The 63,277-nt window shown below is 61.5% G+C and overlaps 2 protein-coding genes across 4 annotated transcripts in view; one reads left to right on the top strand and one right to left on the bottom strand.

Annotated features, from left to right (window-relative positions):
• LOC122449783 (beta-galactosidase-1-like protein 2) overlaps window positions 1–25,746 on the top strand; it is a 37,409-nt gene extending 11,663 nt beyond the window's left edge. For both annotated transcript variants that reach the window (XM_043481790.1, XM_043481791.1), the window contains 17 exons: window positions 1,837–1,905; window positions 2,360–2,455; window positions 4,367–4,475; window positions 11,275–11,367; window positions 12,726–12,807; window positions 16,480–16,550; window positions 18,439–18,523; window positions 20,127–20,264; window positions 20,697–20,777; window positions 21,810–21,916; window positions 22,536–22,676; window positions 22,811–22,882; window positions 23,062–23,140; window positions 24,170–24,257; window positions 24,421–24,532; window positions 24,770–24,886; window positions 25,017–25,746. In XM_043481790.1, the coding sequence (XP_043337725.1) occupies window positions 1,837–1,905; window positions 2,360–2,455; window positions 4,367–4,475; window positions 11,275–11,367; window positions 12,726–12,807; window positions 16,480–16,550; window positions 18,439–18,523; window positions 20,127–20,264; window positions 20,697–20,777; window positions 21,810–21,916; window positions 22,536–22,676; window positions 22,811–22,882; window positions 23,062–23,140; window positions 24,170–24,257; window positions 24,421–24,532; window positions 24,770–24,886; window positions 25,017–25,103 (1,627 nt within the window). In that variant the 3' untranslated portion in view covers window positions 25,104–25,746. The remainder of the gene's footprint in view (window positions 1–1,836; window positions 1,906–2,359; window positions 2,456–4,366; window positions 4,476–11,274; window positions 11,368–12,725; window positions 12,808–16,479; window positions 16,551–18,438; window positions 18,524–20,126; window positions 20,265–20,696; window positions 20,778–21,809; window positions 21,917–22,535; window positions 22,677–22,810; window positions 22,883–23,061; window positions 23,141–24,169; window positions 24,258–24,420; window positions 24,533–24,769; window positions 24,887–25,016) is intronic.
• A 1,589-nt stretch (window positions 25,747–27,335) lies between these two features.
• Window positions 27,336–54,189, bottom strand: B3GAT1 (beta-1,3-glucuronyltransferase 1). 2 transcript variants are annotated; one of them, XM_043482421.1, is made up of 7 exons: window positions 53,989–54,189; window positions 38,025–38,117; window positions 37,769–37,915; window positions 31,754–32,262; window positions 31,058–31,354; window positions 30,080–30,179; window positions 27,336–29,049 (listed from the first exon to the last, which is right to left on the bottom strand). In XM_043482421.1, the coding sequence occupies exons 2-6, from the start codon at window positions 38,026–38,028 to the stop codon at window positions 30,093–30,095; spliced, it is 1,044 nt and encodes a 347-aa protein (XP_043338356.1). In that variant the 5' UTR covers window positions 38,029–38,117; window positions 53,989–54,189; the 3' UTR covers window positions 27,336–29,049; window positions 30,080–30,092. The 2 variants fall into 2 exon arrangements, with proteins under 2 accessions (XP_043338356.1, XP_043338357.1); XM_043482422.1 differs by lacking the exon at window positions 53,989–54,189 and adding an exon at window positions 40,675–40,840.
• Between the last annotated feature and the right edge of the window lie 9,088 nt (window positions 54,190–63,277).

Consider the following 63,277-nt stretch of genomic DNA (forward strand, 5'->3'; position numbering starts at 1 on the left):
GGAGGAGCCCGGCCCCCCGTGGGTCTGAGGCGGAGGAGCCCGGCCCCCGCGTGGGTCTGAGGCGGAGGAGCCCGGCCCCCCCGTGGGTGTAAGGGGGAGGAGCCCGGCCCCCCCCGTGGGTGTAAGGGGGAGGAGCCCGGCCCCCGCGTGGGTCTGAGGCGGAGGAGCCCGGCCCCCCGTGGGTCTGAGGCGGAGCAGCCCGGCCCCCCCGTGGGTGTAAGGGGGAGGAGCCCGGCCCCCCGTGGGTCTGAGGGGGAGGAGCCCGGCCCCCGCGTGGGTCTGAGGCGGAGGAGCCCGGCCCCCGCCTGGGTCTGAGGCGGAGGAGCCCGGCCCCGCGTGGGTCTGAGGGAGGAGCCCCCCTCCCCCCTTGCCGAGGTGTGTGTGGACTTTCCCAGCACACCTGTCTCCATATCGCTTTCTGGAATCGTCTTCAGAAGCTGCGGCTTCTCTCCTGGAACAAGCGCAGGGTCAGCCGGTGGTGGCCACCCGCCTCTGTGCTGATCCGGGAATCAGTTACCACATGGGCTCGGTTGGGAAAAAAATCTTGATCATTTTGTGGATGTCTTTTTCAGCATTTCCAACAGATGTTTAGATCCAAGTCTATGAAATCAAGTGCATGATCAGGCTGGGTTATTAAAACTTCAGGCAAAAATGTGTGATTATAAGTCAAGGACGTGGGTTTTCTTGGTAGTTTATGAACCGATTTTTGAAGACAGTTCTAAGAACAGTTATGGGGTGTTCTGAGCCATGACAGCATCAGTTGAACAAAGTATGTGATTTTCCAGGAAGGTTACCTAGTGGGATCCATTTATTTCTGGTCCTAAGGGGGGCACATGCTCGTGTTACAGGGCTCCTGACAGGGGCTGAGCATTTTGCCTTATAAGATCAGGAGAGTCTGTATGAGCTCTTGAGTCTGAAGTGGAAGCAGGAAGCCACCTATTCACCTTTGCAATCGGAGACCTTCCCCCAGAGGCTGGCGTGGGTGGCGTCCAGGAGAGGGGCATCCGGGACTCAGGCAGCCACTTAAGGAGCTTACATTTCCTGATCTTCTCTTTGGGTAAGAACCTCAGTCTGTGGCAGGGTTGGGATTCTGAGTATTGCGTTAAGAGCAGTGCTGAGGAGTAGGGCTCCTTTTTCCCCTACTTTTGTTGCCGACCAGGGTTCTAGGACTCTGATCAACAGGCACTGACCAGAGGCCAGAGGAGGGTCGCAGGAGAGGGTGTACCTGAGGGAAGCAAAAGCAGTAACTGGGGCTCCTCCCAGGGGTGGGGGTGGGTCTGGAGGGGCTGGCGTGGGGATTAGGTGGTCCCCCCACTTGGTGGTGCTGCGTGGAAGGGGTCCTGCACGGACCCTGCTTTCGCCCCCGGCACCTCGGAAATGGCAGCTGGGTTCTGGGTCTTTCTGTGTCTTGGCTGTCCTTTGCCCTGCGTGCATGCGGTTGTGTTTAGTCTCTTAGCTTCTCTGTATTTTGTTGCTGGAGGTGTTTGTCCAGGTGCAGGCAATGCGGCAAGGGTTCCAGGTCCTAGCCTGCCTCACTTTTAACTGCTTTGCCCATAAAGTTACTTCTTTCTCTGGTGAAGAGAGAGGATGATGGAGAAGGGGGAGGGAGGGATACCCCCAGACCTCTTGGCCCCCTGCCCTTCTCCCGGCAGGGGTGGGGGGCTTGCGCTGCTTCTGTGAGCTCACTGGTCTCTCCAGTTCTTCTCCATTCCAGCCCTGCACGTGAGAAACCCGTCTTCAGCCTCATGAGGGTTTTAGGGACGGAGATGCTGGTCTGGGAGACAGAGTGGAGAACCACTGGAGGCCTCACACCTGTCACCCTCTTCCCTGCCACAGCTATGTCCCGTGGAACCTCCACGAGCCGCAGAGAGGCACATTCGACTTCTCTGGGAACCTGGACCTGGAGTAGGTTCTGTGACCCGGCCAGGTGGGGCCGGGGGCCTGAGGGACGGGGACTCACGGGGCATCCTGGGCAGAGAGGACCACAGGGGGAGCCTGTGCCGGGCCCCACGCCCTCCGTCGTGACCCCGCCACCCCCGGGCCGGGCCTGCCCCCACCCCCGAGCCCAGCCCTGAGGCCCCTCCCCAGGTGCCCGGCTCTGCAGGGTGGTCCCGGCTGGGCTGGGGGCCTCAGGTCAGGCCCTCAGTCAGGACCCCATGCCCCGGGCGAGGCTCTTTCTTCTCCTCGTGCCCCAGAGTGGCCGCACCGATGTCCCAGGCTGGGGGCTTGGCGGTGACCCCCGGGGGAGGGGCGGTGGTGTTCTGCCCTCAGCGTCCCCAGCCCCCCGGGGAGGGCCAGGCGGGCGAGGGGAGGGGGTGCTGGGCTCCGAGCCCTGAGAGTCGGTGACCCTGACCCCCAGGGCCTTCATCCTGCTGGCGGCGGAGGTGGGGCTGTGGGTGATCCTGCGTCCAGGCCCCTACATCTGCAGCGAGATGGACCTCGGGGGCCTGCCCAGGTGAGCGGGGCCGTGCCTCGGCGGTGGCTGGGGGTGCCCTGTGCGCTTGTGTGAGCGCTGAGCACCCCATGGGCCTGAAGTTGCTGCCTACGTGTACGTTTCACCCTGTGTGGAGGTTCTTTTTCAGAATAAGTGGCCCCCAAAGGGCAGCCTCGTCAGTGACGTCACAGTTACTGTCCCCGTCAGAGCCCATGTGGCTCCGCGCCGCAGGGCCGGGAGGCCGGTCTTAGGCGCCAGGCCCTGCTGCAGGGCTCGGCCTCGGTCTGGTCCCGCCCGCTCCAGACGGGCCTTGCTTTCTGAAAAACGGGAGAAGTCAAACCCACCCTCCTGTTCCTTAGATGTGCTACAAAGCATTTTTTTTTTAGGGGCGAGCATTTTGATAGAGGAGAAACACGCTGTTTTAGTTTTATCTTTTGCCTTCAGATCTCAGGCCCCGATGAGCTATCTTGGGATGGGGTCTCCACAGGAGTCAGAACCCTGCCTGTGGTTGGCTCAGGAGTCGGGCAGGATTACCTAGCGCCAGGGCCAGTCCTGGTCCCAGGTGTTATTACCACTAGTAATATTCCAGCAGAAGGGTTTCCTGTTGACGGGGTCCCATGCTCCCGGTTCTAGCTGCTAGCTCCCTCTCCCCAGTCGGGGGGGGGGGGGGGGGGGCAGGCTGGTCCTGTGTGACGCCTTCTGCTCTGTGAAGGCCTCACTCTCACCCTCGGGCGATAGGGCCTGCCCCACTGCCCAGACCCTCGGTCGCTGGCCTTCAGCTCGGCGCGGGGCCCTGAGGCTCACACAGCCAGGGCAGCCTCGCCCCCTCCTCCCTGCGGATCAGAAACCCTGTGTCAGCAGCGCCTCCATTAAGTCTGAGCTCTGAAGCCCTCAGGCCTCCCTGCACCCTGGGCTCAGGTCCTGGGCGGGCATTCCCGGGGGGCAGAGCTGGGCGTGCTGCAAACGGAGTCCCAGCGGGGACCAGAGACTAGAGCTTTCCCTGTGAAGGACTCAGGCGTTGGCCCCAGGGGGCTGTCTCTCCACGGTCACCCAGTGACCTGACGCAGTCATGGCTTTCTCAGCCTGTACTTCTTCTGGACCAGGATGCGAGGAGCACTGGGGCCTTTTGCAGGAAAACATGAATGTTCCTCAGAATCTGTATAAGGAAAACACCTTGGCTGCAGGTCTGGAAGTGGTGCTCCGTGCTTACCTGCTGGGTGAACACCACAGGCAGGCCAGAGCAGGGTTAACCTTCTTTGTCTCCAGCTCCCCCTCCCTCTCCCCTCCCCCCTCCCCATCCTCCCCTCCCCCACTCTCCCACACCCTCCTCTCCCCCTCCCTCTCCCCTCCCCCCTCCCCATCCGCCCCTCCCCCACTCTCCCACACCCTCCTCTCCCCCTCCCCCACCCCTCCCCCAGCAGGCCAGCCCAGGGTTAACTTTCTTTGTCTCTAGCTCCCCCTCCCCCCCCACCCCAGGCGAGCTCTGGATGCCGAGGACCCCTGCAGATGGGGAACAGCCGGGTTAGAAAGGGGAGGCCAGACCCCTTCTCTCGGCCCCCAGGCTGCCTTTTCTGCTGGCAGCAGAAGGCGATGCCTGTGTCCTCCAGTCTCAGGGATCCTCGACCCCTTTGTCTTCGCCCCTCTCTGATAAGATGTTGTGTAGTCTTGAGACATGGGCCTTGGCTTCAATGAAAAGCTTTGGTCCCTCTGACTGGCAGCCAGACCGCTGGCCCTGACTCAGAACTAGAATGGCCAGCGGTGCTGGGTCCTCGGGGGAAAGCAGGTTCTGGCCCGTGCCAGCGTCTGCCCTGCGTCCTGACTGGCCTCCAGGATCACCCCTGGGCTCCCTTAAGCTGCTCCTTTTCAGCCGTCATCCTGCTCAGAGCAAACCCCCAGACGGTGAAACTAATCACCCTCCCCTTTTCATTCAAGCTGGTTACTCCGAGACCCTGACATGAGGCTGAGAACAACTTACAAGGGCTTCACGGAAGCAGTGGACCTTTATTTTGACCACCTGATGCTCAGGGTGGTGCCGCTCCAGGTAAAAGAGCAGACTGGGCCTGCCCTCCGCGCCCCCGCCGGTCAGGCTCTCGGCCCGGCTGGGCTCACGGCGCTTCCCGCGGCCGCGCCCTTCTCCGCGGAGGCCTGCCTGGTGCCGCGCTGCCGTGGGCGGGAAGCTCCGAAGGCCGGCGCGGTGCGGGCGGGCGCAGGGACGCGGCGCCGGGCGCGGGGTGGCGGCTCGCCTGGCCTGTCGGTCCGGACTCGCAGCGCGGGGTCCAGTTGTGCTGGAGAGACGCCCCTGGGACAGCCCCTCGCCTGTGAGGAGGGGGCCTTCTCCTTATAGTCTCCACTGATGACGTCCGGAGTCCGTCCTCTGGTTCCCAAAAGGGTGCAGGTTTATCGTTCAAAACACACGTCTTCAGATGAAGCTGGGGGAGAAAGTGTCCTAACGTGGCATCTAACAATTGGAAGCAATGAAAAAGCAGGAATGCAAATAAACCCAATTGCTTCTGTAAAAGAACTGCGACACTGAGAAATTAGTACAGTTAAAAAATTAGTTCATTGATAAAAGCGGCTGAGAGTCAGTGGTTTGGGATATTCACAGCACACAGATCAAAGGAACTGTTGGTCCTTTGTAGGGTGGGCAAATAACACACAGGATACCCCCATTACATGTGAACTTCAGATAAACAAGGAATACATTTCTTAAGTATACATATGTCCTAAATATTGCATGGGACAGGTACATTAAAAAATTCATTTCTTATTTAAAAATTATTTGTTGTAAATTCAAGCAGTATAACTGGATGTCTTGTATTTTTACTTACTAAATCTGGCAGCCTCAGTCATGAAAGAGGCAAGAAGCTAGGAAAATTCTTAGTCTAGATTTTTGCAAGGAAGATGGGCTTGCCAAGACGATTCAGTAAGCTGTCCTAGGCTGGGCGGCGGAGGTGGGGTGGGGCTGAGGGCCCTGGGGGTGGCTGTGCTAGGGATGTGACCCAGAATCCTTCTTAGGCACAGAAAGGTCACACCTAATCCAGGACAGTTTTTTCTGGGTGCTGTGCTTAGGCGCTTAGTCGTGTCGGACTCCATGCGACACCATGGACAGTTGCCCGCCAGGCTCCTCTGTCCATGGGGATTCTCTAGGCAAGAGTACTGGAGTGGGTTGCCATGCCCTCCTCCAGGGGGTTACAGATATCTGTTTGAGTCCATTTTCACTTCTGTTGGATATATACCCAGAAGTGGTATTGCTGGGTCACATGGCTTTTCTGTGTTTAAGATTTTGAGGAAAAGTTAAGTGTTCCACAACACAGTTTTACATTCTCATGAACAATACATAGAATTCCAATTTCTTGACACCCTGGCCCACAGTTGCTGTTTTTTGTCTGTTTCATAAAAGCCATCCTAATGGATGTAAAGTGGTATCTCACTGTGGTTTTGATTTGAATTACTTAATAATTAGTGATGTGGAGTATTTTTTCATGTCCTTACTGGCCATTTATATATATTCCTTGGAGAAATATTTATTCCAATTCTTTGCCCATTTTTTAACTGGTCTGTGTGTTTTTGTGGTTGTAGGAGTTCTTTCTTCAGTATCTATCAGTCTCTTATCAAATGTATGACTTGTAAATATCTTCTCTCGCTCTGAGGGTGTTTACTGGTAAGTCCAGTGCATCTTGTTTTCTCCTTTGGTGCCTGTGCTTTAGGTAAATCATTGCCAAATCCAGTTTCCTGACACTTCTCCCCTGTGTCATCTTCTGAGAGTTTCATAATGTTGCTCTTACATTCTGGTTTATGATCTCCTTTGAGTTACGTTTTTCAGATGGTATGTATAACGTAAGGGCACAGCTTTGTTTTGTGCATGTGCATATCCAGTTTTCTTGCCATCATTTGTTTAAAAAAATGAGTGACCTTTCCCCATTGAATGGTTTTGCCTCCCTTGGAGAAAATCCTTTTGACCATATGTGTGAGTTTATTTCTGGGCTCTCTATTCTATTCCATCAGTCTATATATTTGTCTTGAGGCCAGGACTGCACTATTTTGATTACCGTAGCTGTGTGGTAAGTTTTGAAGTGAGAAAGTGTGAGACCTCTAATTTTGTTCTTTTTTTCCAGCATTGTTTTGGATATTCAGAGTCTCTTGAGATTCCATGTGGATTTTACGATGCCTTTTTCTGCTTGTTTAAAAACACTGGTGTTTTGACAAGGATTACATTGACTTTGTAGATTGCTTTGAGTAGTAATGACATCTTAATAATATTAAACCTTTCAGTCTGTGAACACAGGATACCTTTCCATTTATTGGTATCTTCTTTCTTTTGGCAACATTTTGTAGGTTTCAATGTATAAGTATTTTGCCTCCTTGATTAAATTTATTCCTAAATATTTAAATCTTTATGCTGCTATTGTATGTAGAATTTTTCACTGATAGTGTATAGAAACCATTGAATTCTTTGTGCATTGGTTTTTGTATCCTGCGGATTTGCTGTATTTGTTTATTAGAACTAATAGGTTTGTTTGTGTATATAATCTTCATGGTTTTCTAATCATAAGATCATATTGTCTGCAAACAAGAGATAATTTTGCATCTTCCTTTCCAACTTGGATGACTTATTTCACTCTTTTTTTCCTAATTACTCTAGCTAACACTCTATACCTTGTTGAATAGAAGTGGTAAAAGCAGGAATCTTGTCTCAGTCTTAATCTCACAGGAAAAGCTTTCAGTGAGTATGAGGCGGGCTGTGGGCTATTCACATATAGCCTTTTTAAAGGTGAGATAGTTTCCTTATATTAGTAATTTGTTGAGTATTTTTATTATGAAATCATGCTGAATTTTTGAAATGCTTTTTTACAACATCGTTTGAGATAATCATGTTTTTTTAACCTTCATTTCATTAATGTGGTGTATAACATTGATTTTATTGAACCATCCTTATATTCAGGAATAAACCCCACATTTTCATGGTGTATAATCTTTTTAGTACGCTGCTGAATTTGTTTTTTTTAGTATTATGCTTAAGATTTTTGCATCAATATTCATGAGGGATATTGGTCTGTAGTTCTCTTTACCTGTTAACTCTTTTTCTGGCTTTGGTAACACTGGCCTCATAGAGTAAATTTGGAAGTGTTCCCTTTTTTCAAAATGTTTAGAATTTGAGAAAGATTGGTGTCACTTTCCTCACTAGTTATAAATCTGTTCAGATGTTTCTTTTTTCACAATTCAGCCTTGGCATGTTGTGTGTTTCTAGTTGAGTCTTTTCTTACTCTAACTAGAGGTTTGTTAGTTTTGTTAATCTTTTCAGAGACTCAAGAAAAGATTGGTTGATTTTTCCCTATTGTTTTTCTAATCTTCTATTTCCCCTGCTTTCATATTTCTTATTTCCTTCCCTCTGTTACCTTTGAGTTTAGTTTCTTCTTTTCCAGTTGCTTAAGGTGAAAAGGTGGGTTGTTGACTTGAGGTCTTTCTTCTTTTTTTAAGTGTTTATAGTGCTTTCATTGTATCCCACAAGTTTGTATGTTGTGTTTTTATTTTGTCTCAACATATTCTCTAGGTTTCCTGAGATTTCTTTGAGTCACTGATTGTTTATTCACAGTCTTGTGAATTTTCCAGTTTCCTTTTTGTTGTTGGGTTCTACTTTCATCTTTTCTGTAATTGGAAATGATACTTTATATGGTTTCAACCTTAAATTTTATTAAAACTTGCTTTATGGCCTCACATATGGTTTATCCTGGAGAGTGATCCATGTGCGTTTGAGAAAAATGTGTGTTGTGCTGTTGTTGGGTGGAGTGTTCTGTATACACTTGTCAGGTCTAACTTGTCTGTAGTGTTGTTCAAGTCTTCTGTGTCCTTCCTGGTCTTCTGTCTGGTTATCCTACTGAAAATGGAGTATTGAAGTCTTCTACTGTTTTTATAGAGTTGCATTTCTCCCTTTAATTCTGCCAATATTTACTTTGGCGCTCTGGTGTTGGTGCACATGTGTTTATATTGTATCTTCTAAATTGGCCCTTTTATTGTTGTGCAAATATGAATATCTATACACCTGTGTACATTAAATGATGTCTTTCTTTCCCCCTTCTAACAATTTATGACTTAAAGTCCATTTTATTTGTTACTATAGTCACCCCCTGGTCTCTTTTGGTTACTGTTCACACAGAATATCTTTTTCCATACTTTCTCTTTCAACCCATGTAGGTCCATAGATCTAACATGAGTGTCTTGTAGACAGCCTATAGTTAGGTATTGCTTTTTTATGCATTCTGAAAATCTGTCTTTTAGTTGGGGAGTTTAATCCATTTATATTTAAAGTAATTACTGATAGGGATGCACTTACTTTTGTTGTTTTGTTATTTGTTTACTGTATGTCTTATAGCTTTTTTCTCCCTTATTTCCTTCATTACAGCCTTCCTTTGTATTTAGTTGATATTTTTTTTTTTTCTTTTGCAGCAGATTTTACTAGTTGAATTTTTTAAGTGACAAGTTTTGGTTCTTTTTATTTCCTTTTGTGTATATTCTACAGATATTTTGGTTATCATGGAGATTACATACACTCTCCTAAAGTTATGACATTCTATTTTATATTGATACCATCTTAACTTCAATCACATACAAAAACTCCTACTTTTTTACAGCTCCATCCCCTTTATATTATTGCTATCACAAATTGTATTTTTATATATTGTGTACCAATTAATATAGACCCATAATTATTTTTATATACTTGTCTTTTAAATCCTGTAAAGAATAAGAAATGGAGTTACAAACTAAAATTATAATAATACTGTTTTTTACATTTTTTCACATATTTACCTTTCCCAGGGAAGTTTATATTCTCAGCTGGCTTTGAGTTTTCATCTAGCATCCTTTCATTTCAACTTGAGGGACTCTGTGTAGCATTTCCTATAAGAAAAGTCTAGTGGTAATATATTCTTTCAGCTTTTATTTGTCTGACAATGTCTTAATTTCTCCATTATTTTTGAAGGACAGTTTTGCCAGATAGAGAAATCTCACTTGCTAGTTTTTTTCCTTCAGTACTTTGAATATAGTATCCTACTGCCTTTGTCCTGCAAAATTTCTGATGAGATATCCACTGGTAATCTCACTGGGGATGGTTAGCAGACATTCAGTCCACACTAAAAGGTCTTGGATGTTTGGTCTTATCCAAGCTATTTAGTGTGGGGCAAATAGGCTCATGGACATTTTGGGTAAAACTAGATTTCAAGGACCTTTTGGCATGAACTGAATGTCATATGAACCAAATATCTTATGGACTGAATGTCTTGTGGATGTTTTGGACCAAATGTTCTGCAAGGTTGGGAATCCTTTGTACATGTCAAGTTGTGTTTCTTTTGATCCTTTCAAGAATCTCTGTCTTCTGACAGTTTGATAATATGTATTGGTGTGGGTCTCTGGTTTAATGTTACTTGGATTTCACTGAAGCTTGGATCTCTGCCCCTTTCTTCTCCTTTTGGACTTCCTATAAGTGAGTGTATTTGTCTGTTTACTGATTTGCATAAAGTCTCTTAGGATCTGTTCACTTGTCTTTATTCTTTTTTCTTTTTGCTTCTCAGACTCAATAATTCAAAATGACCTGTCATCAAGTTTGCACACTCTTTCTTCTGCCTGTTTGAATATGCGGTTGAACTCCTATGGTGAATTTTTCTATTTAGATAATGTACTTTTCAGCTCCAGAATTTCTGTTTGGTTTTTTTTGAAATCATTTCTGTCTCTTTATTAATATTCTCGCTTTGTCCATATGTCCTTTCCTTGATTTCTGTCCATGCTTTTCTTTAGCTCTTTGATCATATTTATGACAGTTTTAAAATTTTAAAATTCTTTGTCTTCTAAGTTCAGTGTGTGTGTTTCTTTAGAGGCCATTTCTAGTTCCTTTAGACACTGTTTCTAGAGATTTATTTTGTTCTTTGAATGAGTTACATTTTCCTGTTTCTTTGTATGCCTAATTTTGGAGGGTTAAAGTTAGGCATTTATAAAGACAGTCCCCTCTCCCAGTGTTTGCAGTCTTCTGGAAAGACCTTTAGTATTTAGTGGGCTCCCGAGCCTTGAGATCAGCCTGGGATGCAGGTCTGAGATCTTCTCAGGTATTTTCTTGGTATGTATCCTGTCTGGTTTGTGTGTGTGCTTTTTAAAAAAAAAAAAATTCCCCTAGCTGCTTTTACATGTTGATTTCTCCAAGAGTCTCACCCTGGATTCTTCTTATGGTCTTAGATATTCTATCATATTCCTCTGCCTGTAATCCCTTGCTCCTGGGCATCCATGGGTCTGTAGTCCCCCTGAAATGTTTACAGGCTGTGACCCATCGCTGCCTTTTGCAGCTTCCAGCCTGAGGTCCAAACCATACCACCGTTTTTTGTCTGATCTCTAAGTCAGATGAGACAGAAACTAGTTCTCTAGGGAGCCCACAAATAGCCCTTCTGTCCTGACGGACGGGCTGGAACTCAGGCTGTGTCCTTCTGACTTCACCTTGCTACTCCAGGGAGTGGGTGGGACACAGGTGAGCAAAATCATGGAATGTGCCACCGTTTTGAATGTCTTTTCTTGATTGGATGTTCCCTTGTTTGCTTAAACATTTGGCTTGTTTCCAGAGACCCTATAAAGTTCCTTTAGTCAGTGGTACAGTTGTTTTCCTGTTGTTTCCCCAGGGGGACAAAGGCCTGGAGCTCCCTTCTCCCTGTCCCACTGATGTCACTCAATTGTGTATCAGACCTTTTGAGACTTGAGCTTCTGAACGGACGTTCTGCTGTCACTGGCGCTAAGTGTGGTGACATTAGCTGGTGCGGTTCCCACCACAGCCTCAGCTTCTGACTGCTCTGTTGTTTTCTCAGTACAAGCATGGGGGACCCATCATTGCTGTGCAGGTGGAGAATGAGTATGGGTCCTACAACAAAGACCCCGCCTACATGCCTTACATCAAGAAGGTAAGAGTCAGCTCAGCTCACCTCTGCGCCTTCCCTCTATGGGCTCTGCTGCGACGTATGGGCCTGTCACCCAGCACCATTTACTAAGCGGTAAATCCTTTCTCAGACCTTGATTGCAACAAGGTCTTCACTTGTGCCCTCCATTGACTGAGTTTAACAGGGATTTCAGTACATATGGCGCTGCGGGGGCTGAGAGCAACAGAACTGCCTTGACTGAGGGCGTGGCTGGAGGCCTTCCTGGTGGTGGCGGCTGCTGATCTGACTCCAGCACTCAAAGCAGTGGCCCCTCCTCTGGCCGCATGTTGGCTCCCTCTGGGGATTGTTTAAACTCACTGTGCCCAGGCCATATGCCATCCGTTAACCAAGGGCCTCTGGGGTGGAGCTCAGACATCCGATTCCAGCGAGCAGGTGGCTGGAGCCCCTGGCCAAGTGTGCGGCAGAGCAGGCAGGGGCAGGGCCAGAGCGACACTGAAAAGAACAGGTGTGCTGCAGTCCACGGGGTTGCAAAGCCTCGGCTGCGGCGAGTGACTGACAACAGCTGCTCAGAACTGGCTCCTCTCACTCGGCAGCTGAGACCTGGAGCAGATGCACCCATTTTTCTAAGCCCCTGCTCTCTCTTCTGTGAGTTGGGATCGATGAGAGGGTTTGCCTGTCCGAACTGTATGTGCAGCCAAGTCGCAGGCTCAGTGTTGCTCCAACATCCAGTGAACAGTCAGCACACAGGACACTGATGACGTCACAGGCACCAGCGCTTTGTACTTGGGAGGGTCGGCCCCCGTGTGCGTCGAGAAAGCCTCAGTGCCTCCAGCTGATCTGACGAGAGCTGCTCCGGCCCCCGGTGTCCTGGGCGACACCCCTGCTGTCACAGGCAGAGTCGTGTCCATCTGGGGACTCCTCCAGTCCCTGCAGACGCTTGGAGGGTGTCACCCAGTGTCCCCTCCTCCTCCGCAGAGGGGCCAGGCTGCCTCGGGGAGGGTGGTGTTCTTGAAGCCAGATGAGAGCTCAGTCCTTGTCTGGGGCAGGCTTAGGCCAGCAGGGTGTCTTCTGCCACAGCGCCTCCTTGAGACCCCCTGGGCCAGAGCCACGATGCCTGTTCTGTGCCGGTGAGGCCGGGCCAGGCTTCCCAGTCCCCGGGCTGCAGGGACGGAAGCTGCCCTGCTGTCCCTCCTGTCTGGTGGTGACCCTGGTGTCTGGGACGGGGTGCATAAAGGGATGCTTGCCTGGTCCTGAAGCCCAGGGGAGGCTGGGCTCCTGGGACGCTCACTTCTCTGGGCCCCAGGGCCTGCTCCAGGCGGAGGTCAGGGTGTGACATGGCGGGAGGTGTGAGGAAGGACAGCCTGTTGTCTGACCCCTCGCAGGCCCTGCAGGACCGGGGGATCGTGGAGCTGCTCCTGACCTCAGACAACCAGGACGGCCTGAAGAATGGCATTGTGGACGGAGGTACCTGCCAGGAGGCCGTGGGGAGGTGGGGGGGCGGTGTCGACCTGGCCTGAGCTCTTGTGTGCTCCGGGCTGGAGGGGCCGACTGGTGGCGCACTGGGGACACCCAGGGCCCCGTGGATGGCAGGACACGGGACAGCAAGGTGGGCGTCCAGCAGGGTCCACAGAGAGGCCAGGCAGACCACCGGCTGGTGTCCGGCAGGGACAGCTGGCTCACAGCTCGGTCCTCAGGCCCTGTGGGCACCCCCTTCTCGTGGTGCTGGGTCCCCGCCAGCCGCTCCCACTGGAGCAGAGGGTTTCGCCCCGTCTCCCTGCGCCGCGCCCTCCTGGGTGCCTGGCCTGTCCCCTCTGGGCGGCAGTCTCTGCTGGCGCCGCGCTCCTCGAGTCCACGCTCACGGCTCCCAGCGCCTCTGCTTGCCCGAGGGCCGTGGTCCTCTCTCCCCGACGCTGCCCTTTGCAAGGCCGCAGTGGCCCCTCGTGACACGTGCGGTGCCCGCAGCCTCCGACCCGGTACAGTGGGCCTCTTCTCTCACTGGCGTCCGGGCGGGCACCTCTGGGCAGCTCCTCTCGGTCCGCCCCTCTCGACGCGCCTCCCGAGGGGCCCACACGGTGGCGCTGTGTCCTGTCGGGTGGGGGCAGGACCCGGGCTGTGGGCTGCGGCGTCCGGCCCTGGAGCGCGCTTCAGCCGCGGGGACAGCAGAGGAGCCTCGAGCGGCGGGTGCGGGCTCTCCGGGGCCGCTGGTGGCCCCGCCCCTCCACCGCGGGCCACGCCCCGGCCCCCTCCCCTCCACCGCGGGCCACGCCCCGGCCGCCCCCGCCCTCTCCACCGCGGGCCGGTCCCCTCCCTGGCCCGCTCCTGCTGCCCGGAATGATTTTTTTCAGTTAGTTAAACGTGATTGGCACCCCACTCTAGTACTCTTGCCTGGAAAATACCTTGGGCGGAGGAGCCTGGTAGGCTGCAGTCCATGGGGTCGCGAAGAGTCGGACTCGACTCAGTGACTTCACTTTCACTTTTCACTTTAATGCATTGGAGAAGGAGATGGCAACCCACTCCAGTGTTCTTGCCTGGTGAATCCCAGGGACGGGGGAGCCTGGTGGGCAGCCGTCTATGGAGTCGCACAGAGTCGGACACGACTGAAGCGACTTAGCAGCAGCAAACATGATTTAGACTTTGACCAGGTGTGAAAGAAATCTTGGAAATGCTTGTGAACTGAGAGGCTATCCTTGACGTTTATACAGAAGCGCGTGTGATTAGGCAGTGAGCGGGAACCTCCATGCAGCACAGAGCTCTTCTGGGTGCTCGGTGATGACCCAGGGGTGGGTGGGCGGCGGCGGGAGGCCCGGAGGGAGGGGCATGTGTATACCCACAGCTGATCCACGCTGTTGTGCAGCAGACACCAGCAACATTGTGGAGCGGTTATCCCCGAACAAAAACTCAAAAACAAAACAACAATGAAAGAAACACGTGGTGCAGCCTCCGTGGCCCTTGCCCTGAGGTGCCCACTTGGAGCTGTTTACCTTTCCTTTTGACTCTGCCTCCGTGATTCTAAATAACCTGCACAGAGAGCCCTGTAGTGTGGATGTCAAGCCCCCTCTCCTGCCGCCCTGGCCCCGTGGCTTTCCTGGGTGCAGCTGTGCCCCCAGCTCTGTCTTGATGGGCACAATGTTTGGGGCCCGAGTAAAGGTCCTCATGCCGGCCGGGCAGCCCATCGGTGTTCTGGACGGTGCTTGTGGCCAGCTAGCTTCCAATGTAACCCATTGGTTTTCCTTTTCTTTCAAATTTTTTTCTGTCCTTTCTCTTCCCTGTCTCTCTTAAACACTTGACAGCAGCTTCCAAACCCCGTCAGGGTGTTTTAAGACGCCTGTGCCTGTCGGAATCTGATCCAGTCCGATGGCGCTGGCCCCTCACCATCCCGATGGTGGCCCAGGTCCCCTGGAGACTGGGTCCGGGGACTTTGAAGTGTTGTCCGTCATTTTCTCCACGTGCTGCTGTGACTCGGGCCCTGTGTCTCTGCGGAGCCCGCCCTCCTCGGCGCGCTGTCAGCTGGACAGAGCAGTCCTGGAGGCGGCTGCTCCCTGCTGTGCCGTGCCACCTCTTCTCTGGTTCCGTCCTCTGTGGGTCCAAGGCAGGTGTTCACCCTCTGTGCCGTGTGGCTCTCCAGCTGTCTGTCTTCTCCTTTTCCTTTTGCTTTCTGAGCAGTTTCCTCAGCCACCTTCTCCCCAACCTTGTATTTCCTGCACTGTTTTCCTTGAATGTGTTTCTTTTCTGATGGCCTGCTTGCCAGTGGCTGTGACCAGTGCCCCTCCCTGTGGGGTGACTGGACTGAGGCGGCTGTTCCAATCAGGGGAACCAGGTGTGGTGTTGGGGTTGACTTTCACAGGATTAAGTGACTCTGGAGAGAACTCTTTGGGCCAACACGATGAGAATCTGGGGGCAGGAAGGTGCAGGAGCCATCTTCCGGGCTTCCTCTTCTGCAAGTGCCCAGACCGCTGGGGCTCGGCTTTCCTAGGGGGCCAGGCACAGGGTTGGGGGAGAGGTGGCTGGAGGGGGCCCCGGGCCTCGGTGGGTCATCACCTCTGCCGTCACAGGATGGTTACAACCCCCCCCCCCCCCGGCCCCTTTCCAGGTTCCTCAGGTTTCCCTGAACCGTGCCCCTCCTCACCCTCCACGCTATTCTCTGGGCTCTGAAGGGGGGTGGGGGGTGGGGATGGAGAAGGTGCAGGGCTCCCTCGGCTGGTTTGACCTGTGGCTCCAAGGTTTCTGGGCCAGTTCAGACTGGCCCCCTGTCGGCCTGGCTCTTCACTTTAGGTGAGGAGAGTCCAGATGTGGGGTCTTCTCCATACCAAGTTGGCCTCCTGGGGTCCCAGCTGATGTTTGCTTTTTAAAAACTTAATTAATTTTTTATTAGAGTTCAGTTGCTCTCCAGTGTTGTCAAGATCTCTGTTTTGGTTTTTGTTTACTCACCACGTGGCCCCTGGGACCTTCCTGCCCCAACCAGGGATGGAAACTGTGCCTCTGCAGGGGACACGCAGTCTTACCCACCAGACCTCCAGGGAAGTCCCATGATCACGGCTCATGTTCCACAGGAGACTACCCAGTGAGCATCCACCTTCCTGGGCACAGCAGAGCTCAGGCCAGGGCACGAGAGCTCCTCTGTCCAGGGACAGGAAGCAGGCAAGAGCCTCGGAGCCAAATTCTGCGTCCATGCCTGTGGGCCAAACATAGCACATTTTTCTCGGGCATGCTTTTCCCTAGTGAAAAGCCACAGGGCCTATTGCTGGGGATGGATCAGAATACTAACCCTCATCTAAGGTGTAAAAGGGGAGTCTTCTTAGATGGTCACCCAGTGCTGGAGGCTGGAGATGGAAAGTGAATGTCAGACTGCGGGCTCCTGTGAAGGAGGAATTAATGGAAACACACGCTCAGGTTGTGAAAATTATGTAAATCCAACCCAGCTGCTTTGAGAGCGGATCTCTGTAAGGCCCGTGCTGAGTCGTGGAGTTTCCAGGATGAACCAGGAAAGTCTCCTGGCGACAGAGGAACTAAACTCTTGGTTGGCGATGGGAGACGGTGTCAGGATTTGTCTACCTGCTGGTGAGCTGAGACATCAGGGGCGTTCAGTCCTCCAGGTGAGGGGGTGATCTCTGTCCCCTGTCTCCTTCCTGCCCGCAGTGCTGGCCACCATCAACCTCCAGTCACAGTCGGAGCTGCGGCAGCTCACCGCCATTCTGCTGGGCACACAGGTGCGTGCGCGCTCAGCCTGGGTCAGCGTCAGGGGCTTCAGTGGGCGGGGGACCACGGGGGCTCGGCCTTCAGCTCTTCCCCCTTTCCCAGGCACGGCCCACCCCGCCCCCGGGCTGCCTGCCCCTGGGGAAGGGAGCCGGGTGCAGGCAGGTGTGTGGAGGTGGGTTCCTGCCTCTCCACGAGAAAGGGGGCATTTCTGAAGTCCTGGAACTTGAGAGCTCCGTGGACTCAGCGAGCCCCCAGTGTGCTCCGTGTGGGGAAGATGCTTCCCTGCCTGGGTCTGGCCTTGACCCGCCGGGACTCTCAGGGCCCAGAAAGGCTGTTGTCTGCTGTCTTCACCTGGCGGGGGGCACGGCCCGTCAGGCCAGCGCGGAGTGAGCCTCACGGGCGATGAAGCTTCAAGGCCGCCCTCGCCTGCCTTACGTGCGGGCCGGCGGGTGTCCCCTCTGAGACCCGCGCCTGGCGTGGCTGCTGGTGGGCTCGCCCCCGGCCCAGAGAAGACGCCGTGGGGTGCTGGGGCACCCGCATCCCAGCCGCTGCTATGGAAAGGCAGGGGTGGGGTCCAGAGGCTCAGCCGCTGGAGGCTCGGGGCAGTGGGAAGTCCCCAGGGCCGGCCCCGCCCCGCGCTTCTGTTTGGAGGGAGGGGCAGGGAGGAGGCAGGATGGGGGCGGGGGGAGGGAAGTGCGGAGGGGGGCACGAGCCCCGCCCGCCCGCCCTCGCGCAGCCTGTGCCACGCCTGCTGGCCGGGGTCGGAGGCCACAGGGCCTCTGCCCTCAGGGACACTGAGACCCACTTGGGGAGAGTCCTGGGAGGTACGCAGTGCCCTCAAGGTCGTCCAGGACAAAGACGGTTCTGTGACCCTCAGCTTCCCGTCCCTCTTCTGGGAAGCGGAGGTTGTGCTGGAACCGACTCGTAGGGCCGTTTGAGGGTCAAGTGGGTGATGTTTGGGGAGCACCCAGGACAGGCGTGCTCCCCACGGGCTCCTGTGGACTCACGCTTGGAGAAGTGGCCCGCGGCCGGCCAGCCTGCCCGCCGCGCCCGCCGCCACCGGCCTCTCGCGCACTGCTCAGCCACGTGTTTTCCTCCAGAAAGGGGCCGTGGACCCAGCCCGGTTCAGATCAGAGGCCCCGTCTGGTGCTCAGGGGTTTCACACGAGCCCCACCGGCCCCGGTCCCTGCCCCGTGACCGGAGGGTGGATGCTGGCATCTGCGGGCGCCTCCCAGAGCTGGGCCGTGTGTGCTGACGGCGCCAGCTGCCTCGTCTCGTGTGACTGTCCCAGTAGCCGTGTTCGTCTGTTCTCCAGTTCAGGACAGATTCCAGGACAGAGGGCCCCGGCAGTCAGGTCAGGGCACGCAGGACGGTTGGTGCTGAGCCAGCCCTGAGCCACGGTGACCTGCGCTGTCGGCGGACAGTCCAGCCCTGGCCCTCAGCCTGGGGCCCCTCCCCGCAGGGGAGACTGCTGACCTGTGTGACTAGCGACCCTCATTAGTGACCCAGACGTGGTACGAGTGTCCCCTCCGGAGGTGGGCAGCCTGGAGGAAACCGAGCCCATGGCCTTTCCCGTGGCGCGGTCGGGACCTTCTCAATGGACCGTGACTCTGTGGTCCCCGGATGGGACGGGGATGCTCTGTGTGCAGGGGACGCTGACCGCCAGGCTGGAAGCCGCAGGAGCGCCCCTGCGGGAGAGAGGAAGGCGTGAGGGGCCGAGAGCTGGGGCGGTGTTGGTGGACCCTGACCCTCAGGCCGGCAGCCGCAGGAGCGCCCCCTGCGGGAGGGAGAAGGGCGCGGGGGGCCGGGAGCTGGGGCAGCTCCCTCAAAGGCCAGCCTGTGGCGGGGGAAGGGCTGGGCGGGCGGAGGCGCCAGCTAACTCCTCCCTTTGGCGCACAGGGCAGCCGGCCCAAGATGGTGATGGAGTACTGGACGGGCTGGTTTGACTCCTGGGGCGGCCCCCACTACATTCTGGACTCCTCAGGTGGGTGCTCGGCGGGACCCCATGCAGGCCTTGTCTAAGTCCCGGCCTCCGACGCAGGACTGAGCTCCAGAGGAGCTGCCAATGGTGTGAACTGGCTGCAGTGCGGTGCTCTGGGCGTCTGTGCGCACAGGCAGCTCCTGAGAGGGTCCAGAGTCCTCTGTCTCAACAGGGCAAGGAGCGGTCAGACGCTCCTCTGCGGTCTTTCTAATGGCTCTGGGGTAGTGACGCATGCCCGTCGCTGCCATCCAGCCAACACAGGACGTGTGTAAAGAGGAGATAAAAACCCGGAGTCCAGAGCAGACGCTTCCGTGTGTGTAGTGCAGGCATTCTCTGTCTGCACTCTGAGTGCACTGCAGGTGGAGGTGTGGGCGGGTGTGGGCGAGTGTGGGCAGGTGTGGGCGGGTGTGAGGTGTAGGCAGGTGTGGGCGAGTGTGGGCAGGTGGAGGTGTGGGCAGGTGTGAGTGTGGGCGGGTGTGAGGTGTAGGCAGGTGTGGGCGAGTGTGGGCAGGTGGAGGTGTGGGCAGGTGTGGGCGAGTGTGGGCAGGTGGAGGTGTGGGTGGGTGTGGGCAGATGTGAGAGGTCCAGAAGCCCGGCTTCCTGCACTGTGCGATGTGGACGCCCCCACTGCTCTTGAGGATGCAGAGACACCCCCCTCCTCCATGACCTCTCGTTTTGAAGACCTGGGTGCTTCTGGGCTTCGCTGGTGTCTCAGCAAAGAACCTGCCAGGAACACAGGAGGTCCAGGGTCTGTGCTTACAGACCGAGTTGCAGCCAGCCTCCCTGCACATCAGCCTGGCGCACCTGGCATTTCCCTGGGGTGAATCCCCAGCTAGCACTGCTTTCTTCACCTGGGCGTGAGCTTCTCCAGGAAGAGGACTGTCAAAGATGTCCATTCCCCCCAGATTCATCAACGGCCACTGTTATTTATCAATAATGGTAACATTTGCTGATAGGGTCTCCCCTGTGGCTCAGTGGTAAAGAATCTGCCTGCAGTGCAGGAGACTCGAGTTCAATCGCTGTATCTAGAAAATCCCCTGGAGGGAGGAAATGGCGACCCTCTCTGGTGCTCCTGCCTGGAGAATCCCAGGGACAGAGGAGCCTGGTGGGCTGTAGTTCATGGGTCGCAAAGAGGCAGACATGGCTCAGCGATTAAACAACAGCAGCGCCTTGTTCAGCTCTTTTCCTTCAGCCAGTGCAGGGGTTTAAAACTGTATGTGATGTTCATTAACCGTGCATGTTACTCCTCCACTGATTCTGTGCATATGGCGGGCTCGTTCTCCAGCGGTGGGGGGATGGGGAAGATGGTGGGGGCCCCCAGTGGGCCAGGGGGCAGTCAGACCGTGCTTCTAATCAGGTCCCCTCAGTGAGCACCAGGTGAAGTCCCCTGGGGGGGAGTGGGGGCGGGAGGCGCGGCCCCGGCCGCAGCCTTGCCGCAGGCAGACTCGTCTGGGAACTGAAAGCCGCTGAAAGCCAGGCTTTGGACTCGGGGCCTCCAGCCACGGACTGCAGCTGGGTTCAGGGAAGCCACGGGCCAGAGCGGTGAGGGGCCTCCTGGGGGCTCAGGGCTCATGATCACTTGGCCATGAGATGCCCCTCCCCGCAGAGGTCTTGAACACAGTGTCGGCCATCGTCGAAGCCGGCTCGTCCATCAACCTGTACATGTTCCATGGGGGCACCAACTTCGGCTTCATCGGAGGAGCCCTGCACTTCCAGGACTACAAGCCCGATGTCACCAGCTACGGTTCGTATCCCCGACAGGGCACCCACACCACTCCCCGGCACTTCAGGGGCGTCCCTCAGGGACAGCGGCTGGCACCTCCCACGTGAAGGTGAGGTTTTGTCCAGACCATCACCGAAGCTTCCAGGGTGTAGATCAGTTGGCTAGGGAAGGAAATGGGGCCCAGGCCAGGAGGGGTGGCCCTTGGGGGGGTAGCCCCTCTCCCTCCTTAGGGCCTAGAGATGGGGTGACCCTGGACCCCCGCGTGCCAAGTGGGGTCTGGACACTTTGGGGCCGTTCACGTGTTCAGTGTGTGTGGAATTCTGATTGACGGCCGGCTTACGTCAAGTGCCTCGCCTGCGGCATTGCTGGGGCGAGGAGCCCACTGCTGAGCCCGCCTCCTCCCGGGACGTTGTCCTGGGGCCTGACGCCCGTGGCCTGTCTGGTATCTTGCAGACTACGACGCTGTGCTGACAGAGGCCGGGGACTACACGGCCAAGTACACAAGGCTCCGGGAATTCTTTGGCTCCATGTCAGGTACCTGCACGCTGGCCGCTGCTCTGAGACCTCAGAAAATGGGCTTCCTCCCCTTCCCCATCCTCTCACACCTCCCTCCCCCGCACCATCCTCCCTCTGTTCTCCCCCTCCCCATCATCCTCCCTCTCCCCCATCGTCCCCCCCTCCTCCCTGTCCTCCCCCTCCCCCATCATCCTCCCCGTCCTCCCCTCCCTATGGTCCTCCGCTCCTACCTGTCCTCCCCCCATTGTCCTCCCCTCCTCCCTCTGTCCTCCCTCTCCTCCATCGTCCTCCCCCTCCTCCCCCGTCTTCCCACCATCCTCCCCTCTTCCCCCATCCTCCTCCCTCCCCCACCATCTTCCCCATCCCCCCACTTTCCTCCCACCTTCCTCCCGCTCCCCCACCTTCCTTCCTCCTCTCCTCCCCATCCTCCCCCTCTTCCCACCATCCTCCTCGTCTTCCCTGTCCTCCTCCCTCCCCCTCCATCTTCCCCATCCCCCCACCTTCCTCCCACCTTCCTCCCCCTCCCCCACCTTCTTCCTCCCCTCCTCCACCAGCCTCTCGCTCCTCTCCGTCTCCCCCTCTTCCCGCCCATCCTCCCCCTCTTCCCCCATCCTCCCCCTCTTCCCCCATCCTCCCCCTCTTCCCCCATCCTCCTCCCTCCCCCACCATCTTCCCCATCCCCCACCTCCCTCCCCCTCCTCCCCCTCCTCCCACCATCCTCCCACACCCCACATTCCTCCACCCTCCCCATCCCCCTCCTCCCCACCCCACCTCCCTGTGCAGGAACTTCCTAGAAAGGATAGGGAAGTCTGAGCGACTATTCTCATCCGAGTAGGGGTGTTGCCAGCTTCACCTCCTCACAGGTGTCTTATTTCGAAGGGTGTGAGAAGCAAGCCCCTGTCCAACCCCGCATCTTCCTGGAGGGTTCTCTGTGTGGCTGGCAGTGGTGTGTTCTGCTGGGTGTGGGCAGGAGCCGGGGCTGGCGGTGGCTGGGGGCACAGTGACTGTCGGGGTCCTTTGGGGACGCCCCGCTGTCTGCTTGTGGTGCAGGGGCCCCTCTCCCCGTTCCGCCTGCCCTTCTTCCCAAGACGGCGTATGACCCGGTGACACCAGCTTTCTACGTGTCCCTGTGGGACGCCCTGAACCTCCTGGAGCTGGTGAGTGCGAGCCGGGCCCTGGGCTCAGGGCCTCATCCCCCACCACGGACTGCGGGCTGCAGCTGGGCCCACAGGCGCCCTGAGCTTCCTGGAGCTGCTGAGCTGGAGGACGGAGAGAACCAGTCTCCACGGGGCTCCACCCCGGCCTCAGCTCAGAGTGCAGAGGACAGGCAGACAGGGGGAGGAGGAGGATGGAGGGATGCAGGCAGCCAGAGGAGGAGCACGGAGGAGCGGGGAGGGATGCAGGGAGCCAGAGGAGGAGCACGGAGGAGCGAGGGGGCCGAGGCGGGCTCCACCCCAGCCTTAGAGCTCAGAGTGCAGAGGACAGGCAGACAGGGGGAGGAGGAAGGAGGGAGGCAGGGAGCCAGAGGAGGAGCACGGAGGAGCGAGGGGGCCGAGGCGGGCTCCACCCCGAGCCCCAGGCCCCAGTGCTCAGATTCCTCCTGTCCCTGGTCCCCTGACCCTGATGAAGAATCGGGCAGGACTGTGGTGCTTGCCCATGTGATAGCAAATATAAAGTGGTCATCCTCACCGCGCCCCGCGTGCTGACCCCATGGGGTCGCCCGAGGCGAGGTGGCCTCTGTCAGTCAGCCTCGCCCCCCGTCTCCTGTCCGTGCAGCCGGTCACCTCGGAGCACCCGGTCAACATGGAGAACCTCCCGATCAACGGGGGCAGCGGGCAGTCCTTCGGGTACACGCTCTATGAGACCACCATCACCTCGTCCGGCGTCCTCAGCGCCGTTGTGCGTGACCGGGGACAGGTAGGGGCGACCCCGCACCCAGATGCTCCCACGTGTGGAGATGTCCCCGCGCCGCGGCTCCATATCCTCCCCGCCCCCGCGCCGGCAACCCCAGGCCCCCGCCGACGCTGTGGGCCGTGTCTGCTCCTCGGCAGGTGTTCCTGAACACGTTCTTCCTGGGGATCCTCGACTACAAGACGGCGACGATCATCATCCCCATGGTCCAGGTTCGCCCGGGGGCGGGGCCGGAAGGGGCGGGACTGGGCGCCGCCGCAGAGCTGCGGTGGGAGTGGCTCTGTGATCTGAGACCCAGTCTCGGGCTCAGCCTTTAGGGAGAGCTGGGGCGCCCACGAGAAACCCCGAGGGGCGGCTGGGGCTTCCTCAGGGCGCTCCGTGCTGCCCACAGGGGTTCACGACGCTGAGGATCCTGGTGGAGAACTGCGGGAGGGTCAACTACGGGGACAGCATCGACCAGCAACGCAAAGGTGGGTCCTGGCGCCTCCCGCCCGGCCCTCCCCACAGGGGCACCGCGGGCACGGCGCTGCGCCAGGGGGGGGCTCCCGGGTGGACGGGGGTTCCTGGAGGCTCTGGAGGGGGTGAGTCCTGGGTCCTCCTGGAGGGGGTGAGTTCTGGGGTTCCCCTGGAGTGGGTGAGTCTGGGAGCCCCTGGAGGGGTGAGTCCTGGGGGCCCCGGGAGGGTGAGTCCTGGAGTCCCTGGAGGGGTGAGTCCTGGGTCCCCCTGGTGGGGTGAGTCCTGGGAGCCCCTGAAGGGGGTGAGTCCTGGGGGCTTTCTGAACCTTCTCTCTCTTCCTTATCTGTCAAACCCGGGGGGATTTCATGCAGTCTGAGATAGGAGCTGGACGAGAACCCTCCCCAGGCAGGGTCGCCTCTGTCACCTTGAGGAAGCGATGTGGTCAGACTGGGGCACCCGGGTCCTAGCACGACCCTCCCCTGCCCAGACCCCCAGGGCCTCCCTGAGGGGCTTGCAGCTGTGGCCGCCCCTGCTCCCCCTCCTCCTGGGGTCCCTGGCCGGGTCACTGGTCTGCTCCATCTGGGCCCCAGCACACTGACCTCAGTAGCTGCAGGCTGAGACGTCCCAGTCAAACCTGTCCTTCGGGTCTCCTTTACTGTTGAAAGCCTCAGCCCCAAAGGGAGTGCCCCCCAGAAGGCCCAGAGGCAGACGCCACCCCGGGTGCCTCCTCAGAAGGCCCAGAGACAGCCGCCACCCCAGGTGCCCCCCCCAGAAGGCCCAGAGGCAGACTCCGCCCCGGGCACCCCCCCGCCCCAGAAGGCCCAGAGACAGACCGCATCCTCGGCGCCACCCCAGAAGGCTCAGAGGCTTGGGGCTGGCAGACTCTGCCTGCTGGCTCAAGGGGCTTTGGGATGGCAGGGGAGGAATTTGAATGTGAAGAGCCCCTTGGGGGAGCTGGCCTCTCCGGGGAGTCTTTTCTGGAACTTTCTGCCGGGCCCACAGGGCCCCTGTCCACCCTCCTCGCTCACCTCCTCTTCCCACAGGTATCATTGGAAATGTCTATCTGAACGATTCTCCCTTGAAAAAATTCAAAATCTACAACCTGGAGATGGACAGGAGCTTCCTGCGGAGGTGTGTCCTGCCCTGTGCTGCCCGAGGGCAGAAGAGGCTGCCGGGCCTTGCCCCCGCCCCGCCCCGGGGTCCCTGGGACCCCCTCCCCAACCATTGTCGCAGGCCACAGGGCGGGCGGTGACTCTGGACATGGTAGGGCCTTTCCCTGTCCGTCTGCCTGCAGGTTCACTGGAGACATGTGGAAGCCTGTCACGGAACAGCCCATGTTCCCTGCGTTCTTCCTGGGGGCACTGCATGTCTCAGACACCCCCTACGACACCTTCATGAAGCTGGAGGTGTGTAACCCCTGCCAGGGGCGTGCACACCGCGTGTGCCCACAGGCTCCCCATCGTGGCCTCCCTAGTGGAGACCTCCGGGCACGCTTCTCAGGGCCAGGCTCGGGGGTCCAGTTTGCGCCAGGCGCTCTGCGGGGGCAGCTGTGGGCTGGGGGCAGTGCTGGCTGGTCCCTCTGAAGTTGAGAGCCGCCGTCACTCCGAGTTCAGCTGACTGATGCGTCCCCCCACTTTTCGTAGGGCTGGGAGAAGGGGGTCGTGTTCATCAACGGCCAGAACCTCGGCCGTTACTGGAACATCGGGCCCCAGGAGACCCTCTACCTCCCCGGCGCCTGGCTGGACGCAGGCTTAAATAAGGTGGGGGATCGTCCCCCAGGACCCCTCAGCCCTGCGGCGTCTCCCGTGGCGGGGCCGGGGCGGGGGCGGGCCTGGGTGGGCGGGAGAGGACAGACGTTCCGGCCCGAGACAGGCTGGTTATCTCCCCCAGATCATGGTCTTTGAGGAGAAGAGGGCGCAACAGATAATCCAGTTCGTGGACACGCCCAGCCTGGGCCAGCACAAGTACGTGCACTGAGCCGCCCAGGCCCGCGACCCCGCTGACCGGCCTGTGCCCGCTCCGTCCGGCCTGTGCCCACTCCGTCCGCCCTCGGGAGCCCACCCGCTGCAGTTGAGCCTCGTCCTGTAGGCTGGGAGGCGCGAGGACGGGGCGAGGGGCCCTCCCGGGAGAGCTGCCCTGCTCCCCTGGGCCAGACGGAGGCCTGGGGACTGTTCACCGTGGGGGCCGGTGGGGCCCGGCTCCTGAGTGCTTGCTCCTCTGCCCCCGGCCCGGCCGTGCCCTCGTCCCTGTGGCCCCGGCTCTGAGCTGGGGGTGTGTCACTGTCCGTGGAGGGTGGGGGGAGCCCGCTGTCCGTTCACGACTTGCCCAGGCCTCTCTGCCGTCCTGGGAGGACGCCAGTGCGGTGCAGGGCCTGCACCCCGTGGGGTCGCGTCTAAGAGTCGGGCCTTACCTCCCGCGTCCACGTGTTCCCTCCTCGCTCGGTGTGAGGCAGCATCCCCTGAGGAAAGGCCGCTGCTCTGGGGGGCAGGGCGGTGGGGGGCGGGGCGGGCAGCCTCCTCCCGAGTGTCCATCCAGACTCTGGGGTGTGCCCAGGGGTGAGTCCTCTGCTGGGCTCCGGTTCACTGCCCTGAGTTGCAATAAAGCCACAGAGTTGAGTCCAGGCTTGCGTGTTGGTGTCTCTCTGACCTGGTCTGTGTGCGGGGAGCTGAGACGCGGGCTTGTGGGGCTGGGCGCACAGTCAGCCCAGCTGGTGGGGGATGCAGACCGCCTGGTGGGCAGGGGGTGGCTGTGCCTGTGGGCGCACATCCCCACGGACCTGGATTCCCCTGCTGCTAACGGAGCCTCTTCTGTAACAGCCCCAGTTCAAGGGTGGGTTCCTCCCGGGAGTGGGACATGGCTCAGGTCTGCTGGGGGCACTGGTGTGCCGCCCCTGGGCCCAAGAACCGGGTCAAGTGACCGGCAGAAGGTCACAGCAGGCTGGACCCTGTGGTCCTGTTGGAGGCAAACAGTGGAGCTCACTGAAGCAAACGTGTGAACCGTGGCTGGGCGGCAGGGAGGTATCCAGAGCACATCTTGATCTCGTCAAAACTCACCAGCCCTTCCTGCCCCACGTTCCGCGGGAAGCTCAAAGCTGAGTGCCAGGAGCCGAGGCCCCTGGCTGGGCCCCACGAAGCCCATGGGTGTGCGTCCACCTGGGTGCGCCTGGGGTCTGCAGGTGAGCACGCCCTGGCATTGCTCTGTGCCACCTGACACGCAGCCCTTCCTGGTCGAGGTCCCTGGGTCCACCCGTCTTCCTGACTTCCCTGCCCGGTGACCCCAGCTTGTCCGTTCAAGCACCTAGGCGGGACGCGCCCTCCTGCTCACCCAGCCTCTGAGTGCTGGGCGCCTCGGGCCCTCCCAGGCCCCCTCCCCCTCTGTCCACACTTGCTGCGGAGGCCGTGCGCACGGGGCTTGTCAGCAGCATTCATTCTTGTTCTCTGCAACGCTGCATCCCCGTCCGGACTCCAGGGGCCCCAGCTGCTGGCCGCTCACCTCCACTGTGCATGTGCGGCAGCCACACAACCCCACACTGTCCTCGCCGTGTGGACCCCTGCAGTCTGCCCGCATTGGTGGACGCAGCTCTCCGCTTTGTCTGGTTCTCCTCGGCTCCGCTCAAACCCCGCACCTGGCCCAGCAGCTCGCCCTGCCGCGTGCCCAGACCTGACCACTGCCCTCGTCTCCGGCCGCACCTCGCCCGACCCACCGTGGTCTCTGGCCGCCCGCCTGCGTCCTGTTCGTGTGGAGCACAGGAGGCAAGCGATTCTTCTAGAAGTCCAGCTGGACCAAGTCCACTCTCTGCTCCGAACCTCTGGCAGCCCCTCCTCCCACCCCCAGGCCACCGAACTCACCCTGGTCCCCAGGCCGCCTGTCCGGGGTCCCCCACTCGCGTGTCTGACGCCCGACCCCGTCAGCTGCCCTCAGGGCCTGTCTGCCAAGCACCTCCCGCTGACAGAACCCGCTGCCTGGATCCCAGTCTCTGTGTATCTGCCCGGAGGCTGTGCTGATAGCACCCGTGCCCGCCCCACGCCCCTCGACCGCCTCCTGGTGCAGACGGCATCTGGAGCACCCCAGCTTTGTGCATTCGCGTCCTCTCTGGAGGTGACCCCAAGGCTTTCGGGGCCCACGCCGCGCCTGGAGCAAGGAGCGTCCAGGGGGCACGTCACAGTACAGGCTGGACGCTTAAGTAACGAGAAAGCAGGCATGGCGGAGGAGGGTTAAGACGGTTAAAAACCATAGTTGACTTTTAATTTTGAAACAAATTAAATACAGTTAAATTAAAACAGACCGACGGTGCAGCTGTGGGGGCCGCCCACCCCCCTGTGTCCTCGGGGCTCTGCACCCCCCACTCCCGACGGGGGAGCAAACAAGCTGTGGTCATGGACCCAACCCTGGCTCATAACGAACTCATTCCCAACGAGGACGGAAGCTGCAGTCCACCAGGGTTATAACTGTAAATAAATACACATGCAGCTAAGAGAGGGTGTTAGGTGAAGACAACTGAACTAGTATCTGCCAAAAAGAAAAAAAAAAGAGACAATCCCGTTTTGTGGTTCATCACCAATTTCCTGAAAACCAGCCCTGTCTTTCTGGCCAAGACAGTGGCCCAGCCAGGCCAGCTGACCCAGTGTCCAGGGTTGGTCCAGGCGAGCGAGGCCGCGATGCCCGGCGCAAATTCACCCACTCAGCTGGTCGCTGTCACCCCCGTGGTTCCCAGGCACCCGTGTGCCCCGCAAAGCAGCTCAGGGCTCTGGGTAGAGGGCCGTGGAATGCTCCTGTGGCCACGGTGAGGAGGTAAACCCCTTTCAGCACAGGCCGCGATGCTGTTTGGCACTCTGGGTCGCTGCGCGGAGGCCACCGCCCCCGAAACCCAGGAGCAGGCTCTCGGCAGCCCTCGGACCCTTCCAGCGAGGTTGAGGGGGGTGGGGGCTGTTAGCATTAAAAGTAAACACCTGTTCAGGGGGCGCGGGCCGTTCCTCTGCCACTCAGGGGAGGAAAATTGTGCTTCCGGCGGTCAGGAGCGTGAGTGGGGGCTGGCAGAGGGCTGGCCCGCGGGAAAGGCAGGGGGACCAGCGCCTCCCTCCTGGCGGGGGGCTGCGTGGTCGGGGGGATGGGGTGGGACTGGAAGCCAGCTGACTGCGCGCCCCATTAGGGAGAAGCGAGGTTTTGTTTCCCACTCTGTGTCACGATCTGCCAGCAGTCTGGGCTCCGTCTCCCGCCTTCCGGGTCCAGGTCACCTCCGTGCCCTTCTGTCGACCCCTCCGCTAGGCCAAAGACCCCCGGCCGGGGGCGGGAAGGACACCGCCCGGCCCTTCCTCTCTCTGCTCCTGGCCCACCTGCCCCTTGATCCCCGCCGGCCGCTCTGGTGGGGGGCGTCTGCCTCCCCAGTCCCGGTCCAGGCGTGGCGGTGGGCGGGAGGCTCCTTCCGCGCTGGGCGGGGCCGGGTGTTGGGGCGAGGGCCTGGAGGGGCTCTGCTCCCTCCGAGAGGTGAGGTACGGACCCGCCTGCCGGGCGCTCAGACGGCCCCAGGCTCTGCAGGCGGGAGTGAGGAAAGCACGCTGGGGGCGGCCGGCCTCCTCTCCCGGGAGCAGCTCGGTCCGGACGCCAGGGGCTGGGGGCCGCCGTCCCGTGACCGTGGGGCCCCGTGGGGCCAGGGCCGCTCTGCGGGGCTCTCACCTCCGTCCCAGCCGGGCAGTTTCCAGGTTAGGGGCCCATGGCGTCGACTCCGCAGGACTGCCGGGCGGGTGGAGCACAACACGTCTGGGGGTTCTGTGCTTCAGGGTCTCCTTCCTTCGTCCCGGCCTCGGGCCGGGCTCTCTGAAGGCCCCACAGGGAAGGGAGGGGGGCAGCGAGTCCACAGGAGTGCGCCTCGGAGGGACACGGCGGGGGAGAGAAGGCGGCCAGGAGCAGGTCTCAGAAGGCGCTCCTGGGGGGAGAGGGCGAGGGGGCGGCGTGAGGGGGCCGCTGGGAGCTGGGGTCCACGGAGCACCCCCACCCCCGACCCCCGAGCAGCCAGGAGCGTGCTCTGTCTGACCCAGTGTGGTCTCGTCTTGGCCAGGTGATCTGCCATGCGCTGGGTCACGACCCCGCGGTCTCCTGCGGTGGGGCTATTGCGCGCGAGGCACAAAAGCTGCAGCCTGACTCGGAGGCCCGAAGACCAAGAGAGCCCCACTCCCAGCAAGCCTCCAGCTCTGCTGAGGTCACGGGAGGCCCCCAGGAAGGGCCTGGCTGAGCCGGTCACTGGCACAATCCACTCAGCTTTCCTGTCTCCTTCCTGTGCCTCTAAAGCATAGATGGAGCCTGTGAATTACTTCAGTGCCGGATTTTAAAGGGCCAAATAAAAGCAGCAGCAGTTGGGCAGTGCCAGAGACTGTTTCTGGTGCCCCAACAACCCCTTTTGCAAATGAAGAAAATGAGGGAAATGGGAGCCTGGGAGCTGGGCCAGGCTCTGGAGTCCACGCTTCCACCTCAACCGAGGAGGAAACCATGCAGACAGAGCCCGAGTGAGTCCACACAGCAGGGCCTCATATGGGGACAGGCTTGTGGCCAGAATGGGCCGCCACGAGGCGGTGCTGGGAGGTGAAGGCCTCCAAGCAGCAAGGAAGGGGCCAGGTGTGCGGGGACCCAGGTGTGCGGGGGCCCAGGTGTGCGGGGGCCCAGGTGTGCGGGGGCCCAGGTGTGCGGGGGCCCAGGTGTGCGGGGACCCAGGTGTGCGGGGGCCCAGGTGTGCGGGGACCCAGGTGTGCGGGGGCCCAGGTGTGCGGGGAACCAGGTGTGCGGGGAGCTTGCCACCTGCTGACTTCAGTCCTGCCTCCTCCACTACGTGGGGCCTTTGCCGTGACTGTCATGATTAAAGACCAGGAGGAAACACCTTGGCAGATTTACTCTGCACCCAAGCTTGGGTGGGCCACTGAACTGAACTGAACCCAGGGCATCACTGGCTCACATCCCCCTACCTGTGTCCGGGGCTCAGATCTCCACCGTGGGGTCAGTGAAACCTTTCTTCCCCTCATTCACCAACACCGGTTTCTCAGTCCGCGTGTGCCAGACCAGGATCTGTGTGTCCAGAGACAGGAGACCACGTGGGGCCGGCCCCGACCTCGCCCTCCTACCCTTGCCCCTCCCCTCCAGCTCTTGTTCCAGCAAGACTTTCTCCATTGTTCTGTATTTCTACCTACCCCCTCATTCTTGCTCTTTGTACATAGGCTGCCTTCACAATATCTATTGGAAATAGAAAATCTGCAGCTACAAAAAAGAGACAGAGTGGTCCCAAGTTTCCCTCTTGCTTCTCATCCTTCCCTGTGCTTTTTGATAGGTCTTGAGGGAGACAGTTCTAGGGCCACCAGCTCAGCTAAGCGCCAGCCTGGTCCCCAACCGGAGAAGCCCAAACTGGAAGCAAGATGTGTCTGTGCATGTGTGTTCATGCCTGTGTGTGCGTGTGTACTGGGCATACGTGCACACGTGTGCACACACTTGTGCTTGTGTGTGCATGTGCATGTGTGCACATACATGCATACATGTGTGCCCGTGTCTGTACCTGTGCAGACTGGACATGTGCAAGTGTGCATGCAAACACATGTACCTGTGTGTCTGTGCATGGTGGTGCGTGTGCACTGGCATATGCATGTGTGTATATTCATGTGTACGCATGTGCCCATGTGTGCATGTGTGTGCACACATGTAGGTGTGTCTGGCATGGAAGTGTGGAGCCCAGCTGATGTGTGGTGAGGGAGGGATTCACTCCTCGGCTCTGCCTGCCTGGGGGCCCCCCTCTTTGTCCCCCCGCCCACCTTTGGTGTGGCTGCCTGAAGGGCCGTAGACCACCCACTCGGGAGGGAGGCTGGCTGTCCACTGGCGGTGCAGGTCCCTGATTAGCAGGAGCCTCGCAGGCAGGAGCTGGCCCGCACTGCGCGGCAGGCTCGGCGGGGGCCCACCTTGGTGCAGTTGGCTGCCTTGGGCTCCAGGTCACTGAGGGTGACAAGCTCGCGCAGCAGGCTGCTCTCCTGGTAGCCGCCCTTCACGCCGCGCAGCTTGAAGTAGGCCTGGCTCCGCTGCAGGATGAGCCGCAGGTTGACCGCAAATCCCGCCATGTCTATGGCAAATGGCCGGTGGGGGTCGAACACCGTCTTCCAGCCGACCACCTTCCCTGCCCCATTGACCCTCGGGGCCTCGTACCGAAGGCCCCCGACGAAGGCGACGGGCCACACAGACACCCTCCTGGTGCTGCGCATCTAGAGGGGAGAAGAGTAAGGACACCTGGGCCGCCCAGGGCGGGCATCTGCGGAGGACTGGCCTTGGCTGTGAGCAAGGCCACCCTGCAAGCAGCTGGTGCTTCCCTTGTCACGTGACCTGTGCTTTGTCCTTTGCTGCAAAAGCTCTGTCTCCCCGATTTAGAGTCTGAAAGGACTCCCTCCTCTACCCCAATGTCCTGATTCCCAAACTCGGGGGGTGGGGGGACACTGAGGGTGGACGGGGAACCCGCCTCCCCTCCCCCACTGGAAGCCCTCTGCCAGACAGTGCCCTGAAGCCCGGGCTGCAGTGGGTTGGTCGTCTGGGAGCCCCATGCAGGCCTCCACCCCCTTCACCAGGTTCCCCGCCCTCCCTGGTCTGCGTGCATCTGCAGCCCGCACCTCCTCGAAGAGCTCCAAGCTGTAGGTGTTGTCGTCATCCGCGAAGTACACGACGCCTGGCTGGCTGGAGTTGCGCGGGAAGGTCTCCCGCAGCCAGCGCAGTGCCAGGTTGCGCTGCATGGTGCCCCGAGGGATGCGCGGGTCACGCGCATCCCCCCGCAGCTTGTAGTTGCGCGGCGTCTCCACGTGCAGGTGCGTGTAGTTGAGGCCGGTGTCCCGCAGCAGGCGTGCCGTCAGCGGGGTGCGGCGCGGCGCGTCCTCCACCACCAGCCAGTGCAGGTTGGGCACGTGCAGCAGCGTGTTGGCCAAGCGAGTGAGCTCTGCCTTCTGCACCGGGCGGCTGTAGGTGGGCGTCACCACGTGGATGGTGGGCAGCGTGTCAGACCAGGGCGGGGGCCGCGTGTACACGTACTCTGTGCGCACCACCTCCACGATGTCCCGGTCGGACATGCAGTACTCCCTGGGGTCCGTGCCAGGTGGCGCCTCGCGCCGGGGGTCACCACTATCATCTGCAGATTAGAGGAGGGGGTGTGGTGCTGGGGGGTGTGGGGACAGTACTGGGGTACTGGGGGTACAGGTACTGGGTACAGGGGTACAAGAGTGCTGGATCCAGAGATACTGGGTTCAGGGGTAGTGGGTATACAGGTAAAGGGTACAGAAGTACTGGGTACAGATACTGGGTATAAGCACTGGCTACAGGGTACTGGGTATAGGAGTGCTGGATACAGAGATACTGGGTACTGGGGTACTGGGGTACAGGTAGTGGGTACAGATACTGGGTATAGGGGTACTGGGTATGAGCACTGGGTCCAGGAGTACTGGATACAGAGATGCTGGGTTTGGGGTGCTGGAGATACAGGTACTGGGTACAGATACTAGGTATGGGGTACTGGGTATTAGCACTGGGTACAGGGTACTGGGTATAGGAGTACTGGATACAGAAATACTGGGTACAGGGGTACTGGGGGTACAGGTACTGGGTACAGATACTGGGTATAAGCACTGGATACAGGGTACTGGGTATAGGAGTGCTGGATACAGAAATACTGGGTACTGGGGTACTGGGGGTGCAGGTACTGGGTACAGATACCAGGTATAGGGGTACTGGGTATGAGCACTGGGTACAGGGGTACTGGATACAGAGATGCTGGGTATGGGGTGCTGGAGATACAGGTACTGGGTACAGATACTAGGTATGGGGTACTGGGTATTAACACTGGGTACAGGGTACTGGGTATAGGGGTACTGGGTATGAGCACTGGGTACAGGGGTACTGGATACAGAGATACTGGGTACTGGGGTACTGGGGGTACAGATACTGGGTATAAGCACTGGGTACAGGGTACTGGGTATAGGAGTGCTGGATACAGAAATACTGGGTACTGGGGTACTGGGGGTGCAGGTACTGGGTACGGATACCAGGTATAGGGGTACTGGGTATGAGGACTGGGTACAGGGTACTGGGTATAGGAGTGCTGGGTATGGGGTGCTGGGGATACAGGTACTGGGTACAGATACTAGGTATGGGGTACTGGGTATTAACACTGGGTACAGGGTACTGGGTATAGGGGTACTGGGTATGAGCACTGAGTACAGGGGTACTGGATACAGAGATACTGGGTACTGGGGTACTGGGGGTACAGGTACTGGGTACAGATATCAGGTATAGGGGTACTGGGTATGAGCACTGGGTACAGGGGTACTGGATACAGAGATGCTGGGTACAGGAGTACTGGGGGTACAGGTACTAGGTATGGGGTACTGGGTATTAACACAGGGTACAGGGGTGCTGGATACAGAGATGCTGGGTACAGGAGTACTGGGGGTACAGGTACTAGGTATGGGGTACTGGGTATTAACACGGGGTACAGGGGTGCTGGATACAGAGATGCTGGGTACAGGAGTACTGGGGGTACAGGTACTAGGTACAGCTGTACCAGGTACAGGTACTGGGTACAGAGATACTGGGTACAGATACTAGGTATGGGGTACTGGGTATTAACACTGGGAACAGGGGTACTGGGTGCAGGAGTACTGGGGGTACAGGTACTAGGTACAGCTGTACTGGGCACAGGTACCAGCCCGCCCGGCTCTCCCCTGCTCCTCCTGTGGGAGAGTCAGTGCATGCCTGTCTGGGGTCCTGGGGGCTGAGGCTGATGGTCGAGGCTGGCTGCCTGACACCCTCCCCCGGGTCCTCCTCTTTCTGACTCCCAAATGACACAGAGATAACCTCTCCCTACACCTGGCTTTCAACAGCTCGGAGCTGTTTAAGGGCAGCTGGCCAAACTGCAGCGTCGCACCCTGGGCTCCTGTCTGTGCCGGGCTTTGTATGACGAAGCGCCTGCCTTGCGGCCCACGCCCTCCTCCCCTCCCAGAGCTAGCCAAGGAGCCCGGGCACCAGCACTCATGCCCGGGGCAGCTTTAGTGCTTCGTTGCTACGCGCCCTGTGGCCCCAGAGTCCAGGAGCACCTTGCCTGGGTTCCAGATAGGCTGGACGGGATCAGAGCCTCCCTCTCAGGCTGTCGCCTCCGTCCTCCCCTCCCCGTCCCCCTCCTGCTCCCCCGGGGGGAAGGGGCCTGCAGCGGGCTGCCCCAAAGGCGCTCTGGGGCCTGACTCAGAATCTAGCTCCCGAACCTCGCTGCAGAGTGTGGGGCTTCACCACGGCACTCTGTCCCGGGGGTCTGCCCCTGGTGGGCAAGATGCTTCTGGATCCTGAGCCCGTCCCTTCTGACCGCCGATGTCCCGTGTTTGGGCCAGAGGGTGAGGTGGAGACCCGCCTCGGCTGCTCCCGGCCTGTGTGTCTCCTCACACCGCACGTTCCCGTCATGCGCTCTCAGCCCCTGGGGCCTTGCCTGTGCCCCACCAAGCCGTGCACCCAGGAGGGGCGTGTGTGGAGCCGGGCAGAGGCCCGCCTCCGTGACACGCAGGCATGGGAGACCCTGGAAGTGCCCTGCTCCCGCCAGGGTGGCTCTGATGGTCAGGCTTTCTCCTACATCTGCGTCCCCGTGGGGAGCCAGCAGCCGCTCACGGGGGGACAGCCCACAACCCCTCCCGTTCTGAAAGTGCCCCCCTGCCCCCGAGGCCTGTCCGGCCGTGTGAAGGACTTGGGCACTCGTTGCTCCGGGGCCATCTCAGCGGGAGGCGGGACGGTCGGAGGCCAGATCTCGGAGTCCGAGCTCTGAGGCTCAGACCCCGGCTGGCTCTGCACTAACTGCACGACCCTGAGCCGGGCGCCTGGCCTCTGGTCACTGCTGGCAGCTGCTAAGGAGAGCTGATAACTGCGTCTCCTTTATCCAGGTTCCGTGTGGGTTCAGGGGCTTGGAACACAGCCCGGGCTCACAACATCTCCCCTGTGCAGAGGGGGACGGTAAGATGCTCTGTTCCTCGTGGCTTCTTGCAACTATGGAAAGGGCGGTGGGAGCAATCCCCTGCAGGGAGTGAAGAGGGCCCCGGGAGGCCGGGCTTCCTACGGCTCTCGTTAGCACGCGGGTGTGGGTGCAGGAGCTGGCCTGGGGCTGGGCACGGGGCTCCAGAGTGACAGATGCGTCCCCGGCTCTGAGAGAGTTCCCACGGGCTAATGACCCCCACTGGGGACACACAGCCCAGGCGGGAGCCTGCCCCCGGGCTGTGGGTGCAGGGTGGGGAGACCGGAACAGGCAACCAAGGGGACTTTCTGCAGGAGTTTTGGGTCAAACTGGGAAAAGAAAACTAGCTTGCAGAGAGCAGCTGCAGACCAGGACATAAATAAGGATTAGTGTATCCTGCTGTGAGCAGAGCTTTGGAAACCGAGGCTCGGGGAGGACAGTGCGCTGTCACTGACCCCCGCCCTCCCCCATCTGCCCTTCAGTCACGCCCCCGCAGGCGGCTCTGAGCCCTGGAGCGTCTGCGAGCCCGAGAGGGGCTGGGTCAGGGCTGCCGCCGCCTCCGCGTCCTCAGGGCCCCCATCGCCCTCTGCTGCTGCCTCTGTCCAGCATCGCAGCTGCCCTGTCCCGTCTCTAGGCAGGACCAGCTTGCTGAGCACGGCAGCCTGGGGCCCCTCAGCCCAAAGCGCTGCCGAGACCGGAAGCACGTGGTGTTGCATCCCACGTGACAAACCTCGCGAGGTGCTGCGGCGACAACCCTAAAAGGACAGGCAGCGGCCCTGGGGTCCGGGCTTAGGACGTGGCGCTCTCACTGCCGTGGCCTGGGTTCTGTCCCTGCTCAGGGAACTGAGATCCCACGAGCCACTCAGCTCGGCCAGCAAGGAGCGAGGGGAGGAAACGCCGGGAGACGGTGGGCTCTGAGCCGTGCTCCTCCCAGCCCTCCCGGAGGAAGCTTCAGGCCCCCGCAGGGATGACCAGCCTGACGCGTCACGGTGCGGGCCGCCCACCCCAGTCTGGGGCTCTCGGCCCTGCCTGCTCTGGGGACTGGGGGCTGCGTCAGGGCTTCCTGTCGCCCTGAAAGGCTTTCAGTGACACAGGCTGGGAATCCTGCCCCCCAACCCCGAGTCCTCCATGGTGCACCCCCGGAGTCCTCCTGTGGGGCATGCCCGACCCCTGAGTCCTCCATGGTGCACCCCCCAGCCCTCCTGTGGGGCACGCCCGACCCCCCGAGTCCTCCATGGTGCACCCCTGGAGTCCTCCTGTGGGGCATGCCCGACCCCCGAGTCCTCCATGGTGCACCCCTGGAGGGTCCTCAACTAAATGTAAGGGGGCCGAAAACAAAAGGCCCGACCCCTGAATCCTCCATGGTGAACCCACAGCCCTCCTGAGTGGAGGCAGCCTAACCCCCGAGTCCTCCATGGTGCTACCCCCCAGCCTCCTGTGGGGAACACGCCCGAAACCCCTGAGTCCTCCATGGTGCCCCCCCCAGCCCTCCTGTGGGGCACGCCCGACCCCCCGAGTCCTCCATGGTGCACCCCTGGAGTCCTCCTGTGGGGCATGCCCGACCCCCGAGTCCTCCATGGTGCACCCCTGGAGTCCTCCTGTGGGGCACGCCCGACCCCTGAGTCCTCCATGGTGCACCCCCAGCCCTCCTGTGGGGCACGCCCGACCCCTGAGTCCTCCATGGTGCACCCCCGAGCTCCTCCTGTGGGGCCACGCCCGACCCCCTGGAGTCCTCCATGGTGCATCCCTGGAGTCCTCCTGTGGGCACGCCGACCCCCCGAGTCCTCCATGGTGCACTCCCCCAGCCCTCCGTGTGGGGCACGCCCCGACGCCCCCGAGTCCTCATTGGTGCACCCCCAGCCCTCCTGTGGGCACGCCCGCCCCTGAGTCCTCCATGGTTGCACCCCGGAGTTCCTCCTGCTGGGGCACGGCCCGACCCCTGCAAGGTCCTCCATGGTTGCACCCCTCACCTCCTGTGGGGCACGCCGACCCCGAGGTCCTCCATGGTGCACCCCCGGGAGTCCCCTGTGGGGCAACGCCCGACCCTGAGTCCTCCTTGGGTGCACCCCTGGAATCCTCCTGTGGGCACGCCCGACCCCGCGAGTCCCATGGTGCACCCCCCAGCCCTCCTGTGGGGCCACGCCCGACCCCTGAGTCCTCCATGGTGCACCCCCAGCCCTCCTGTGGGGCACGCCCGACCCTCCGAGTCCTCCATGGTGCACCCCCCAGCCCTCCTGTGGGGCACGCCCGACCCCTGAGTCCTCCATGGTGCACCCCCGGAGTCCTCCTGTGGGGCACGCCCGACCCCTGAGTCCTCCATGGTGCACCCCCCAGCCCTCCTGTGGGGCACGCCCCCACCCCCATGCCCTCCTGTGCTGCATGTCCTGGGCGTGGGTGCAGAGGAGAGCCTGTGAAGCTCTGAGCCTGTGTGCATGGCACCATCCAAGCCCCAGGTCAGCCCCCAAGGGTGCGGTCGTCAGCCAGGTCGTCCCCAGGTCCCCTCTGGCTGAGCAGGGGAGACTCAGGCCTGCAGGCTGCGGTCACCCATCAGGGGAGACTCAGGCCTCCAGGCTGGGGTCACCCCGTCAGGAGACTCAGGCCTGCAGGCTGCGGTCGCCCCGTCCGCGAAGCCCGGCAGGGTGGGACTCACCCTTGCGCGCGGTGAGCAGGGGCGCGATGGTGCTCTGGTGCCACACGGTGACCAGCAGCGTCCAGGGGAGCACGATGAGCACGATGGCGAGGACGTCCCGTCGCTTCGGCATCTCCAAGGCTGGCTGGGCCCACAGCTCCTCGTGAGCTGGGCAGTGGCCGTGGGGGGGAGGAAAGCACATGAGTGGGCCGGGCAGGCCGGGCACGGGGCCGCGGGGAGCCGCACGCCAGCCCACGGGCCTGACCACTCAACCCACCCATTGCCGACGCAGCTCTGTGGAGTCCGGCCCGACCGGAGTCTGGGAAGGGGTGCCGTCCGCGGTGGGTCAGGAGCCCTGCGGGGTGGACACCTGCAAGAGGGGACAGAGAGGCTGGCCGGAGGTCTGGGGGGCCACCCCACAGGGCCAAGGACAGGCAGTGCCCCTTGGTCCAGACACCCCGGCTGGTTCCCCCAGCTCACCCCCGGGCCTGTTTGCTCTTTTATGAAGTGGGCAGTGCACACTCAGGGCTCAGACACCCCTGCCTCGGTTCCCCTGGCTCAGTCCTGGGCCTGTTTGCTCGTTTATGAGGAGGGCACCTACTTTCCAAGGCTTTAACGCCTGTGAGCCTCGCAGCCTGCCGCCGGGTGGACGCAGCGAGCGCTCAGGGTGACGGCCTTGTGGCTGTGCCCTCTTTTCACAGCCTGGATGAAGGCATCTGCTCAACTGAGTCCTCAGAGGACCGGCCAGTGGTGTTTGGAGGTGGGTTCTGGGAGGGTGCATCCTCAGCTAGTTTGGGCAGGACAGGGCCTGGACTGTGGCCGCGGCCAGGGGTCAGCCGAGGGGCTCGGGGGTCAGCCAAGGCGCTCGGGGGTCAGCCAAGGGGCTCGCGTGCCGACAGCTCCCTTCCAGGCCAGCTGAGCTCGTGACGAGGGACTGGCGCCCTGCCTCCTGGCAGCCTGGGGACTGTCACCCCTCGTCCACCCCCCACTTCTGTGCTGAGAGCCCTGCAAGACGCCTCTGGGCCCACAGGGGCGGCCCGGGGGGAGGACAGCCACGGCTGGCCTGGTCTGGCAGGCCGAGCCCCCGAGCCCGCCATCCACCCAGCCGCAGGCAGGCGGACATCCGTCTCCCGCGGGACTGGGAGCCAGGCTGAGCAGGACTCTTGGAGGTGCTGCGTCTCTCCTCCCTGCCTGGTCCTCTCGCCTGCAGCCCTCCCGGCAGGCAGGTGCTCCTGGTGGCCGCCTCGGTCCATCTGCGTGGCCTGCTTGGAGCAGACAGCAGACAGGCCCGGGGGTCAGATGGTGCGGGCTCGGGGCAGGTTCCTGGACCCTGAGCTGCCTCCACGTTCCCGGCCGCGGCCCCGCGGGAGGAGGCCAGAGGCCACACTGCCTGCCCATCCGGGTGTCGGGGTGCCTCCCCGGCCAGCCCCACCCACGCTGAGCCCACGGGTAGGAAGCCGAGCGCCGGGTCGGGGCCTCGGTCTGGCTGGCCGCCGTGGGCCGCGCAGGGAGGCCTCCTAGGGGTGTGGGTCCCCCAGGGCTTTTCCAGCGTCTGGCCGTGGGGGCTGGCCTGGTCTGGGCACTCGGGCACCCGCCCCCACTGTGGCTGCCCCTGGGGAGCACTCTGCGCTCCCTGAGTCCTCCCGCATTCCCTTCCGCCCGGTGCTCGCCGAGGCCACAAGTGATGGCTCGTGCTGGGGCCAGACCTGAACCCAGACCCTCTGGGAGCAGGGAAAGGAGCGTCAGGCCCCAGACCACCTTTAGGGGCAGCCCCCTGAAGGTCCTGTCGCTCCCAGAGAGCAGGAGGGGGACAGAGGCAACGGCCTGAGGGGGACGCTCTGATCCTGTCCAGTCTATCTGGTCAAAACATCTATGACGGGAAGGAGGGAGAGGCAGGAAAGCTCTAAAAATAAACTTAGCCATAAACCCAGTTGTGCATTAATTACTTTGGAAGCCATTACAGCTTGAAAACCCCATAACTTTAATGGAGGCTATTATAAGCACGGCAGCAAAGTCGTGGAGCTAATTACCAGGTGGTTATGAAGCGGAGCGGGGAGCCCCCAGCCTCCGAGGGAGCCAGTTGGCCAGCAGGGGGCCTGTGGGGGGCGGGCCTGGGGCTGGGTGGCTAAGACCGCGGGTCTGGGGGCCTTGGGTGGGGGCGTGGGGTAAGGCAGGTGGAGCACCCCAGACCCAGAGGCCTGAGTCTGAGAGGGGGCTGCAAGGATGAACAGGGGCCATGGCCCTGGAGGGGTGGTGGGCAGCCGGCCTGGGGTCCAGCCTCGAGCAGGCCGCCTGGAAGAAGCTGGGCGAGCTTGGCTTCGAGGCTCACAGCAGCCTGCCTCCTGAGACTGCAGGGACTCGGGCAGAAAGCTCACCCGCACCCCACACCTGGGGAGGAGCCGGTTTAGTCCCACTGGTGGTGGACAGGGCCCTGCTGGATTCAGGGGCCGTGTGGTGGCGGCGGCAGGGAGTGGGGTGGGGACGGGCAGGTGGCCATCAGCACCCGGCCTGCAGGGAGGAAGGCTCCACACAGCTCTGTCCTGCCACTCAGGGAGGTAACTGCAGAGCTGGCGTGTGCACATGTGTGTATGCGTGTGCACATGTGCACCTGCGTGTACACGCGTGCATGTGTGCCTGCATGCACACTGTGTGTGCATGTGCATGTGTGTACATGTGTGTGTGCATGTGTGTGGTGGAGGTCAGTTACCGGGATGTGTACAAGCCACGCGTGTCCTGCCCACCGCCCAGCCCGCGGTCCTTTCCCTGATCAAGTGCCTGTCACCAGCCAGCGCGGCTCTGCCTGCGAGGCCAAGGATGTCTCGGGAGCTCACGGTCCGCGGGGAGTCACCCCCCAGGGCACCGTGCCCGCGGCCTTGACAGTGACTTCCCTGAAGTGGTCCGCGACTGGGGGACACTCAGTGAGCGACCTGCACGGCGTCCTTCAGCATTTGTATGATGTTTCCCACGGTCTTCATCTCGCCTGGAGAACGTTTTCCCGGACTCTCCTCGTGGAACCTTTGGAGAGCATTCAACTTAATTCTCATAGAAACAAGGGCTTTCTTTCTTCCTTTCCGGCTTGAATTTCTTTTTTCTGCCATATTCTGTGTTGATAAGGGGCTTCCCTGGTGGCTTGACAGTAAAGAATCTGCCTACAATACAGGAGATGCAGGAGACCTGGGTTCAATCCCTGGGTCGGGAAGATCCCCTGGAGGAGGGCTTGGCATCCCACTGCAGTCTTCTTGCCTGAAGAATCCCATGGGCAGAGGAGCCTGGTGGGCTGCAGTCTGTGGGGTTGCAGAGTTGGACAGACTGAGCGTGTACAGAGATGACGAGAGCATGCAGGGCCATTGCAGACGGATGAGGAGCAACCTTACAGATTCTGGGGAGGCCGCAGCTCCCTGACCCAGAGGGCCCCCCGCCTGCCTGCAACGCTGACAGGCCAGGGCGTCGGTCCTGAGTGGGTGGAGGGGACTCAGCTGGGCCGTGAGGACAGCAGCCGCCCCCGTCCCTGGGAGCTGAGTGCCCGGGGCTGCGCAGACGTTGGGGCCGCGCGGGAGGAGGGGCTGGTTTGGAGAAGCTGGGCGGAGGTCAGCGGAGGTCAGCAGAGGTCAGCGGGCAGGATGCCAGGAAGGGCCGGCTCACCCTCGGCCTCAGATGGTCCCCAAGACCCATAGGAGCCCTAACAGGACTCAGCATCGACCCCGCGGCCCCTGCACAGGACAAGCCCGAAGCCACAGCTAGCCGGCTCCCACCCCAAGGGTCCACATGCATCAGCTGGCCCCAGCCTCCTCCGTGGCCTCCTCGTCCCCCTGGCTCCGTGGGGAAGGGGCAGCGCATGGCGGCCGCTGTCCCCCGGCTCGGCCCTCACCCCTGGAGCGTGTGGGAGAGGGGGCCTCCCACCCCAGGAGGGCTCGGACAGCCCCTGGGGCTGCAGCCCTGCCCTGGGCAGGCGGGGTTCCTTCTCTGCAAGCCACAGCGGCCTCTGAGGCAGGCAGGGCAGTCTCAGCCCCATTTCACAGGCTAGGAAACTGAGGCCTGGAGGGCCCGGGTCAGTCTCAGAGCGCACACACCCGCCCTATGCACACTGTTCCTGCCGGCAGGCCTGGCCCCTTGGGCAGCGCCAAGGACCCGGTTCAGCCAGGAGGGGCTCTCCACCGGCCCTCATGGTGGGGGCTGGAGGGACCCCAGGCCTGGTGCCATCTTCCTCTGCTCTGGCTGAGACCCCAGCCCCTGGCCGGGGCGGAAGGACGCCCACTCGGCTCAGGCTGGGCTGACGGCTTCGGGCTTCTTCCACACAGGAGTCAGGAAACAACAGTCCGTCGGTCATGTTTAAAGTGGCTCCTTGGTTTTTCTTCCAGTTATTCAGAAATAGCCTTGGGATCGGGTTTGGATTCTGACTCAGTAGAGTGGAGACAGGGTCTGGTGTGCGTGGTCCCCTGCGCTGCAGGAATCTGAATGGCACAAACCAGCAGCCCCAGTGGCTTGACTGACGTCTCCGTCTTCGGGCAGAAGGTCGTCCACACGCCCCACAGCCCCCTAGCAGGAAGGCATCACCCGGGGTGTGTCCTGGGTGCCCTGGGCTGGGCCCGAAGCACACGCATGCCCTGCAGTGTGACTCAAGGTGGGGACACAGACCACAGGGAAACTGGGCCACCCAACAGTGGCCGGCCAGGGCGTGTGCCCCTGTGGAGAGCCGCCGCTGGAGGGCCTTGGGCGGCTGTCCCCTCCACAAGGCCTGTCACGGCCCTGCTCAGGGGTCTGAGTATCCCCGAGCCCGCTGGCCACCTTGCAGGAAGCCTGGGCCCCAGCTGGGCACTGCACCCCACCTCAGCACCGTCTGATTGTAATTCAGCCCCACAGTGGCCGAAGCACCAGCCCCCTGCCCCCAACGCAGTCTGTAGTTTCACTCGGGAGGCAGCGGGGCTAGGTCCATTCTGCGAGCTCCTCGGAGCCACCGCCCCGGGTGACGTCACACATGTGTGCACGTGTGAGCTTGCGGCCAGCACCGCCTCTGAGTGAGTGCATGTGTGTCTGTGGGCACATGAGTGTTCCTGGGCACATGCGTGGTCTCAGGGCGCAGAGGCCTCTGAGGAACATCCCCCAGGAGAGGCTGTGTGGACGCAGCAGGCAGTCACCCTGGCCCCAGGACACGGCCCCGCCCGAGTCCAGTGTGGCCGCAGAAAACACCCTGGAACACGCGCTCAGTGCTCAGCCCCAGGCCCCGGAGGCGTGGGGCAGCTCAGGACACGCTCAGGACACGCTGACACGCAGCGCATGGGGCCCTGGGCACCACCCTGGGTGCGCGGGGGAGGGAGTCAGGGCTCTGATAGGAAAAGAGGGCAGAGGCCGGGGGCCGGGGGCCTGGGTGTCCGGGGCCGCGCTGGCCCAGGACAGCATGCAGAGCCTGCAGGCCATGGGCGAGGCTGCGCTCAGCCGGGCTGGGGTGTCAGCGCGTGGCCGTCTGTCCCCCCCACCCTGCCCCTGCTGTCTGGCCATCCTGCTTCTCTCTGCCTGTTTCCCTTGGAGCTGGTGGCCTGCGGTTTGGGGCAGGGGGGCGGGGGCCCCACCCGGTGGTTTCCAGGGGAGACCACCTGGCGCTCTGAGCCCTTGGCCTCACCCCCGAAGCTTGCCCGGCCCCACGCATTCTGTGGCCAGCCCACACCCTGCGTGAACCCGCTGGTCTCGCTGGTTCCGCGTCCGTCTGCAGCCCCCAGGCCAGGGCTCCTCCAGACCCCAACGGTCCCCGCACACCGTGGGGGCTGCACTGTGTCTCTGGCACTGAGTCTCCTTTGCAACGCTCATCGGGCACTTGGGGATCCGCTGAGGGGTCCGTGGAGAACCTCGGCACAGGGCCTGGCCCGCAGAGAGCGCCACGAAGGCTGCGAGATGTGAACTATCACAGCAGGGACAGCAGCAGCCCGCTCGTGACTCCAGCTGAGCGCACGCGTCTGGCAGAGACGGGACGCGGGGTCCCTGGCTCCTCCTGGCCCAGCCAGCCTCGGGTGGCTCTCACAGCAGGTTCCTCCCGCCCTCAGACGAGGCTGTACCTGCAGGCAGTGTCCGCAACGTGGACTCCGGGGAGGGGTGAGGAGCGGGGTGTGTGCCAGGGCTAGCCCTCTCCACCCCGACCTCCGGGCTCTTGGCGTGGGTGGCTGCCTGGGCGGCCTGCCATGGCCTTGGGGCACCCCCTGCGCCCCAACTCTAGCCCTGTCCCTACCCCGATGCTGGGCGCGGCCAGGGCATGCCCAGCACTTGGGGAGGGCAGGGGTGCCCCGTCTCCCTCCATCTCCAGGGCAAGCGAGCTGAGGCTCCTCCTTCGGGCTTGGGGCTGAGCTTGGAGATGGGGGCCATGGACACAGGGCCGCCTGTCTCTCCTGCCGCCCCATTCCTTCCCTGGGATCAGCTGCACCCACGTCGTGAGAGACACTGGGAGAATTGAGCAGAAGGTGCGGCTCCGAGCAGGCAGTGACCCGGCGGGGGGTGGGGTGATGGACCCAGGGTCCCAGTCTCAGCCTAGACCCCACCCCAGGGGGAGGGGTGATGGACCCAGGGTCCCAGTCTCAGCCCAGACCCCACCCCGGGGGGGTGATGGACCCAGGGTCCCAGTCTCAGCCTAGACCCCACCCCAGGGGGAGGGGTGATGGACCCAGGGTCCCAGTCTCAGCCCAGACCCCACCCCGGGGGGGTGATGGACCCAGGGTCCCAGTCTCAGCCTAGACCCCACCCCAGGGGGAGGGGTGATGGACCCAGGGTCCCAGTCTCAGCCCAGACCCCACCCCGGGGGGGTGATGGACCCAGGGTCCCAGTCTCAGCCTAGACCCCACCCCAGGGGGAGGGGTGATGGACCCAGGGTCCCAGTCTCAGCCCAGACCCCACCCCGGGGGGGTGATGGACCCAGGGTCCCAGTCTCAGCCTAGACCCCACCCCAGGGGGAGGGGTGATGGACCCAGGGTCCCAGTCTCAGCCCAGACCCCACCCCGGGGGGGTGATGGACCCAGGGTCCCAGTCTCAGCCTAGACCCCACCCCAGGGGGAGGGGTGATGGACCCAGGGTCCCAGTCTCAGCCCAGACCCCACCCCGGGGGGGTGATGGACCCAGGGTCCCAGTCTCAGCCTAGACCCCACCCCAGGGGGAGGGGTGATGGACCCAGGGTCCCAGTCTCAGCCCAGACCCCACCCCGGGGGGGTGATGGACCCAGGGTCCCAGTCTCAGCCTAGACCCCACCCCAGGGGGAGGGGTGATGGACCCAGGGTCCCAGTCTTTTCAAGCCGCAGACCCCACCCGCGGGGGGGTGGATGGACCCAGGGTCCCAGTCTCAGCCAGACCCACCCCGGGGTTGGGTGATGGACGCCAGGGTCCCAGTCTCAGCCCAGACCTCCACCCCAGGGGGGGGTGATGGACCCAGGGTCCCAGTCTCAGCCCAGACCCACCCGGGGGTGATGGACCCAGCCGTCCCAGTCTCAGCACAGACCACCTAACCCCAGGGGGAGGGGTGATGGACCCAGGTCCCAGTCCTCAGCCCAGACCCCAACACCGGGGGGTGATGGACCCAGGGTCCCAGTCTCAGCCCTAGACCCACACCAGGGGGAGGGGGGTGATGGACCCAGGGTCCCAGTCTCAGCCCAGACCCCACTCCAGGGGGGTGATGGACCCAGGGTCCCAGTCTCAGCCCAGACCCCACTCCAGGGGGGTGATGGACCCAGGGTCCCAGTCTCAGCCCAGACCCCACTCCAGGGGGGTGATGGACCCAGGGTCCCAGTCTCAGCCCAGACCCCACTCCAGGGGGGTGATGGACCCAGGGTCCCAGTCTCAGCCCAGACCCCACTCCAGGGGGGTGATGGACCCAGGGTCCCAGTCTCAGCCCAGACCCCACTCCAGGGGGGTGATGGACCCAGGGTCCCAGTCTCAGCCCAGACCCCACTCCAGGGGGGTGATGGACCCAGGGTCCCAGTCTCAGCCCAGACCCCACTCCAGGGGGGTGATGGACCCAGGGTCCCAGTCTCAGCCCAGACCCCACTCCAGGGGGGTGATGGACCCAGGGTTCCCAGCCTCAGCCCCAGAGGGTGGTTCTGTCCCCCAGGTGCATGGGACACAGTGGTGGTCCAGACAGGCTGAGCCTCACGAGGTGTGGGCAGAGGGCTGCCCCACGCATGGGTTCTGCAAGGGGCCGGCTCCTCGCCTGGGGTCCTGGGTCCTGGCGGGGCTGTCCCTTCGCTGGTCCCGCCTGTAGCCGTGGCCATGCTCTTGCCTCCCCCTCTCCTGGGGCTGTCGAGCACACTGGCCCTGGTTGGCACTGGACGGTCAGGGTCGGCAGGGCTCCATCCTCCCTGCTCCCCAGGTGCCTGGCTCTCAGAGCACAGAGGTGTCTGCAGCCCTGGGAAGGAAGGGCAGTGGGAAAACACCACCGTGGACCGCCTCCACCCCACGGTCTGGCAGTAAACGGCCTGCCCGTCTGAGGACTGGGCTGGCAAGATGCATCCACATGGAGTGACCCAGCCCAGCAGGGACCAGCGCTGACGCTGCTCTGACACAGAGACCTGGAGGACGCTGGGCTCGGGAGGCATGGCACAGCCGGACCAAGCCCCTGACCCGCTCACAGAGGAACAAGGTTGTGGGACTCGGGCGCAGGGCAGAGGCTGGGGGCCCGAGCTTGGGTGGGGGCTGGGGAAGCACACAGCTTCCAGCGTGAAGGATGGGGAAGTCCTGGAGCTGGACAGGCGTGCACTGGGACGTCCTTGGCACCTGGAACACTTAGGAGTCGTTATGGTGGTACATCCTAATTGTGCATTCTGTGACTTTCTGCCACAGAAAAGAACCTATCATCCAACAGCTGTGCTTGGACGGGCCAGCAGTGACACACAGGACTGGGCCGGGTGGCACCTGCATGGTCCCAGTGCCAGACCTTCCTTCTGGCTGGCATGGGGGTGTCTCCATGAAGAAACACACAGTGGGCACGTCCGGGGGACGCGCCCCACGGGTTCCAGGTAAGGCCCCAGGAGTGCGCAGGACATGGTGAGAGGATGGCATGCACACACGGACGTGCATGCACACATGCGCACAGTGCAGACGGCTGGGTTTCCAGCTGGGGGTGTGGGGAGGGGCGGAGGCATGGATGCTGGCTCCCAGAGGGAGGCTTATGGGAACAGGAGAAAGTCCACGTCGGCACAGGGTGAGTTAGGCAAGCAACACTTCACTTCACCTTAGAGGCTCAGAGGATGAAAGAAAACAGAACAACCTGCTCAGAGGCCATAGAGCAACCAGAGCACAGAGGCCTGGGGGCAGAGGGTGTGCACACCATGTGATCAGAGCGTGGTCAGAGTGTGTGTGTACATCGTGTGGTCAGCGTGTGTGCACACCGTGTGGTCAGACTGTGTGTGCACACCATGTGGTCAGACTATGTGCACACTGTGTGGTCAGAGTGTGTGCACACCATGTGATCAGAGCGTGGTCAGACTGTGTGTGTACACCGTGTGGTCAGAGTGTGTGCACACCGTGTGGTCAGACTGTGTGCACACTGTGTGGTCAGAGTGTGTGCACACCATGTGATCAGAGCGTGGTCAGACTGTGTGTGTACACCGTGTGGTCAGAGTGTGTGCAGACTGTGTGGTCAGAGTGTGTGCACACCGTGTGGTCAGACTGTGTGTGCACACCGTGTGGTCAGAGTGTGTGCACACCATGTGGTCAGAGTGTGTGTGTACACCGTGTGGTCAGAGTGTGTGCACACCATGTGGTCAGAGTGTGTGTGTACACCATGTGGTCAGAGTGTGTGTGTACACCGTGTGGTCAGAGTGTGTGCACACCATGTGGTCAGAGTGTGTGTGTACACTGTGTGGTCAGAGTGTGTGTGTGCACACCGTGTGGTCAGACTGTGTGCACACCATGTAGTCAGACTGTGTGCACACTGTGTGGTCAGACTGTGTGTGCACACCGTGTGGTCAGAGTATGTGTGTGCTCACCGTGTGGTCAGACTGTGTGTGCACACCGTGTGGTCAGACTGTGTGCACACCGTGTGTTCAGAGTATGTGTGTGCTCACCGTGTGGTCAGACTGTGTGTGCACACCGTGTGGTCAGAGTGTGTGCACACCGTGTGGTCAGAGTGTGTGTGTGCACACTGTGTGGTCAGACTGTGTGCACACCATGTGGTCAGAGTGTGTGTACACCGTGTGGTCAGACTGTGTGTGTACACCGTGTGGTCAGACTGTGTGCACACCATGTGGTCAGAGTGTGTGGTGTGCACACCGTGTGGTCAGACTGTGTGCACACTGTGTGGTCAGAGTGTGTGCGCACACCGTGTGGTCAGACTGTGTGTGCACACCGTGTGGTCAGAGTGTGTGTGCACACCGTGTGGTCAGAGTGTGTGCACACCGTGTGGTCAGTGTGTGTGCACACCGTGTGGTCAGACTGTGTGTGCACATCGTGTGGTCAGACTGTGCGTGCACACCGTGTGGTCAGAGTGTGTGTGCACATCATGTGGTCAGTGTGTGCACACCATGTGGTCAGACTGTGTGTGCACACCGTGTGGTCAGTGTGTGCACACCGTGTGGTCAGTGTGTGTGCACACCGTGTGGTCAGACTGTGTGTGCACATCGTGTGGTCAGACTGTGCGTGCACACCGTGTGGTCAGAGTGTGTGTGCACATCATGTGGTCAGTGTGTGCACACCATGTGGTCAGACTGTGTGTGCACACCGTGTGGTCAGTGTGTGCACACCGTGTGGTCAGACTGTGTGTGCACACCATGTGGTCAGACTGTGTGCACACCATGTGGTCAGACTGTGTCTGCACACCGTGTGGTCAGACTGTGCACACACCGTGTGGTCAGAGTGTGTGTGCACACCGTGTGGTCAGACTGTGTGCACACCATGTGGTCAGACTGTGCACACACCGTGTGGTCAAGGTGTGTGTGCACACCGTGTGGTCAGAGTGTGCACACCGTGTGGTCAGACTGTGTGCACACCGTGTGGTCAGGAGTGTGTGTGCACACCGGTGTGGTCAGAGTGTGTGTGCACACCGTGTGGTCAGACTGTGTGTGTGCACACCGTGTGGTCAGACTGTGTGTGTGCACACCGTGTGGTCAGAGTGTGTGTGCACACCGTGTGGTCAGACTGTGTGCACACCGTGTGGTCAGAGTGTGTGCACACCGTGTGGTCAGAGTGTGTGTGCACACCGTGTGGTCAGACTGTGTGTGCACACCGTGTGGTCAGACTGTGTGCACACACTGTGTGGTCAGAGTGTGCACACACCATGCAGGCTGCGATTCACTGGTCTAATTAAAGTTTCCTGTGTATTTTCAATGCGCCGCCTGTGGCCCGAACCAGCTGACCTTCCCTGGGGCCCTGGCAGGACAACGTAGGTGCATCCTTCTGCCAGCTGTCCCAGGAGGACAGCGGAGGCCTGGCTGGCTGGTGGGGGAGGGGTGCCCGGTCCCATGGTGGGCCTCTCGCCCTCTGCCTGGGTGGCCTGTCTCCATCCTAAAGAGCACAGGGGGCCTGAGACGGGAGCGCGGGAGTTAGACTCGGCTATGTCCGGGACCAGGCACCAGGGTGCTGTGTGACCTGAAATAGGAGCAGAACAGCCCTGGGCAGCTTCCTGGTCCCTAGAAAGAAGGACGCATCTTCAGATGCAGAACCCTAACTCTGGCCGGATGGTCTTCCGGGCCACCACCAGCTCCCAGACCTGCTCGCTCTGCCCCCCGCCTTCTTGGCGGATGTGGACGCCCCCACCCTGCTCCTGGGGTGTCGATCGGGGGGCTGACTGAGGGCAGGGTGCGGTTGGGGCAGGACACGGCCACACGCCTCATGCGGCTGTCGTTTTAGATGAGGAGATGAGGCCCCGGGATTGAGTCCGCAATGAGCGGCCGACACAGCTGGGCCTGGAGGCAGACAGCAGCTGGTCACGGGGCCTGCCCGGCCGGGGGCTCCTCTCCCTCAGGACGAGGGCTGGGAGCCAGGCAGAGACCCCAGGTCCCCGCCACCTCTGCCTGCCCAGACGCCCTGGAGGCCGGAACCTTGTGTGCTAAGCAGGGCCCTTTGGGGGCAGCTGGGGGAGCTGCGCTCACTCGCAAAGGCGGACACGACCGAGATGGTGCTGGGCTCACCGTCTGGCCGTGGCCCCACCAGCAGAGGGGATGGGCTCAGGGCCGTGGGCGATGGAGGCAAGGCCACACCTGGGCCCCTCCACACACCAGGCACACTGCGTGTCGTCCAGGTGTCTGTTGGATGAAACGTTAACTGAATGAATAATTTTAAAAATTGCTGGGAGTTCCCTGGCGATCCAGTGGCGAAGACTCCACGCTCCCAGTGCAGGGGCCCGGGTTCCATCCCTCAGGAAACTGGATCCCACATGCGGGAACTAAGAGTCTGCAGCTGAAGATCCAGTGTGCCGCAACTAAGGCCCGGAGCAGCCAAATTTTAAAAAAAGAGGCAAAAATATCTGCTGAGCAAAGGACCTACTGCTCGTGTTCCAAGTGAGTAACATGATTCACTGTGATTCTCCTTCCCACCTCACAAGCATCCCGTTATCATCCCGCTCAGAGACGAGACCCACGGGAGCACAGGCAGTCAGGGGCGGCCCCGGGGCACACAGCGTGATGCAGAGGGTGCGCGTCCCACAGCCCACGCTCTCCACGCCTGCAGGCGCAGGGCTGAGCCTAGGGCAGCGCTCGCCAGGGGCACTCAGGGACGCTGGGCTCATCCTGGACGCGTCCGTGCTGTCCTGCGGGGCGGCCACAAGCCCTGTGCACGCCTGAGCTCACAGAAAGCGCTGGCGTGACTGGGGGATGCCCGCCGGGGGAGGGGGCAGCCGTGCCATGTCCAGCTGGGCTCTGCGGCTCCCAGCGCTGGGTAAGTGAGCAGACGAGCGCTCACCACTCCCCACGGAAGGAAGCGAAACAGGGCGGGGGGAGGAGGAGGCGATGGCACGTGCTCAGCCTTGTGCGGGGTCCACGAGGACCTCAGGCTGGGTCCCTCCTGACACCTGCCCTCTGATCCCCATGGCCCCGGCCCCTCCCCCTCCTTCATGAACAAGGACCAGGGCCCCTGTCCCCTGGCTGTGGGGCAGGGGACCCCCTGCTCAGGGCTCTGATCTCGGGGAAGACATCCCCAGTCCAGCCAGCTCTTGGAGGTCCACCCTGAGACTCCCCGCCATCGAGCTTCTGGGCGGCAAAGCCCCAAGCCCTGCCAGGCGCCTGGCGGGGAGGCCACTGCCCTGCTGTCAGCTGCTGCGCTCAGGGAGCAGATTCATTTTAATATTGGCTTGAGCTAAACCTCATTAGGAAAGTAAATTTGCTGTAGCTGCAGGAAAAAAAAAAAAGGCAACCCACACAGTCCTTCCTTCCAAAGCTAAGCTAAACAGAAAACCTGATCTGACTGGGGCCCGCTTGACGCTTTCCCTCCCTGGCCTGGCCCGGGGCCCGGGGCACAGAAGGTGCTCAGTGAGCAAGTGTGGAACGGGCTTGGAGCGCCCCCGCCCACCTGGCCAGCTGGCAGCACCCACACCAGTGGCCACCGGCCTGGGGTTCCTGTCAGCTGCATGGATTTCGGGGGGACACTGGCTGAGACGTGCAAGGGCCGCACCGACCGCAGATTCCACACGGAAGCGTGTTGCTGCCAACTCAGGGGGACCCTGAGTGTGTCTCCCCCAGCTGAACGGCAGGGGCAGGACCAGGCCTCGGGCCTGGAGGTGGCGGTCTGAACGGAGAGTGGGCAGCAAGGCTGATGAGGCGGCCCCAGGGTGGGCCTGAGAACGGCTATACCATTCAGAGCCTTCCGGATGCCAGGGGCTCACGGGGACGGAGCAGATGCAGACACTACGGTGACGCCTCTCGAGCACTTCACCTACGGACAGCCTGGCAGGACAGGCTCCTGGGCCTCCGGGCCTTCAGGAATCAGGGCCTAGAGGCCTCCGCTTTCCCTGAAGCCCTCCCGGCCGATCACAGGGACCAAGGCAGCCTCAGCCTGGCCAGCCTGTGCCCCACACGGCATCACCTCCACGTGCCCACCCCACACGTTCAGCAGGCCCCGCAGAGGACTTCTGGCCTGCAGGCCTGGGCTGCAGGAAGGCTTCCCTTCTCCTTCTCCCCAGAAGGCGTGGGGGTGGGCACACGCAAGAGGGTCCCTTCTGCCCAGGGCTCCCCCTGAACCCCGCGCTCCCCTGTGTCTCGGGAAGACCATCCTTGGGGGGCCAGCCCCCTGCCCTGGCCGCTGGCTGCCGACGCGGGCATCTTGGAAGGAGGCCCGAGGCTGCCCCCGCGCTGCTGGGCCCCCGGCGCCCACGCTTCTGTGTCTTTGTCTGCTTTCTCCCGCTGCTGCTCCGCCTGCCTCGGACTCTCAGATTCTCTCTTCCCGAGCCCGGCCTCTCCTCCCGTCCAGCGCTCAGCAGAGGGGAGCGCTCAGCCCCTCCTCTGGCCAAGCTGGACCAACATGCTTCCCTGACCCTAGAGCCTGGTTCAGGGTCAGCTCACCGCTGGACCCGCCACATTTGTGAAGCTTCCGCCCTCCTTGTCACCCAGTGCTCACAACCAGGGAAGGCCAGCCACCCGGGTCCCCTCGCCCCTCAAAACCATAAGGGGGAACCCAGGTGTGTCCAGAGACAGCGGCCAGGGGCAGGGCTGGCCCCCCGCTTCCTCCTCTGGAGCCCCCGGTCTCCACCAGCCTCCCTTCAGATGGGCCCGTCGCTGCTGCTCATCCGGAACCTCTGTGCGTGCGTTCAGTCCAGCGCCCATGAGCTGCCAACACACCCCAACGAGGAGGGGCTCACCCACAGGCAGGCATGAAACGGGCACAACAGCTGCCTGGCGCCAAAGGGGGCACGGATCCATCAAGCCTCCCTGCTCCACCACCGGGGCAAACCTTCTGCGCCCCCCAAGATGGGAAGAGGGGGATGTGTGCAGCCCCAGAAGCTTTGGGGGTGCTGGGCATGGACTGGGTGAAGTGCAGTCTCTCTGAGGGTCTCACGGGGGAAGGGTCTTTGTTCTAAACAAAGGAAGGGGACTCAACGTCAGGTCCAGTGAGGCCACTAACAGCCCCCAGCTCAGCAGCTTTGGAGGGGACGCCTCGGTCTCTGTGCTGGAGGCAGGGAGCCCTGGGGGACAGAAGGTGGATCTGGGGAAGTGGGAGCCACTGTCCAGTAAAGTCACACGCCCACAGCCCCGTAACTCAGGGAGCCGTGAGCCCCACCCTGACGCAGCCACACACAAGATGTCACCGGCTGCCCCGGGGACATCCCCACCCAGTCCTGGGCAGCAGTGCACGTCAAGACCCCAGTGGGTTCCCCACCCACCCACCCAGTACCCACGCGGAGCTGCCCCCACCAGTCTGGGGCGACCAGCCGTCTGCAAGGCTGGCCTCAGCATCCAGGCAGAGATCCCCAGAGTCCCGCTGCCCCAGCTTCTACAAGAATCCATGCAAGCAGCGTGGGGCTGGAACTAGGCCTGGCCAGGGCAGGACAGGCATAGGGCTGGGGAGGGTGCTGTTTCTGCCTGTGCGTGCGCGGTGGGGGGCGGGTTCTCTCAACCTCAGCTCCAGCCCCAGGCCGTCACCTTGTTCCTGGCCTCCCTTCCATCCTCTGCTGCCTCACATCCGTCTGTTCCCCTAAGCTGTGGGCTCTGGTTGGGGGGGGACTGGGGCCCCAGGCCTGAGCCCAGGTGTTGGGCTGGTGATGGACTCCTTCCGCCCGCTGCACGCCCGTCCTGACGCTCGGCCCCCCCTCACCACCGCTCAGCCCCCGGCCTCACGGGAGAGTTGCAGACACGTAACTTGCCGGTGGCTGAAGCCTCTGGGCTTGGGGACGAGCCTGGGGGACCCGGCGCAGCGGTGCTGACCCCCGACTCCAGGCCGCCAGGAACCACCTGCTGAGGTGGGAGGAAGGGCCCCGAAAGGCGAGCTAAGAGCCCGGCCTGCGGCTGGCCGCTGCTGAGAGCCAGCTTCCGCTTCTTGACGCCCCGGCCAGCGCCACCCAGGCCTTGTCTCGCAGCAGCCCCTCGACTGCGGCGCCTCCTGGCCCCGGCCGGATGCTGGCCAGCTCTCCAGCCGCCCCGCTGCGAGCAGCACCATACGCGCGCGCGCGCGCACACACACACACACATACAGGCACACACACACACACACACATACAGGCACACACACACACATACAGACACACACACACACACACACGGGCGCGCGCACAGGCGCCCGGAGGACATGGCGCGGGTGCCGATGCGGACGCATAAAGGGGCTCTGTACGCGGCTGTGGGGCCACTGACCTGCGGCGGCGAGTCCGGATCGTCCCCGGCGCGCTCCATCTCGGCGGCGGCCCCTAGGCGCCGGTCCCCGCGCCCCCCGGCTGCTGGCCCCGGCCACGCGCGCCTCCGGCCCCGGGGGCTCTCGGGCTGCGGGTCCCCCGAGGCCCCTTCATTGCCGCGGGGTCAGCGCCGCCCCGGCCCGGCCCTTCTGCGCTCGGCGAGGCGGCGGCCGAGCCCGCGAGCGCGCGGGGGGCGCGGGGCGGGGAGCCAGGCAGGGAGGTCGGGGGCGCGGTAGAGCGGGGAGAGCCGGCCGGGCGCGGGGCGGAGGCGCGGGGCCGGGGCGCGCGACCGGGGCCAGCAGACCGGGCCGGCGCGCAGTCCCCTCGGCGGCGGACGCGCCCGGGCCGCCGCGGCTGTGACAGCGCCGCCAGCCCCGCCCCCGGCCCGCCCGCGGGGTTGGTGCCCACCGCTAGCCCCGCCCCGCGCCCCGCCCCGCGCGCGAGCTGCCGGCTGGACCAGAGCCGCGGACCGCCGGTACCAACCCCGCGGGTGGGGGCGGGGGCGCCAGGAGGCGCGGACCCCCGGGTGGGTATCGCCCCGCGCCCCGCGCCCCGCGCCCTCCCGGGAGCAGGAGGCCCGGCTCTGCGCTCTGAAGCGGGGCTGCGGGAGGGGGCGACACCGCCAGGTCTCGCTCCTCGGAGTTAAAGCCCCCCGCCTCCAACCCCGCCTCCATCCCGGCCGTTCCTGGCGCACAGTTCGGCAGCCTTTCTCAAAGGGTGATTGTTTCCGGGCCGGGCAGTTGGGGGGCGGTTCTCCGGGCCTGGGAGGCTGAGCGCGAGGGCAGAGAGGGAGATGGCCGGTGGGGGCAGGTGGCGCCTGCCGGGACGCAGGGGTGCCTGGTGCTTGGAGATGGGGTTCCTCGGGGGTCTGGCCCGTAGGGGGCCCCCGTCGGGGCGCTGCTGCCTGGTCGGAGGCCAGCCCCCCACCTTCTCCGTCAGAGGAGCCTGGACTTCCCCAGAGAAGGCCACGGGCCAGGCGGTGTCGGGGGCGGGAGGGGTCACAGGAGCAGAGAGGCCCAGGCTCCCAGAGCTTCAAGGGCTCTTTGGGCCAGGAAGTGCCTGCTTGTTCCTTGCTTGTGTGTTCCGCATGATCTAGGAGTGTTAGCCCTGTATGTGCACGTGTGTGCATGAGGGTGTGGGCTGCAGCCCTCCGTGGAGAGCCTTCCAGATTCTCTTTGGTCAAGTTCCCAGAGACGGAGAGGCCTTCCTTGAACATGTTTTAAGGGTTTGTAGCCCAGGGGGCCGTCCTCCTGGACACGTGCAGTCAGGGCCACCCTGTGTCTCTCCTACAGCTCCAGGGGGCCGGCTCCAGTAGTGGGGGACCCCAGGGGCTGGCTCCAGTAGTGGGGGACCCCAGGGGCCAGCTCCAGTAGTGGGGGACCTGCTGGCCCCAGGGGACCCCAGGGGCCAGCTCCAGTAGTGAGGGACCTGCCGACCTCAGGGGACCCCAGGGGGCAGCTCCAGTAGTGGGGGCCTCACCAGCCCCAGGGGACACCAGGGGCCAGCTCCAGTAGTGGGGGACGTGCCGGCCCCGGGGGACCCCAGGGGCCAGCTCCAGTAGTGGGGGACCCACTGGCCCCAGGGGACTGAGGATGTCAGGGGCCTCCTCCCCTCCCTCGGTGACCCTCTCCCGACCCTGTGTCGGGCATTGCTGCATTGGAGGGGGACCATGGGGTCCTCCCCTGGCCCCTCTCTGGCCTGGTCACTACAGAGCGGTGGGGGCAGGTGGGAGCAGGGGCTTCACGGTCAACTGCTTCGGTTGAGATCTTGAGGTGAGGAGGAGTCCCCGTGCAGGCTGCCTCAGGGACATTTGAAAACAGGGTGAGTGACTGCCTCCAGGGCCAGCCGCCCTCCCCCACCCCCTCTCCCATCTGCGTGTTTCACAGCCTGCTCTGCTGTCAAGGAGGCCGTGGCAGATCTAGCCCAAGTACCACCTGCTGCATGCAGGGTCTCCTTGGTCTTGTGATGAGACGAGAATGGCAGGGCCCTGCTCTGCTTTCTCTTCCCCAGCTGGAGCAACCCTGCTCCCTCAATGCACCTTCCTCCTTGGTGCTCCTGTGGGGGGAGGGGCGTGGGGAGCACGGAGCGGAGCAGCCCAGAGGAGGGCTTGGCCTTCTCTCCTTCCCGGGGAGTCGAGGTGTACAAAGGGCAGGCCAGAGCCCCCTGGAGCCCTGTAGGTCTCCCCCTCATCTTGCAAACAGAGAGGTGTCACCCTCTGTGTGAGGAGTGTGTGTGATGGCTTGAAGGGGTCACCCCGTCCATCACGTCCCCCAGGTGCTGAGCTTGGGGGAGTTCGTGCAGAAGCCAGGCCTTCAGGACGACTCTGAAGGCCCTGCCTGAGACCCCTCCCGGCTGGCGGTCTCCCAGGAACAGTAAGCGGAGGGGCTGGACCAACCGGTTGCGACCCGTCGTGTCCTTGCCGCTGTGGCCCGCTGGGCCCTCCCTTGTCTGACAGGAGCATGGCCAGACGGGCCGGGCTCACCGTTCTTGGAAGAGCAACGGTGACAAGAGACCCTTTTCCCAGGGCCCGCCTTGCGGTGTAGCCCTGGGCTCTGTTTATGGAATTTCTACATTTTGATTTTTAGAAGCAGCTTAACACAATAACATGGGATTAAAATTAGCATGCTAAGGCTCCCTGAGGACAGAACACCTGCCGTTGGTTTCCGCGGGAAGTTTGGGTGACATCCGAGTGCATGGACACGTACAGCTCTGCGGACACAAAGCATGCACACAAAGGTGGGTACACACGCGCGCGCACACACGCCCACGCCCTCCCTGCCGCGGGGCACACGACCACACGCTGCAGACACGTGTGCGCACACCAGCCCCACCGGGTGGTCGCGCGTGTCTCGCGCCGGTCCGACGGTCTGTGGGGATGCCCCCCTCCCGCTCTGCATTTACAGCCTCGCTCTGAACACCTGCGGCAGCCCCTGGGTCTCTGGACCGAGCCCTTCTGCTCAGAGGCCCCCAGAGCCACCGCACGTGTTTGGTATGCAAGGCCGGTCTGTCCTCAGGGACAAGCCAGTAAGTGTTCATTGTGCAGTTTGGCCCGACGGGAGCCCTGCCTGGCTCCTGCAGCCTGCCCCCGAGGGTCCCGTAAAGCCTCCGTCTGCAGTGCAGACCCGGCAGGCCTCTGGGAGAGTCTGTGGGTTTTCTCCCAGTCACCTGGACCCCGATTTAGTATGAACAACAGCTGTTGTGCTTTTACCAGCTAACGGCTCCTTCTGCCCGGCTTCCCTCTATGCAGGAGTCCCTGATTTCTGAACACAGCCCTTCCCTCTCAGCTCACCACCCCACCGTGCCGCACCCTGCGGTGCTGGGAGGCAGCTGAGCCACTGCTGGCCGGGGGGACCCCCCTCAGCTGTCTCATTGCTGAGACCCCCGTTTCTAGGAAGCCATCCACCGGCCCCTGGGATCTAACAGCAGGGGGTTGGCCGACGTGACTGAAGGTCACACGCTGTGGGTGTGCAGGCCTCCCCGAGGCGCAGCTGCCCCCCAGCCAGGGTGAGCCCCTGCCCGGCCGTGCCGCGCGGTGTCTGATGGGCACGCATGCCACGGGCTGGCTGGCTGCCCGTGGTGGCCGAGGCTGGCTGAGCTCTGGTGCAGGGAGCTCGAGGAGGTGGCCTTCCAACACCTCCCCTCTGCCGGGTTCGGGTCTGAGCTCTGGGCCGTCCTCATCTCCCTTGATGACTAGGAATGTCCTTCGGTGTCCAGGCCCTCAGCCACCTGCTCCCTGCCCCATCCAGGGGCCAGTGTTCTTCTTGAGCTGCAGTGAACCTCTGCGTCTGCACAAGGGGCTGCCCAGGGTTTCAGTGATGGAATTTTGGTCTTACCTTGTTTTTCCGCAGCTGAGGAGGTACGCCTAGCGAACTCCCTGCGGGACTCGTGGCAGCGTAGGAGGGGGACGCATGCCTGCTGGGCTCAGCGGCTGGGCGGGAGGCGCAGAGATGGGAGCAGGCAAGATGTAAGGCCCGCTGGGAGAGCGCCTCGCTAGGAGCACCTCGCGAATCGACTGCCCGAGAGGCATCGGGGTGACCGAGGTAGAAAGTCACTTATGCCAAGGCCGCGATGCGGAGGCCCCTCGGGCAACTGCGTCAGTCACCAGCGAGCCCCCGGCCTCTGCACGCCCATCTGGCCCTAGGCTGGGAGGCGGAGGGGGGGGGGGGGGGGGGGGGGGGGGGGGGGGGGGGAGGGGGGGGGGGGGGGGGGGGGGGGGGAGGAGGGGGGGGGGGGGGGGGTGGGGGGGGGGGGGGGGGGGGGTGGGGGGGGGGGGGGGGGGGGTGGGGGGGGGGGTGACCTCTCCACCGCCCATGGGGTCTTCTCTGGGCTGACAGGAGGCTCGCTCTGCCGCCGCGGGTGGCGTGCACTGACCCTGCTGGCCCCCACGCCCTGGCGGCTCAGTCCACTGCTGCTCTGGGGTGCGGGCGCAGGGTGATGGGGATCTGGCGGGAAGCTGACTGGGACCTGGCTGTTTGCGTACCCCGGGCGCTGTCCCGCAGCCTCACCAGCAGGAATTGGTTCCATGATGTGAGGTGTCATTTATGAGGCGCTGGGTATGCTGAGGCTCTACTAGAAATGCCTCTTTAGGTCAGGAATCTGGGGTGTGGTGTTCGGGGGATTCCATCAGGGCCACATGTGCAGAAAGTGACAAAGCTGGTGTTTGATGCCACAGGCTCGTCGCAGGACTCAGCAGAATCAGCAGGCGAAGAGCTGAGGGGGACCCAGGGGGGGCTCCTTGCATCCCGGGGCCAGAGGGGACCCGCATGGGGTCACGGCCCCCCAGACCCCCATGGGGTCACGGAACCCCAGACCCACAGCGGGGTCACAGGCCCCCCAGACCCACAGCAGGGTCACAGCCCCCCAGGCCTGCAGCAGGGTTACTGCCCCCCAGGCCTGCATGGGGTCATGGCCCCCCAGACCTGTGTGGGGTCATGGCTCCCCAGACCTACGTGGGGTCACGGCCCCCTGGACCCACAGTGGTGAGCGGGTCAGGTGAGGGGTCATGGACCCCTGGGCCCACACGGGGTCATGGCCCCCTAGGCCCGCATGAGGTCACAGCTCCCCAGACCCACAATGGGGTCATGACTCCCGAGGCCTGCATGGGGTCATGGACCCCCAGACCTGTGTGGGGTCATGGCTCCCCAGACCCACGTGGGGTCACGGCCCCCTGGACCCACAGTGGTGAGTGGGTCAGGTGAGGGATCACGGACCCCTGGGCCCACACAGGGTCACAGCCCCCCAGGCCTGCATGGGGTCATGGCCCCCCTGTCCTGCATGGGGTCACAGGCCCCCAGACCTGCAGCGGGGTCACGGCACCCCGGACCCGCAGCAGTGAGGGGACGGAAGCTGATGGAGCTGGGCTTGGGGCACCCTGTGTGTCTGAGAAAGAAGACTGAGCAAATTCGGGCAGTGTGGCAGGAGGCGGGGTTTGAGGCAAGTGTGCCTGACCCGCCCGCACTCCTGTCTGCGCTAGTCTGCCAGGAGACTCGCTGGGTGGTCCTGAGTCTGAGGCCCAGCCCCCCGGGGAGGCACCCCCCGGGCCGACGCCCACCCTCAGGGCAGGGACGCACAGCAAAGGTGAAGAGGCCCGGGGTCTCCCTGGGGGAGCCTGGATTTCACCCCTTCACCTGCTGGCTCCACTCACACTGCAAGGACGCCGAAGGCCCGGCTTCCCGCCGGTGGCTCTCCCCACCCTGCTCTTCCCACCATGAATCCCTGGGTTCTTTGGGAGGAAAGAGCAGCCCTGCAGAACCCCCGAGGGATGGTGGCTGCGGCGGCACTCTGAGCCTGGGCAAGGGCTCCGCGTCTGCCTCGCTCACGACGCGGGGTGTGATGGCGGCTTGCGGGGGAGAGGAGGAGCGGGAGATTGAACAGCTGCAGGTACATTTCAGACTCGGAGGTTTTTTGACCAGGCACATTCTCAAAGAGAACGTTTGTGTTAAAAGGCTTGAGAGGTCTTTGTGCTCGGTCTGTCAGAAGCAGGCTGTCTCCTCCCTCGGGATTCCTCGGGCCTGTGAATTCCTTTTCCCCTCCCCTCCTCTCTTTCCCTGGAGCCAAGAGAAGGGATGGGGATGCACGGGATGGGGGACGCTCAGAATTCGTGGTCTGCTGCTCTTTGTCACCCTGCAAGTGGCCTTCTTTACTTTCGGGGACTAGGAGAGCTCATACTGGGGCCTCCCTGAAGCCTCTTTGGTCTTGAGAAGATGAAGGGTCTGGGCCCGGTGAGGCAACCAAGTGTCAGGATTTCTGGGAAGCGAGAAGGAAGCAGCAGGGAAGGGTGCGTGGAAGGGCTGTGAACGTTGAGGACCAAGCTTTTCCTCGACGTTGGGGAGAAGTGACGGGCCCAGGCCGCTGGAAGCCTGAACACAGCCTGGCAGCAGCCCTTCAGTGAGAGCCCGTGAGGCCACCCCGAGCCCTGCCCGGACGGGGCTGCTCCCCAGGGCCTCGGGATGGCCGCACCTAGGCCTCCACCCCATGCGGCTTCTGTCTGTGTGCACACGGGGTCTCGGCAGGGGCTCGGGTGGCCTGTCCTGGAACAGTGGTGAAAGATGGAGGACAGGAGTTGGGGGACACTCGGGGCCCTCGGGGAGCACCCAGGGGGTCCTTGGGGCCCAAGCGCTTCAGGGGGCACTCTGAGGGGTCCTTGGGGGGCACTCTGAGGGGGTACTCGGGGGGCACTCTGAGGGGGTTCTCGGGGGGTGCTCTGAGGGGGTTCTCGGGGGGCACTCTGAGGGGTCCTTGGGGATCACTCTGAGGGGTCCCAGCACAGGTCTGACAGTCCTAGTTCTCCAGTCCCACTGTCTGCAAATGGAGGGTCATTCTAGACTTCCTGGCCTCCGATCCCTCATTCAGCAGAGCAAGCCCCCTCACCCCCGCAGTGCAGCCTCGTGTGTGTGTGTGTGTGTGTGTGTGTGTGTGTGTGTGTGTGTGCACCTCAGCACCGAGGCCAGGGCCGCCCACAGTGGCATCTGTGCTGGCATCTGGATGCCGCAGTGTCTGGAGTCTGGAAGCCCCTCGGGCTTGGCAGGGGGGCCGCACATCAAGGGGCGGGCTCACATCCACAGACGCCCTTTCCAGGCCCCAGGGCTGTTTGCTTAAAAGGGCAGGACTTTCCTTAAAGTGACAGGCAGATGAGGCTTCAGGTAGGTGGTTAGGGAGGGCTGAGAGTGAAAGTGTCCGATTCTTTACGACCCCATGGTCTATACTCCATGAATTCTCCAGGCCAGAACTCTGGAGTGGGTAGCCTTTCCCTTCCCCAGGGGAGCTTCCCGACCCAGGAATGAGCTGGGGTCTCCTGCATTGCAGGCGCATTCTTTACCAGCTGAGGCACCGGGGAAGCCCCAGGGGAGGGCTGGGCCCCACATTCCTGCTGAGGTGGAGGGGGCTCAGGGCGACCTGTCAGCCAGGATGCGGTGTGGAGTCCGAGCTGAGTGGGCTGAGCAGGGTGCGTGCCTCGGGACTCTGCTGGCGTTTGCTGTGAATGGAGGGAGGGGAGTGGCCACTTCTGCCAACTGGGCGAGAACTTGAGCTCCCAGGATTAGAGTGCTCCAAAGATCGGTGGCTCATGCATTCTCTCCTCTCCCTTCTTCCCTTTGAAAAAATCACCCTCATTTGTTCGTCCAGCTGCCATTTACGGGGCGTCCGCTGGTCTCCGGGCAGCTTGCTGACTTGCTCTCCATGAGCTTACGGTCCAGCAGGGAAGGGAGCCATTAAAGAGACTCAAAACAGGACAAGGGCGCTTCTGTGAAGTGGGTGGCACGCTGTCAGAGGTGGGAAGTGGTTCTTGTCAGATTCCAGCCCCTTCTGCACGTCGGTGCCCTCCTGGCCCAAGGCTCAGCTCCAGGAGCCAGGAAAGAGGTCCCCAGTGGGCCATCAGGCTGCTGGAAACCTACCTTGTGAACTAGCTTTTGCCTATCGATGTTGACTGTCTGCCTGGCCACCTGTGGTCACCCACACACCACCTGGCAGAACGCCACGACTGCTGTGTGTGAAGCCCAGCAGGTCCCAACATGAAACCACCTTAAGAGCTCCTAGCACTTTTTGCGGAGAAGGCAATGGCACCCCACTCCAGTACTCTTGCCTGGAAAATCCCATGGATGGAGGAGCCTGGTAGGCTACAGTCCATGGGGTTGCTAGGAGTCGGACATGACTGAGTGACTTCACTTTTCACTTTTCACTTTCATGCATTGGAGAAGGAAATGGCAACCCACTCCAGTGTTCTTACCTGGAGAATCCCAGGGATGGGGGAGCCTGGTGGGCTGCCATCCATGGGGTCACAGAGTCGGACACGACTGATGCTGCTTAGCAGCAGCAGCAGCACTTTTTGAGAGGGACTGGGATGCCTACACTGTGGATTAAGAGTTCAGGGGAAGGATGGATGTGTCCTGGCAATGAGAGGGCTTCTGGGAGGACCACTAGAGATGCTGGATGACCATTCCTCAGGACATTTCTCCTTATTTCCTGGTGAGCCGCTATCATCTTGTGGATTTCATCAGTCTCACCTGTGATAAACCAGGCTTCAGGAGCCTTCAGCAGTAAAAGGTGGACATTTTACTTTTACGCCTGGGCCCACAGAGGTGCACAGAGGAAAGAAAGCTGCCAAGACCACATCGCATAACCACTGGTCTCCCTGCAGCAGGCCCCAGGAGCCAGAGGTCAGGAGGCCTCCTGAGACAGAAGGCTGAAACCCTATTCATTCATGCCAGTGGTTAGCAGTGAATCTTTCTCCCTCTATTGAAGATCCCACAATTAAACAGGCAGAGAAATGTATTTCATAAAATATGTATATTGTTTGTTTCCTACTAAAGCATTTTAATCTCTCTTAGCTTGTAGGCAAGATGAGCGATGCAAGGATCAATCTTTCACTGCAAATCGAAAAGGCACTGGACAGCAGCATCTTCCAGGGTGACTGCCTGCTCCATCTGCATTGTCCTCATCTCCACCATCACCACCATCTCCACCATTTCCATCATCAACACCGTCACCACCATCTCCACCATCACCACCATCTCCACCATCTCCACCATCACCACCATCTCCACCATCTCCACCATCTCCACCATCACCACCATCACCATCACCACCATCTCCACCAGCATCATCATCACCACCATAACCACCATCTCCACCATCTCCACCATCACCACCATCACCACCATCACCACCATCACAATCTCCACCATCACCACATCACCATCTCCCCATCACCACCATCAACCATCTCCCCCATCACAACCATCTCACCAGCATCA

The sequence above is a fragment of the Cervus canadensis genome, chromosome 11 (assembly GCF_019320065.1).
Source record: "Cervus canadensis isolate Bull #8, Minnesota chromosome 11, ASM1932006v1, whole genome shotgun sequence".
Classification (NCBI taxonomy): domain Eukaryota; kingdom Metazoa; phylum Chordata; class Mammalia; order Artiodactyla; family Cervidae; genus Cervus; species Cervus canadensis.

What these genes read in the sequence shown, in the direction of transcription:
- B3GAT1 (XM_043482421.1), bottom strand. An exon ending in GCTTGGAGCTCTTCGAGGAG is followed by an intron (nt 31,355 to 31,753) that starts GTGCGGGCTGCA and finishes TCTCCCCTCTAG; the next exon opens with ATGCGCAGCACCAGGAGGGT. An exon ending in AGGCAGCCAACTGCACCAAG is followed by an intron (nt 30,180 to 31,057) that starts GTGGGCCCCCGC and finishes CTGGACACACAG; the next exon opens with ATCCTGGTCTGGCACACGCG.